The 58,655-nt window shown below is 46.1% G+C and overlaps 7 protein-coding genes across 7 annotated transcripts; 2 read left to right on the top strand and 5 right to left on the bottom strand.

Annotated features, from left to right (window-relative positions):
- Positions 1-12,111: 12,111 nt before the first annotated feature.
- On the bottom strand, positions 12,112-15,696 carry PtA15_13A84 (uncharacterized protein; the record flags this gene model as incomplete). Its single annotated transcript, XM_053162764.1, has 13 exons — positions 12,112-12,386; positions 12,533-13,300; positions 13,397-13,632; positions 13,710-13,798; positions 13,854-14,216; positions 14,295-14,324; positions 14,433-14,561; positions 14,629-14,844; positions 14,921-14,978; positions 15,076-15,146; positions 15,223-15,266; positions 15,362-15,453; positions 15,545-15,696. 13 exons carry the CDS (start codon positions 15,694-15,696, stop codon positions 12,112-12,114), a joined length of 2,523 nt encoding a protein of 840 aa, XP_053026240.1.
- A 6,462-nt stretch (positions 15,697-22,158) lies between these two features.
- On the top strand, positions 22,159-22,556 carry PtA15_13A83 (uncharacterized protein; the record flags this gene model as incomplete). The annotated part of the gene is made up of 3 exons (XM_053162763.1): positions 22,159-22,214; positions 22,306-22,379; positions 22,480-22,556. 3 exons carry the CDS (start codon positions 22,159-22,161, stop codon positions 22,554-22,556), a joined length of 207 nt encoding a protein of 68 aa, XP_053026239.1.
- A 429-nt stretch (positions 22,557-22,985) lies between these two features.
- PtA15_13A82 (uncharacterized protein) lies at positions 22,986-39,327 on the bottom strand (the record flags this gene model as incomplete). The annotated part of the gene is made up of 27 exons (XM_053162762.1): positions 22,986-23,263; positions 23,356-23,493; positions 23,565-23,723; positions 23,810-24,166; positions 24,244-24,553; positions 24,625-24,703; positions 24,773-24,835; positions 24,920-25,523; positions 25,596-28,704; positions 28,790-30,677; positions 30,749-31,204; positions 31,282-31,704; positions 31,784-32,072; positions 32,151-33,471; positions 33,545-34,221; positions 34,304-34,940; positions 35,007-35,104; positions 35,167-35,296; positions 35,365-35,634; positions 35,696-36,541; positions 36,623-36,679; positions 36,753-36,825; positions 36,920-37,046; positions 37,113-37,606; positions 37,693-37,819; positions 37,915-38,007; positions 38,082-39,327. 27 exons carry the CDS (start codon positions 39,325-39,327, stop codon positions 22,986-22,988), a joined length of 14,349 nt encoding a protein of 4,782 aa, XP_053026238.1.
- A 1,518-nt stretch (positions 39,328-40,845) lies between these two features.
- Positions 40,846-43,237, top strand: PtA15_13A81 (uncharacterized protein; the record flags this gene model as incomplete). Its single annotated transcript, XM_053162761.1, has 8 exons — positions 40,846-41,334; positions 41,470-41,568; positions 41,660-41,892; positions 41,957-42,345; positions 42,422-42,493; positions 42,574-42,641; positions 42,719-42,964; positions 43,046-43,237. The coding sequence occupies 8 exons, from the start codon at positions 40,846-40,848 to the stop codon at positions 43,235-43,237; spliced, it is 1,788 nt and encodes a 595-aa protein (XP_053026237.1).
- Positions 43,238-44,504: 1,267 nt separating this feature from the next.
- PtA15_13A80 (uncharacterized protein) lies at positions 44,505-46,951 on the bottom strand (the record flags this gene model as incomplete). Its single annotated transcript, XM_053162760.1, has 8 exons — positions 44,505-44,726; positions 44,829-45,086; positions 45,180-45,247; positions 45,327-45,775; positions 45,859-45,983; positions 46,081-46,173; positions 46,287-46,525; positions 46,600-46,951. The coding sequence occupies 8 exons, from the start codon at positions 46,949-46,951 to the stop codon at positions 44,505-44,507; spliced, it is 1,806 nt and encodes a 601-aa protein (XP_053026236.1).
- A 1,072-nt stretch (positions 46,952-48,023) lies between these two features.
- On the bottom strand, positions 48,024-49,378 carry PtA15_13A79 (uncharacterized protein; the record flags this gene model as incomplete). The annotated part of the gene is made up of 6 exons (XM_053162758.1): positions 48,024-48,160; positions 48,306-48,481; positions 48,635-48,693; positions 48,891-49,050; positions 49,148-49,170; positions 49,334-49,378. The coding sequence occupies 6 exons, from the start codon at positions 49,376-49,378 to the stop codon at positions 48,024-48,026; spliced, it is 600 nt and encodes a 199-aa protein (XP_053026235.1).
- Positions 49,379-50,655: 1,277 nt separating this feature from the next.
- On the bottom strand, positions 50,656-51,169 carry PtA15_13A78 (uncharacterized protein; the record flags this gene model as incomplete). The annotated part of the gene is made up of 2 exons (XM_053162757.1): positions 50,656-50,682; positions 50,756-51,169. 2 exons carry the CDS (start codon positions 51,167-51,169, stop codon positions 50,656-50,658), a joined length of 441 nt encoding a protein of 146 aa, XP_053026234.1.
- Between the last annotated feature and the right edge of the window lie 7,486 nt (positions 51,170-58,655).

Below are 58,655 nucleotides of genomic sequence, written 5' to 3'. Positions count from 1 at the left end.
AGGAAAATGTTTTCCTAACCCTAGAGTTCATTAACTTCATGTGCACTGGTTGAGTTTTTGATAGCTGTCTTAATTTAGGATGTAGAGGGGCATCTAGAGCTCTCTAAACAACGACGGGAAGTCATCCATTGGAGGACTTCCCGTCAATCTGGGAACCCCTTCCAGACCCAGATCTGAGCCAAATTTCGCAGGGAAATTTAGGCTTTGAGACTCTGGGAGGCTCTCAGATTGCTCCCAGATTGCGACGGGAAGTCCTCCATTAGACTACTTATCAAATGAATTACATGTGTGGCTGAAGTTTAGCTCACAAGCAGTTCTAAAGCAGGATGGCATCAGCTAGAAAATGTCATTCGGTACCGCCCGGGGCCGCACCCGTCCCCGAACTTAGGGAAGTCCCTCCGAGGAGGTCGCCCGCAGAGACTTTGATCAGTTTGACCTCCCGCTGGGCGGTGCCGGATTTTTCGGAAAAAGCGGTGCGGTACCGCCCACACCCGCCCGGCGATCTAACAAAACCGGAGATCAGTGCCAGTCTTTACAAAACGATTCCCAAGGTGCCACATGTTCAACAGCCTATATTGTAGTCTCTGATATCTCAAAAAAAGTACTAAACTGCACTATATTGAAGGTACTGCCAATTGAAGCAGTACATACAGTCCTATGCACATACACCACAAAAAAATATATTTTTGCCCAGGAGTTATTGAGTATACTCAGCCAAATAAAAAATAATTCTCCAAACAATGCAAAAATGGTTTTGGCTGAGTTTAAGGAATTGTTTTTTTTTTCTTTGGCTGGGTATACTCAGTTTAGCTCAGTTCTTACTATGTATATAATTTTACCCACCCCATTTATTTATCAACTTGTGGTCAAAACTATAATTGTTTGTGAGTGTGAATGACCACACCTGTGTTGCAGCTGCTGCGGAGGATTGGACACACACCTGGAGTCAGACCAGACGGACAGGGAAGACTAGGAAGCTCAAAAAGGGGTGGGTGCTTACAGAGAATTAGAACCCCTGCATTGCTTAGAACTAACTCTGACAGCTAAAATTAAAGACTTGATCCCAATCCTGCCAGTGCCACCCATTGACCCTGTGTGAACCCCCCTCCTTGGGGGTTTCACACAAATGATCCCAAGATCTCAAACTGAACCTTACTTAGTCTGTCCTCCTTCCCCTCCTAGCTCAGAGGAGATTGATTCTATCATCTCTCCTGAGATATGTGAGTCTGCTACTTTTCCCTCTCGCTCCCTCTCCCTTTAATCTTTTTGTACATAGATCAGTACTGACAGAGATTTATTGTATCATCTCTCCGGAGAAAGCAATCCACCCCCGCTGGTTCTTGAACTCCCCATCAGGCATTGGCCTTCCTTGTTCCCGCTCCCCAAAACCTTTTCCTTCCCTGGGCCTGTCTCCCATACCCTACCAGTAAAGAGCCCCCCATCCTGAACTCTTACATGCATACTGGTCACTGGACTTAAAATACCAAAATCCAAGTACTGAATCTGCTGGCAAAAGAGCTGATGCCAACACCACACACCACAATTATGACAATGAGCCTGTTTTCTAAAGGTGTGATTCTGGGTTTCTTGTTGGGGAAAAGCAGAGTAAAATTACATCCTCCTAATTGTGCACCTCCAATTCTTGATTCCTCCAAAACCACTAGAACTCTACCAAGTGCCACATACATGACTCAAACATCACCACATCTATTTCTTTTTACAGGACCAATAGAGCTGGTGGACATAGCAGAGCTAAAGCATATCCAGAAATTCAGACAACAGAAAACACTGGATGGCCGCAGAAAACACTGGATGACAGACAGCAGACTACAGACATAAACTAAAATGTAACAACTACACTGCCACTTCCAGGAATAGATCCAATTTCAAAGCCAGCCCAACTAAATCTGTGAGGCAATACAAATAAAAAATTACCACAAAGCACAGAAAATGAAGCAAAGCGGCAAGGCATGAAACCAATTGATGAGAAACCACAAGGCTTGAATTCAAGGCCCCTGGCCCTAGCAGGAAATACAATGAGATACATGCTCCCGCTTTAAGTGCCCAGTGGAACCTCACTGAGCAGATAAGAGAGATCAGCATGGGAGTAAGCCCAAATCCAGTAGAACTTCTACTTCCTAAATTGGGGGGCTGAATTGCTTTGGAGAAATAGTTGGGAGCAACACTGTAACAGATAAAGTACAGTTATTGGTATTGTATTTGTATTTTATCAATATTAGGTGCCAATATATGTATCTGTATCACCAGGAAAAATAAACTGTCACTAGATAGTAGACTACAGGTGACATCAGCCTAAGTCCAATGAGCTACTCACAGTTGGCCACATGGACAGCCCCCTGGAGGAAACAGGCAATTTTACCTTAGTTTTGGTGGCACCAGAGCTGGAAAAAAGTGACAGCCATTGTTTTTTGAACTTTGATCTCACCTGATGTCTGGCAAATTTATTTTTCCTGGTGTATTGTATTGGTTTTTTGATACAATATGTACACAGAAATAAAATCATTGCTGTGATTTTCCCCCCAATACAATACATATTTTACCAAAACTGTGCATGGGATGGAACAATAGAATCAAACACATTTTTGCCAAAAAACATGTATTGGATAAGCCAATACAATACAGATATAAAGGTGAACCTGTATTGTATTGTATCTGTTATAGTTTTGTTGGGAGAGATCAGATCTCTCAGTATTTACATATATCCAAACTTAACAAAGTCCCTCTGCTGCGGGTGTGTGTCTTGCAAAGCAAGCCTCCAACAGCAAACTTAACTAAGTCCAAAGGTGGGGGCTCAAACCACCGGTGCTCTCAGTCCTAAATCACCAATACCGCATAAGGCCAAAAACTCTGATTTTGACAAATGTTCCCATAGCTCCTTCACCCCCGAGGATCCCAACAATGTTTTTGGATCAGATGAAATATCAACATCTTGTCTAATTTTTGATGCATCAATATCATCATGAGTCCTCCTGCCTCACTCACAATGATCCATCAAAGATGGTGGATGGCAAAAGCCAACCCAGAGACTGTTAAAACAGCATTTTTAGTGCAAATCCATACACTTGCCTTGAGGAAAAAAAATGACAGGTATCCAGGCCTCACTGCTCTGACAGATCTGAGAATGTCACAAAGCTGCAGGATGCGTGTGGAAACATGCATTTTTGGCCATTCACTCCAAATCCTGAGGGAGCCAGTTGGAAAAACAGTGATCAATCATCTGTTCTAGCCAGGACAAGTTTTGTTTGTGTTTACATCCCCTGTATCTCAAGTTTGGCAAGGAGAAAAATACACCAGAAGGTGGCTGGAGATAGCCAGGCTTCTGTTGAGTCTTAGTGAAAATGTATGGGGTGATCACAAAAACAAACCACCGTACAGGGACCTTAGCACAAAAAGGCAAGGATTTGGGGCATAACTCTCAGGCCAAAATCACCTGTAAGGCATAAGTCCCTCCCAGAGGGAGGCCTTTGGCCTCCCTTGGGAGGGCCTTAGTCAAGTTAGCTCCAACAGCCCTTGGCAGGAGGGAATTGCACGCTATCACCCTCTTTTTCAGAGCCAAGATTCTGAGTTTGGCTGGGAGGGAATTTTGAAGCACTACAATTCCTTGCTATCAATACTTTATTTAGAATAAAATAGCTCAGTTTGTAGGCCTGACTTTTTGCCGCAGGCCTGACTTTTTGCCATCCAACACATATAATCTGATGTGGTTCATGAAAATCCTCTTACTCACGGAAATTTAAAGATGGCACTTCGCACCCAGGTACCTGTGGCGGGTGCGGGTACCTGTCCAAATTTTCACAAAATTTGGACACCCGCACCCACACCCGGCACCCGCTGGCAGGTACCTGCCACGCCAGACAGGTACCCGCCTACAGGCAACAGGTACCTGCAAAATGGTAACCAGCGCCATCCCTACCCTGTAGGACGGCACTTTCTGCGCAGGTACCTGTGGCGGGTGCGGGTACCTGCCTGAAATTTCACTGATATTGGACACCCGCACCCACACCCAGCACCCATTTCCAGGTACCCGCCTCCCAAAGGAGGTACCTGGAAACAGGTACCAAGCACAAGGGGAGATATGTTCCCACTCCCCAGGGAGTGCCTTACCGTAACTTTGTTCCATAAATTTGCTAGAGGCCTTTGGTAAAGAAATATTGAATGGGCATGAACAAGACTGGAAGTCAGCTTGAAATCAGTTGGAAATCATCCTGAAATAAACCATAACTTGCCAAGGAATAATCCAGAACTCATCTGGAATCCATCCAGAACTCATCTGGAATTCATCCAGAACTCATCCAAAATATAGGCCTTTCTTGGCTCCATGACCAGTGTGTCCTTTTCATGGGGATGTGAAAGGCGCAGTATGTCATATTGTCCCCCTCATGTACTCGCGTACATCAGGGGGACAATTGGTGTCTCAACACAAAGTTTATACTTTTCATGTGGCTGTGAAAGGCCCATCCTGTGATATTTCCACCTCAATGTACGCGCGCACATTAGGGTGACTATTAGCAAAGTGCAAAAACGTTCACTTGCATGTGTACATGTGAATTTTGAAAAGCAAAAAAGACAAAAAATCACACAATCACTTTTGTGAAGAGGCCAGTATATGTGGCCAAACTGGGGTGGCACTGCAATCCAACCTTGACTTACCTCAGACTTTCACCCCAATACAATAGTTTATCACCATTTTTTTAGCCAAATTCAAATTGATTACAGCATTTCCAAGAAAATGGGTTTCACTAATTTTACTGCAACATTACCACATTCCGAAATTCTAAACCCAATAATACCAAGTTGACTTTTACTTTAACTTTGTACCTGAGGGCATATAATGTGAATTACAAGAAACTCATTTTTTTTACAGGAATTACATTCAAGAATGGCAATTTTGCTTTCCTATCCTTTGACATCATCAAACAGGAGCAATTGATGAGTTGGACTTGGGTGAAATATCATTTCATCATATTTTTTCCTCTAGTTGTACCTAGAAAACAAAAGAATTCTACACAACATTGTGTTGACTCCCAAATAAATTCTGACTGACTTTTGACTCACTTCTGCATCCACTTCAATTCATTTAGGGATGAGTTACTGATGCACATCAGGCTCAAATCCGACCAAAACTCACATCAAATTCAGCTCTGGCACTCCCTGGGGAGTGGGAACATATCTCCCCTGGTGAAGTACCCAGAAACGGGTACCTGATGCCATCTCTACGGAAATTCCACAAAAGTCCACAAACCGTTGGATTTAAAAGCAAACTGCACTTTGAAGCTTGTGTGCACAATTGGTGGCTTGTTTTTGTGTAGATTTTTCTCAGAGGATTCTACAAGCCCTTAAACACCACACTTTCACCACCTGTGATCAGCATAACTTGATGAAAAAATAATCAAAGTGGATTCTTGCTGTGACAATGAAGTCCCTGCAGAGGCTTGCTTCAAAAGTTCAGCCTATCCCCCCAGGTTCCCAAAGTCTTGAGGGACTTTGCTAATTTTGACATATAACAAGAGAGAGACAAAGTTTCTTTATTTGGGTGAGGTCAGATCTCTGGCCAACTGGGGAAGCACTGGGATGAGCCTAAGCACCCATCATCTCATGCCCCTCGGCGTTGGGGGTTAGTTTTATGTAATCCCAAACCCCAATGGTGAGAGGGGAGCTTCACACCTGCCTTTGCCACACAAAGAGGCAACTTCTGTTGAGAGTCAAACCCGCGCCCTGAATTGAGCTTGATGTCCCTGTCCTGTGGATTTCACATAACAGGAACCTTGACTTTCTTTTTTCCCTCAGTCTCCAAGATTCCTCACGCTTGTCCCTCAATCTCGCCGGTTTGGAAAATCTCAATCCAACATGACAACAGCTCATTTGGCTTGCCCAACTCGGACAACCTGATCTTTTTGACTCGAACTTTCTCTCCTGCAAACTCGACACTCTCAGAATATTTAAACTCATCAACTCTTTCTCCTCATCTCTTTTTCTCTGAGGAACTCGCTCGACACCTTTTTATCACATCATCTAAAAGTCTCAATTTCCTGACTGTTTGTTCCTCCAGAAGACATCAAAAACTCTTGGTCTTCAAAATCACTCACCAACTCCTCAAGACTTTTGGCACTCCCTTGATAAAATCTCATTGGTTGTATGTTGTGTTGTGTTTCTCTTTTCCTCGTTCTCTGATTGACATTTGTTTCCTTCAGTCTGCTCTTCTTTTCTTCCTCCCTCATCATCCCAATATTTGTCGTGCTCTTGCTTTCTGTTGTGTTTGCCTTCAGGTACTTTTTTTCCTTTCTTTCTCTTTGTTTGTGTTCCTTGTTTTTCTTTTTTGTCTAATAAAATTGAAACCTTCAGTTTGATATTTAACAGATTCAACCCCTCCAACCAGCAGACCTTGATTCTGGCCACAATGGCCAACATCCCAGGCTCTAAACTGACCCAAGGCAGTAACCACAGAATTTCAGCATAGCCATCAGGGTCTGCCTCCACAAAAAATTAAACTAGACAGCATTTTGTGCTCCAGGTTGATGCACAGTCATTCATTCAGATGACCAAAGCTCAGAGTCTCCCTAAAAATCCAAAGACACTCTGGCTCACTCTCATTCAAATCTTTTCCTTTGATATTTTTCACCACCCCTGCCAAACATTCACTATGCTGAATGGCCTTTCTCAATTTCCTTACTGATATAATGAATCAGATCTGGCTTCCTCCAATTTTGAAAAAGATTCTCTGCCAGTCAAGCATCTGAATTTCTATTCAGACTCAGTGGAGGTGGCTTTGGATTATTCAAGATACCAGCTAGGATTATGGCATTAGGTGGAGGAGTATCTTGAAATGTGAATCCTTCCCACTGGTTTGGATCTGTGCAGATCTTTGTGCATTGTAGAGTGGCGGAGAATTTCTGGTGGTCCTCTTTGAAGCAGCCTGTTGCACACAGGTGTTGGAACTATAATGCTTTCCAAAAGAGAGATCTCTTACAACCCTTAGAGCTTTGCTATCCAACCAAAGATAATATTTTTGGAGGGGCTTCAATGGAATTGGGCGGCTCCAATGTTGCTGATGATTATTTCTCAGCCTGGGTGGAAGCAAAGTTCATCCAAAATCTCACCTCCAAGGTGGTTGTGGTGTTCCTTCCAGTGAATAGCACACCAGATCAAATTGATTTGGGTATTTTTATTCAAATTTGATTTGGGTTAAACAATTCTGGGGCATATTTTTGCTTTGAATCAATTCAAATATTTTCTCACATTGCCATCAGGCGTAGAGCTTGGCACTTTGCACCCAGGTACCTGCGCGGGTATGGGTAAATGATCTTGCCTAAAAAAGAGGGGGGAGGCTTCACTGGCCTTCAGCTTCATCAATTGGGTGGTTGGAGGGTTCCTCCAAGGGCTCCGGACCACCGGGCCAGGCCAGGTCTGACTCGTCTTGGAGAAAAAGTCATGCCCCAGGGCTCAGTGCAACGGTGCAACAAATCCAATACATGATGATTTATTGTATATGCATATACATTATATTGGATTTCTCTGAAAATAAAAAATGACTGGGTGTATTTTTGTTGTATTTCCCCCCAAATACAGTCCAAATAAAATGTATTGACCAAGCCAATCCAAAAGATATTACATATGAGGGGGGCAATACAAAATGCAAAAATACAGCCTATTGTATTGGATGAGCAATACAATACAAATACAATGTATATGCAATACAGGGGAATACAAATACATGTATTGGATTTGTTGCAGTGTTGTTCAGTGCATACCTTGGGGCATACAGGGTTCAGGGTGCAGGCTGAGCCCTCATGCCCCAACCCAAACCCCGGGCCGCGACCACCGGGATCTTTTTTTGGGTCACAGTTATTTGGAGTTGTTGGCCAAATCAGGTGGAATTTTGGGAATTTTCAACCCAAAATTCCCCCCTTTTGTTCTCAAATTCTGGGAGTTGCCCAGTCAAAACACCCCTTAAACAAGGGATTTTTTGGGAATTGGCACCCCCTGGTAAGCCTACAGCCATTCATCAAATAAATACAAATTCAATTTGATGGCCAGTATGGTGCTGTTTATTCAAAGGGAATACAAATTACATTTGATGGCTGGTGCAGTGCCATTTACCAATATGTATTGTTAAGATTGTCACTTGTGTTTCATCTTTTCTTTTCTGTTTTGTCTGCTACATACATGTTTCTTGTCTGTCACTCACAAATCACATCTTGTAGTTAGTCTACCTCAGACAGCGGGTGTGGAAGGACTCTTTCCCCATCCTTTCACACGACTTCCAATTGCCCTTGCCTTGTGTCTGCTGTCATCAGCCCCAGTCTAGCTCATCAGGTTATTAGCCCAGAGCTACCTGAGTGCTACTTTCTTACAAGACAGAGGGCGTGGAAGGACTCTTTCCCCATCCTTCCAAACCACTTCCACTTGCCCTTGCCTCATGTCCGCTGTCATCAGGTATAGTATTTGTCTCTCTTTCTCTTTTCTCCTCTTGTCTTTCTCTCTTCATGATGTGCAATGATACTCATCTTTCCACACCACTTCCACTTGCCCTTGCCTTGTGTCCGCTGTCATCAGCCCTAGTCTAGCTCATCATGTATTCCCTTTGATGGCCAGTACAGGTACAATGCCAGTCAACAAAGGGAATTTCCTTTGATTGTCAGCAACAATTTAACCATTACAATAAATGTATTTGTAGCGGTGTGTAATGTATCAATGTATTGCTGTTACACTGTAACGGTATTGTAACATGCACCCACTCCTTTACACGGGAATTTCTGTTTTGTGTAACAGCACAGCAATGTGCTACAGTGTTTTTAAAATTTATGTATCAAGCGGCCAATGCACCACTGCTCCAATACATAATAGTCTGTAATGGCACTGTAACAGAGGCTCAATGTCCTACATTGAGCTTTGAAATGATGTACAGTCAAAACCGCAAAACTGCATACCTGTGTATGCGCATAAACTGTCAAACTGCATAGCCGGCGGCTTCTCCGCAGTTTGGTGCGCGCCAAAATTGAGTACATACCGCATACTGTAATACTGCATAAGAATACTGGGGAACCCCACCTTTGAAACCACATAAAACTACCACAAAAAAAACCTCTACCCTTCAATCAAGAAGCAATGACTCCTCAACAAATCAACATCAACTTCCTTCAGAGAGAATTTCACTTCTGCTGTCTTCAAAAAACTGTTGCAACCCTAGCTCGGTTTACCTCAACATACTCAGAATCATCAGTTCATCAGTTCATACCTCAACAACTCATCAAGCTGAAACTATTGTATCCATCTAAGTATTCAGCCTAGCCCCTATATTCTCTAAGTCTCCTCACCGTTGTACACTACCTGAGCCAAGAACCCTATGTTTCTCTTTCATCTCTTATCCTCCTTTGTCTCAGATAACTGTCCGCGCTCTCCTCACAAGACTATAGCGTATCACTCTCATGTATATATAAGAAATTTTTGTTTGCCGCTATTTGTCTCTCCTCATGCTTCATCGGAATCAAGTTATTTTACATAACTCACAAGCTACAGTCACTGGCTCCGCAAGCCATACTCCATCCCTTTCTAGTACCGCGTACTTTCCATTCTCTCCGCACCTTGTGCACTACTGCCCTCGCTAGAAAAACATACACAGAGGATTGATCCCTCTCAAATATTTTGCGCCAACTATTGGTAAGCTCTTAAAATTAACATTTAGGCCAAAACCTGCCAGACTGCATACTTCTTGTCAGCATGCCCTTGGACAGGTTTTCTATAAAGTTTAGGCCAACACCTGCCAGACCGCATACTTCTTGTCAGTATGCCCTTAGACAGGTTTTCCATAAAAGCATACCCTGTGAAACTGCATAGCAAAGGCTTTCCACGAAGGGGTATGCGGTTTCGCGGTTTTGACTGTATTGGGGGATTCAATACATTGTATTAGTAGCGCATTGGTGTGCTGATGTGCTACACTAATTTTCAATTAGTGTGTAACAGACCCCAATTACAATACACAGTATATGCCACTACATTACATGTATTGTAATGGTTACATTGTTGTTGCCATTCTTTACTGGTCATTGAAGGGAATACATATTCCTTTGGATGGCCGGTGTGGAACTCCTACCGTGCCAGGCGGTAGGCAGAGTGTCGAGGGGAAAGGTGCTGTTGAGGCTGCCCTTGTGGTGGTCCGGATGAAGAGCAATGAGGATCAGAAAGTGATAGCGTTGGGGGGGGGATTTTTGAGAGACGACGGGGATGGAATACCGTCGGCGGTGGTTGGTTTGTTAAGGATCAGATGATGATAAGGGATCAGGATCAGAGATAAAGGATCAAGAATAGTGCTGGGGATACTGCCAGCGGATCAGAAAAGGGTGATGGAATTTCTCTTGGATCAGAGCAAGTCCCATGCCGCCCCATCCTCCAAGTTCGAACTCAAACTTGGACTCTGGGGAGTGACATGTCACAGGACATGTCATCACATCCCTAACTACAAAACAACACCACAAGGAGAGAAAAGAAAACACAACACAACAACAACCAACAGAAGAGAAGATATAAAACAAACAAGATGAAAGAAACCCACATGAATCATGTGTTAGGACCAAGAAACATGAAAAAGAGCATAAAGAGAAAGAAGGGGGAAGGGATCTTGAAGGATATTGAGAATGAGGGGCTTGATGAGAATCTTGAGGCTGAAGAGTCTTGCTGTTGAGATGTCTGATCTTGATGAATTCTGGATTTTGATGATCTTGAGGCCCTGTACCCATCTGGCCACCACACCGGTACAGTTCCAGTTGCCAAGGATAATACAGATTTCAATTTGGAGTGAGTTTTGATGAGAAAAAAAAGGCAGTGTCTTCTGATACCAGGGCTGGAAATGTTGAGTGGCTGTTTTTGGTAAAAACCATGCTGGTACCTGGGGCCAAAAGTGACATTCTCTAGATTATGAAAGCATATATCTGGAGGGAGGTGTAGATTTTCTCATCACCAAGCCAAAAAAAAGAAATGTGAAATTTCCTGCTGAATAATATCTAAGTTAGAGTTCATTGCTGTAAATCATATTCTGAAATTTCTGGAAGCCCAATATCAAAACAGTCCTCCCATAACCAACTAACTATTGCAGAATTGTAGGGATCCAGTTCGGGTGAAAAATGGAGTCTGAGAATTGTATCAAACCACTGATTCCAGGGTGGATGAGCCTCTATAACATGCCTGCAGATTATTGAATGGAAGCTTGGATGTATCAGGGTGGAAATGGGAGGGACAAGAAAGAATTTTAGCTGGGCCTGGTATTTGTCAGGGATTGCTGCTGCCCAGTGAGACAGTTTGTCATCAGTGCCAATTTTGGCTGGGTAGGAAAATCAAAGCTTGGTAAAATCCACACCCCCCTCTACCATCTTTTCTTAGAACTGTTGTGGATTCCATGAGGAAAGATTAACATCATATTTTTCAAGCAAGGATACTCATCCAATTATTACAGCTATGCTATTTTGAATCTTCCACCCGACCATACTTGTGCAACCAAAAGACTCCCAGCTTGAAAAGTTATGACCATACAAAATGAAAGTTCATGGTTCTGGAATGTTTGATTTTTCTTTTTTTAAAAACTGGGTATCTACTATCTTTGTGCAGTTGTTTACTCTCAAAGGAAATTATACTGATGATCAGCAAAACTTAAACAAATTATAATTCTGGTGATGTAAGACCCCATGAAGATAACCTGAAAGATACAAAATAGATGGACATGAATTTTGAAGTTGAACCAATAAAGAAATCATAGGGAGGGATGATGTTCTTGCTTTTGTTTGGCTGCACCGCCTACCTTTTTATTCAAAGTACCGACTTATATTTTGCTGAATACGGTTGTTTTGGTGATTTTGTTTCATTGGATTATTTTCATTCTGGTTGAAAAACGATAGGTAGGAACGATTGATTCAAAAGTGGAACAAACAAACAAAAACAAGATGAAAATCAAGAAGTGGACGGGTTTGCCCGTTTTCTCTTCAGGTATTCAATTTCAAGGGTATATTCTCACTAAATGACTAGGTTCAAACAGTGTGATATTTTTCGACAAGACAGAAGCATAGAAAGGGAAGAAAATGGATGAGGATCTATCGAGTGGGACTACTGAAAGCTAGAAGGATGCATGCAAGCTTCGATTACACTACCATTATTTTGGCGACGAAGCAGGCGAGTCAGATGTTTGAGTTCGCTTAGCTGGGATGGTTTGATCTGAAAGGAGTTGTTGAGTTCTGTCTCCATTTGGTTGATGACTGTTGAAGCTACCCAATTCCCAAAGGATTGCTTGACCAATGAGAAAACTGATGCAACCGGGCTGTCGGATCCCTCTCGCTTTGAAGCCTCAGTCAATTGTTGCCAAAATGTCTTGTGAACAGGGACTAGATCAAATAAGAGGGGTAGGTATCATGTTTGGAGATTGTACACCCACCCGTCACAAATCACAATCAAAAACAATACATGGATGAGAAAAGCCTTGCTTTATGAAATGGCAAGATTTTTTATTCAGGTATAAACGTCAACTCACACTTCTTTAATCGGATATCGAAGCCCAACATGGCTGCGCCATTATCATCTGTAACATATGATACTCCGGGGAATACGTCTTCCATGATTTCTGACGGGCTCTTCTCCGGATGTTCTGCTCTTGTTTGTTCGATTAATCTGTTCAGATATGTCTCGGCTCCTTCAACAGCAGCCTCTCTAATACCACCGATGCCATCAATAATACCGCGACCAAGTGGGCCGGTCGGCGAGGAATTTTCAGCAACTTCGGGTTTTGTGCCCAGAGGTTCGAGCAGTGCCTTAGCCTCTTCATTAATCTGCGTGGTCGAAGTGTTACTTGAAGCCTTAGAGGAGAGTTTCGTCGATACCTCAGGCGAGTCAGGCTGATCAGTTTCAGGTGTTTCTTCGAGAGTGTCTGTCAGGATTTCGCTCGCCGGTGATTTTTTGTCCGCATTTTCTTTGGGAGCTTCAGGCTCATCAATCGCCGCCATTAACTTCTCATTCAATTCCCACATGCTTTTACCCGTGTACACCCGTCCTCCAGCAAGGACTTCGATTAGCTCGGGGGAGATGTTCCGACCCTCGCACACTCGATCTTTGAAATCATGATAAGCGGCATCAATGTGTGCTTTGTGTCTTTCCATTTGTTCACCTTCCAACTCGTGATATAGTGAGAGCGCGTTGGAGCCAGTGAAGAAAGACTGTGTGGTCAGTTTGAGTCTATCCAAGAAAGACGTCGTTACGGTTGGTCGAAGAGAAGCTACTCCAATTGATCCAGTGATCGTTGATTCTTTTGCAGAAAGGAAAATGTTGAAAACAGATTTAGTGCTTTCAAATCGTCAAAGGCCAAGAACAATTGAAGAACAGTGGTGAATGTGGGACAAACGGGATGCGAATATGCTGTCGGCGTGAGTTGCAATAAGGTATCCTCCACTGGCAGCTGCGTTTCCAAAACTCGCAATGACTACTTTTCCTTTTGCTTTCAGATCTTTCACAGCACCCCAAATCGTATCACTTTCCACTACACCCCCACCCCCACTATCGATCCGTAGGACAACCGCGCCGATCGAATCGTCTTCGGCAGCTTCGTGTAGGCCCTTGACTATAGCACTCGTACCGAACCTTAGAGCAAGAAGGATAATAATGTCAATAATCTATTTGTCAAGCCATGATGATCCAGAAAAACTAGAATCGCGCACTCTCCCATATCACCGATTGTACCTAGGACATAAACTACACCAACATTTAAGACGCCCTCCTCGTTTCGTTCTGATAGGTGATCCATGATCTACATGATACATATCAATGAGCGGTGGCTCTAAAAAAATGTCTCTAGCACTAACTTTGTGGTAGTGATGAAAACTTTTTGTTTGTGCCTTCAAAGCTTCCTTGAGAATCGTCTGCCTCTCTTTTCCATGTATCTCCTGGTCCGTATCGTCCAATACGAGCGGGTTCTCGCCTAGGATGACCTTCGAAAGCAGCTCCTCTTTGTACATCGTGCCAGTGAGTAATCCAAGCTCAACGGCCTCTTTCGCCATCAAAGGCCCTCGCTTGGCATACCCCTTCACACGCTCGACCAGTTTATCGTAATCGGACTCTTCGCCTCCTTCGGGCACTTCAGATCCGAATCGGTTGAGCGCAATCATAGTGAGCATGTTTGTGTTTAGACCGTTCAGAAGCTCGAGGTGATTATCTGCTTGGGGTTCCTAAAACACAAGACCTTGTTTAAATGATTTGCTGATGTTGGCGAATAAAAAGCATTTCTAGAGGGAAATGGACAGTACCGAAAATTCCTCTTGGGTATATGGAGCTACCTATTCGAGTAAGGGGAACCGTGGGTTGAGGGGACAGAGCCAGAAAGAAACAACATTTAATTTTTTGTTACACTAGAACATGACATAACTTTGCGTGTGATCACAAACCATGGATTTATATTTTGTTCTTGCTTCGGCATGAACCTTGATCCCTAGCCAATTGAGCAACTTCGAATAAAATGTAACCGTACTGTTAATGCCGACAAGAGGTATTTCGCCAGTTGGCTGGCAGTAAATCTAATGAAACGAAAGGACGACGTTGGTTCGGCTGTCGTGGACCAGCTCAAGGGAAGAAATGACTTACCTCATCAAACCCGCTAGCCATTGTATATTCACCTTGGCTTCTGAAGGTCTCAGTGAATGCGACTGTCCGGAATTTCCCAGGACCCAGACTACTGTCTTTGGAGATCTTCAAGTCGAGCAGAGCGTTCTGTAACTCTTCAATTTGAGCCAGGCCTAGCGGAATGTCTTGATTGACTGACGGTGCATTGGTCGACGACATGTCAGCAATAATTCCGATCTATAAGCAGAACGATTACTTCAGCTGGCTGAGCCTGAGGTAAACAAATCAATTTGAGATAGATAAGTTGACCGACGATTCGATCATCATTTTCGGCGAACTTGAGAGTACGGATGGCGTCGTAAAGCGTCATGCTGTGATGCGCAAAAGGGCCAGTATGTTGAAGATTATGTGTTTAAGTTGATGCTCGATTAAGAGAGAAAAATAAGCATGCAGTCAATGATCACTTACACACGAGGTGGTTCAGTTCCATCTCCACTTGACCCTAGTATCATGCTCAAGTTTGTCTGGTTCGAAGGATACTGTTGATGGATCTGACTGAATCAGTAAAACTCCAATGATAACGCTACATGCAGGTACTTGCAACACGGCACCCACTTCGACAATTGCACCATCGTAGAGTCTCCAGACTAAATAAGTACCTGTGATGGAAATCGCACTATTGGCTCAGCATTGTTTGTTGACGATTCGAAGTTGCAACACTGATCATCGACACGGGTATCAAGTGGAATCTGACCTGGATTGATGTGATCTCTTTTGGCCTTTTGATATTTCGCATAATAGTATCGACTGATAAAAAAACTTGCGCTGAATCCCAAGAGTAGTGGCCTGAGAAATATTTAGGAGCAGGGTTCAGCGCTTCGTCGATCATTTTGAAAATGAAAAAAAAAAACATCTAGTCAAGCGGCAATAGATTGACCTTCTCCAATTATAAGCAAATCGAACGCCAGAGCCCACTCGGGATGATGAGAGACGAGTCCATTGGGCTCGAATGCGACTTTCCTGCGGGGTTGATGACGTGGCCTCAGCCGCTTTCGGTTCCGCGGGCGGGGGCGGCACAGGTTCGGCCATCGCAGGTAAGCACTTCGCCGGAATCTATCGTCGTGTGAGGAGCCTGTTTTGAAAGTCTTGCGGTTTGTGTTCAGTACCCGACTCGCCGGTTGAGTTGAGACCGTGGCTGTGTATCTGCAAGCAGCAGAATCAGCTCGACATGCATGTACTGATGAGACTGAACAGAACACACTCACCTGAAAATCTCAATTCCAAGACGATTTTGACTGTCGCACCGATGGTACTGATTTCATCTCAGTATTTAATTGTTAAATGCGCACATAAAGCTGACAATACTACGCGATGCTGTGCAGCCTGTTCCAGGAAATAACTCCGGTGGAGGTGATACACACCGCGTGGATCCCAAATTCAAAACAGCTGCTACAAATACTGTTCTTTTACCGGGAGTGTAACGGGAGGTGGGATTGGTCCACGGGGCCGTCTACCCCATACGAGCCAGCGCGACAGGGACCCGTCCCCGTAACTCAAGGGCAGGGTACCCTGTAAGGATCTGAGATGATACTGGGGTCACGCCTCTTCAGAGGCGGAGCGACGCCCTGGCGAGTATAGGGAGGAACCGAAAGAGAGACCTGCCCGCTAGACATTCGGAGACGGTCTCTTCCCCCCTGCGAACTCGCCCTTCTGTCCGGCACCCTCCCCTATCTCCCTCACTTTCTTGATCCCTTAGTACAGCTTACCCAGTCTGCAAAGACTCAAGAACCGTACTATTTTCTTTTCAAATAATAGAGGGATACAATTCAAACTGCAGCCAACGACGACACTAAACCTTGAATTTCCCCCTTCTTTCTTTCCGTAAATCCCAACCGTAAATCCCACACTCCGATCCCACAAACCTTCCGTCAATAAAAACCCCATACAATGTCTAATCCCATAGCAGAAACCAGCAACCAACTCAAAGCATCGACAGAATTAGCAGTAGATACCACACAACATGCCCCCTCAAACCCCACTCCTCCAGACGATATTCAACCAGACCCCAGCATCCCAACCACCCAGGCACCAGCAGCTCAGAGCGCCCCAGCCCCCAAAACAAACCCCCCAAGAGCGGCGAAGACCACAGCCCCAAAGAAGGCCACAGTCAAACAGCCGAAGAAAGCTAAAGAAACTCCAAGCCGCGAAGTCGTTGAAACAGCCACTGAGCTCGGCCAACAAGACCCAGAAATAGCAAGAGCCTTGGGAGCGACACACAGTAAGCTAAATTTCATCCCCAAGACCCGGAAATACGAAGAGGAACTAAAAAAAAAAAAAAAAAAAAAACAGCGATCGAGGACACAGGAAGAGAGGAAGAAGACGATGGCGCCATTATCGAACTCCAAGAAGATCCGAGGGTGGCAAAAGAGAGAGCCGCGGACATGATTCTCGAGAAAGCGCTCAAGGCACAAGAGGAGGGCGACGAAGGAAAGGCCGACCAATTGTTAGGGATGTGGGACAAGTTGGCGGAGAGGACGAAGGCTACGGGAGGAAGAGAAAGAACAGCGACGGGAGTCATAGAACGCCCAAAAGCCCAAGACGGACTCCAGCTAATCCCATTGAAGCGACCGGCAGAGGAGCAATCAGATACTCAGGTCGGCACCACGAAGTTCGTCTGGGGCGTCTCCAACAGCCACGACGACGGGGGATTCACCCCCTACTTCCATAAACTGATACTCAAGCTGAAGGGCCCTCTCCCCTTCACCATTTTCAATAAGGAATGGCAAGAGAAGGCCCTGGTCTACCAGTCACTAAACAGACCAAAAACGGACGAGACAGCAGCAGAGAAAGGACTCCGCTACCACGGGTTTCCGGTCCCAGACAAATGGCAACAAACCTTCATCGACTGGACACTCAACCACGCCTGCGCCCGCGAAACACTAGGCATCAAGTACAAGTACAAGACCCTAGCGGAGTGGCTCCTCATCCACAAGAGCCACTGCGACAGGCTGATGAAGAGACACGGCTTCATGGTTGGACTCCGATACGACATTCGGATCAGGAACAACGTGTTCGCTTTTTGACCAGAAAGCGGCGGAGAAGAGTCATTTTCCGACATCTCGATATTCAAGCAAGATACCGCAGACGACGCATACGGTGAGGCGAAAGATTTCGATGAGATCGGGGTGAGGTGCAACCCGTACGCCATAGGAGGACCGAGGTGCAAGTGGGATGTGCATACAGGAGCGAAACCAGTCCCAGCAGCCCCGGCTCCGCCTAAACAGGTCGCTAACCAGAACTCAGACAGAGGGAAGGCGAACCTACCTCCGAAACCCCCAACAGCCCCCGCAGGATCCCAGGTCCCAACAAGGCCAGCTAAGGGAGGCTACAAGGGCAATCAGTTCGATCCGAACTACATTGATCCGAGAAGCATCCGGAATGCAGGACAGCCAGGCGATGGACAACTCGCCAAGTACAGGTGAATACGACAGCACAAGGAACCCCCCCCTATTTTCTTTTCATCTTCCTCCCCTTCCTGAGCGCATCCCCGCTTGCTCCCCACCTCCCCCCTCTTTCCCCTCACCCCCTTTTTCCTTCTAGTTTCACTCCTATCCCCCAACCTAATTGTTAAGACCCCTCCCCATTTAAGGGCCCCTCCCAACCGATCCAATTGTCTCCTTTTCCCTATCTCTGAGAAATGAACCGCATATGGAATTTCCGTGAAATAAAATAGAAGCCAGAATTTCTGACTGTGAGCTTTGTGAAACAACCAGCAACAGTCATGAGATGGACCAAGAGCCCGGTGAGGAAAACCATGTGAGCGCTGGCCCGGAGCCGCGGTGGCCATCCGAGATTAAGTGTGAGATGAACGTTGAGGAATGGGAGAGGAGCCTAAAAAGAGCCGGCCTCCTAGAAGAATACCAAGACGTCATAGATGGCTTCCGTGAAGGTTTCGACCAAGGGATCCCGGCACACGACCACCTGATGCAAGTCCCTTTCTTTGCTCCACCCAATCACCAATCAGCACTCCGGGCAAAAGAAAAGATAGAAGATTCAATTACAAAGGAAATAGAGGCAGGACGAATGTTTGGGCCGTACACACTGGAACAGGTCCACAAGAAATTCGGTTTCTTTAGGACGAACCCGTTACGCGCCGTGGTGAACGGGGATGGCTCAGTAAGGCCTATCAACGACCTCTCTTTCCCAAGGGGTGACCCAGATACGCCATCGGTGAACTCGTTTGTCGACAAGAAGGACTACATGACTACCTGGGATGACTTTGAGTCAGTATCCCGATTTTTCCGACGACAAAAAGAACCATTCCTCCTAGCCATTTTCGACTGGGAAAAGGCATACCGCCAAATCCCTACGGCCAGATCCCAGTGGCCATATCTGATGATTAGGAACTTCGATGACGAAATCCTCATAGACACAAGGATCGCCTTTGGCGGCGTGGCGGGATGCGGCTCATTTGGCCAACCAGCGGACGCATGGAAATTGCTAATGCTGAGCGAATTCCGGCTTGTGAACGTCTTCCGCTGGGTAGACAACAACTTATTCGTCAAGAAAGCAACGGAGCCCCTGGAAATGGAACAGATAGTTGCTCGGTCCGACGAGCTTGGAGTGAAGACAAATGTCATGAAGTTCGTCCCATTTCAGGAGGAACAGAAATACATAGGATTCATCTGGAACGCGACCAGAAAAACGGTACGCCTTCCACAAGACAAACGGTTTCAGCGAGTACAACAGGTCAAAGACCTCCTAGAACCCGGCCGAGTCTTTCCTTTCAAGCACATCAAGAAAATGGCCGGCCGCCTGAATCACGTAACATACATACTACCTCAACTCCGTTGCTACTTGAACGGCCTGTACGGGTGGATGAACGGCTGGAAAGTACGGAGCAAAGAACTACCAATCCCAAAGGGCGCAAGGATCGATATGGAGTTCTGGTTTAAAACACTGCTAAACTACAAGGAAACCAGGATGATCCGCAACCCGGACCCGACCGAAATTGGGTGGGTGGGCGATGCATCGACAAGCTACGGCATAGGGGTCACAATAGGTTGCCGATGGGCCCAATTTAAACTGCTAAAAGGATGGGAGAAAGGCCCAGAAAAGCCAAAAGACATTGCGTGGCTCGAAACGGTGGCGATACGCCTTGGCCTCATTGCAATGGAACAGCTCGATATCCGCCCCGGGAAGACCCTCATCGCGTGGACCAATAACACGACGACGGAAGGAGTCATCACGCGGCGGAAATCAAAACACGTATGTGTCAATGAGGAATGGAAAAAGATACAGGAGCTGTTAATAGATATGGAATTAGACTTAGTAGCCAAGAGGGTATGCTCTAAAGAGAACGTGGCTGACGCATTGTCGCGCGGAGATAGGTCCGGACGTGAGCCAAAACACATGTTAGCGATAGTTCTTCCTGACAATTTAGTCTCATGCATGTATCAGGATTTCTGAAACCCCTTACGGGCATGATAAGGAAATAGAGATAAAAGATAAAAGACAATGCCCCACCTGCCCTTCAAGGTGGCTTAAGCTCCATCTACCCAGAGAGGAGCGTCCCCCACACTACTCTTGTCGTGAGATGCCGCAACGCTTAGAGCTAGAGAAGATCTCTTATTTCGTCAGAGACGGCTCTTGCTCCGCCGAGGCTCCCTCAGACTGGGAGAAACACTTCCTCAGAAGCTACCGTTGGAACACACTCCTCTCATATAATACCGCTGTTAAAAAGTACATTAAATTCGCTCAAGCAACCAACAGGATCCCTTTCCATCTACCACTTGGCCCTAACGATATCTATGAATTTTGCTACTGGGCGGGAAGAGTAGCAGATGCCCCCACGGAACACGACGTAGCCGCGAACACGCTAGCGAAATACTTATCCGGCCTCCTAGCTTGGCACCTATATCACAGGGAGCCATACCCCAAGGACACCCGAGCCACCGTTGCTATCCTCTTGAGGTCTTCGACATATGTAGATGTGACCACCCCCCCTAGGGAGAAGAAAGGAGCTATCAGAATCCCACACCTAATCCGACTAGCAAACGCTTTGGTAGGAGGATCGGAGCTTCAAAAGGCAATCCTAGATCTAGCTATCGTCGCATTCTGGGGAATGGCAAGACTATCGGAGGTCACATATCGCGAGAGCACCGGAGCACTGGACAAGACAGCTGAATTGCGCACATCGGATGTATCTTTCGGGAAAGCAGACGGCGCCGAAACAGCCACTTTGTCGCTGAAAGGAGCAAAGACGGCCGCCCCGGGAGAGATCCAGCTTATAACTCTGCGAAGTCTCAACAACATGCTCTGCCCGGTAGCGGCGGTACGACGCAGGATGGCAAACGCGTTGCCCCACTCGGATACTTCCCTTTTCGGCTACAATGGTCACGATGGCACCAGGACTCACCTAACCAAGAGGGCGGTTTGCGTCTTCCTATCTCAGACATGGAAGGATCTAGGCGTCCATGGGGTCTCCGGACATTCCTTTCGAGTAGGAGGCGCCTCCCTCAGAAACGCCTTCGGGGTCCCAAAGGAGGACATCTGCAAGTTGGGACGATGGAAATCGGAATGCTACCGACTCTACATTAGAGATTACTCAAAAACAGAAGTGGCTGAAGCCTCCAAGGCATTGAAGGAACTGGCCGGATACTGGGAGAGATAGCTAGCCCTATGCCCTCCCCATCACTCGAGACTCCATCTTGCAATGAATCCACCAATTGATCCCCTCAGGGAAGTATCCACCCAGCACGGGCCGCAGCAGGCATGGGTTCGGCTCTAGGTCTCCTCACCTAGAGAAATGGGTCTTACACCCTTGCCGACACACACCCGTGTGTGCTGCTCCAGAGAGGAGGCTCTCTCCGTCTGCTCTTCCTCTCTCTCCCTTTTCTCTCCGGTGGGCTAGGCTTCACTACCCCTGAGGCTCAAGCCCTCGCGGACAGGCTAGGGAGGCAGAGATGGAAGAGAGACGGAGTAACATGACTACTTCTTGTTACCTCCCCCTCTCCACAACCCGTACACGGGGATCTCGGGAAGCCCTTCCCGGACTTCCAGGATCCCCTAGATGCACTAGAGCATCGAAAATGTAGCAGCGCACCGCGCACTGCAATATCACATCTGCCGCTTCCGCGCAGCATAACTCCTAGAGAACCCCCTCGGTTCCTCCCGGCCTTTAAGGCTCGAGTGGATCTCATATCTACATCCTCAACAGGAATTTACCGAACCACACTTCAAAGGCCACCACGAGGTTTGGTTTCGCCGGATGCGCGCTGTCTTGCCAAGTTGCCTGTGTATTTAGCGGTACTCTTGCGCTCCGGAACTCAACGACTTGAAACCTCCCGCTGTGCTCCGGTGAGTGCCGCCCGCGCCGGATCTGTCAAGCGAAAGGGGCCTGGCAGGCGCACCCCTAGACCCCCCGACCCGAGTAAATTCTTTGTCGGGACCAACTGGGTAATTTCTTGCGACATCACCACACCGCAAACTCCTTCACCGTATAATCGCGACACAGACTCGTCGTCGCATCAAGCCATCCGGGATTCAATAATGGAAGCCGCTCAAACTCAGAAAGTCCGAACACCACCCCCAGAGAAACTCAAACCGTGCGCATTTTCACCCTCCACATCACATTTTTTGTTTTGTTTTATTTTGTTCTGATCAGTTTTTTGACGGGTTCTTTCCCATAACCTCTAGTTGTTGCGCCTGTCCCGAAACGAAGCGAGTCCGAGATGACTGTTTCCTTCGATATGGACCGCCTGATGAATCAAGTAAGCATGCACAACCTGTTTGTTTCTACACAGAGCCCACATATCCGACCCAGTCTCTTTCAAGTTACTGACCATGAACTTTTTCTCGCCGATCCTACAGAGGAATCAACAATAAAATGCGCTGAATTGATTGCCGCTCATCGTGCTTGTATGGCCCAGCATGGTTTCAACATCTAATATTTTCCATTACGCATCACCATTAATCAATCCGTCACATCATGTACAAGTAGCTGGATTTGAATCACTACTCATTTTATTAAGAATGTCATTATACCATCTTTTGCGCTTGTCGTGTGTATCTTTTTTTGTCGATTCTCATGATAAAGCATGCGTAATTGTTGTGTCTTTCTTTTCATGAATAAGAGAACTAAACGTGTAGTCAGGCTGCTATGTAGATACTACTGGAGAGATTCAGACATGTGATAAGCCATGTAGTCTTCACTTATCATTTATTCGTAGATATTTACTGATACATCATCGATGATCAGATAGTAACTCAAGATAGTAATAATAACAGCGTGTTACCCTAATGATAATAGTGTGTTACTATAATAATAATAGCGTGTTACATGGACGGAAGGAGTGAAAGAGAGATGAAAGAGGAAATCAAGAAGCCGCGACAATACACATGCCACGACGAGAAAGTAAGCCGGGGTCCTCGTTCGAAGGCAGAGAAGCGCAAAATAGTAAATGCGTTCTCGAGGAGTCGAGATAGATCGGCAACTCAACCAAACGTCGTTGATCAATATTTTCTTCGTCGTCTAGGCTCTTGTTTGATTTGGATCCTTTGATCCATCTCAAGATCGTCCGGCTTGGGGTATAATCACCACCCTCATTCAATTCTAGACTCGATTCTTTTAAGCAGCCCCCTTGGATAATCAACCCTGTTGCGATCACCATTAACATCAGGTTGGCTCACTTCAGCTACCAGTCTTTCAGAGCATGGAATTATTTCTATTGGTAGAATTAGGCTTACCCTCGAGTCGGAATCCGTTGTTTTCAATCTCATTTGATAAAGAATCTTCGTAATCCAAGAACAACTGTAACTTCAATTCTTCTAACGAGATCTTAGTTTGATGAGAAACAAATTGTCGGGTTGCAGTTAAAAAGCCATCTAATTAAAATGGCACCAAGTCAGCATATGTGTGAGGTTTCAGCTGAATTCATAAGTGCTGAATTGCTTACCTGGGAAAAAGAGTAATCCCAAACAAATTGAGTTGGTGAAGTTGTTGGACTCAACAATCCGAGTCAATTGTTGGATTCGATTGACGAAGTTTGAAATCCATTGCGTTAGCGACATGGTCGGATTGACTTTGTATCGCTTCCAATGAGCGGGTATCAAAGCTGTATGATAAACCAAAAAGAATTGCCCACAAGAAATTGAGGTCAGGCTAGGTAAATATTCACACTCAAGAAGTAAGAGAACAAACCTTTCGTGATTTCGCCAATCAAGCTTCTCAAATGATTGGTTTGTTTGATTTGCCCATGACAAACACCAATCAACTCCTTTAGATCTTTCCTGATTACCCCCAACAACTTCTGACCGAGCGAGACTTCCCGCTCGAAAAATCTAAACAATGGATCATTAATATCGTTCCCTCTGACGTCCAAACTCGGGAGGTTTTCGTTCAAGTTCTTCAAGAACTCCTTCGCGGTCGTCTCTAACTGTCGCATCCAAGCCGGTTGACTCGAGGAGCTTGAAGCCTTGGCTTGGTTGAGCACCTCCCCCACCGATTCGTCCTCGTCCGTGCGTCTCATCTTGAGTAAACGTGATAGAATTTCCGAACCTGGGAGAAAAGCAGGTAGGAATGTGGATGAGAAATAAAAAGTGGAGATCACTTGGTTTTATTGCTGCGCAGCGTACCTTGAGTGGTAGAAATCAAAGCTTCAGCATTGGGTGGAAGACTGAGCCAGTGTGGGGGCTCTCGTTCCGGTAAAGCTTGAGCCCATGAAACAAAATGGTCAAGTCGAGCACCTTCGGCAATGACGAGCCCTTCTTTGTCGCCAATCGGATTGACGAGATGATAACCAACTTCAAAAGCGCTTGGATTAAACAGAGTGTCAACGAAACTGTCGAGCAGTTTCTGGTCCCAATCTGAGTCTACCCGACCACCGTAAACAGCTTGTTTTAGTAAAACTCGTAACGCGGCCCACGGTAGATGAGCCGGATCGATCTGTGAAACGAGCAAAAAACAAACATATTGGTTTTACTGCCAATCATTCTCAATCGATCTGGTTAACTCACGTTGGCCTTTCCTTTGGCAGTCGCGACCATCCATGAATCGATCATTGACATGGCGGCTTCTAGATCGGAGTCATTGAACCTATGAGAAAAAAGAATAATTTAGTCAGTCAAGCTAGTTCAAATTGAGTATTAGAGATTGCAAACTTACTCGTAAATTTTCGACCATCCAAGTGGGCAATATCGCAGTCGCTCTTGAACCACAGCGTGGAACCTACATATAGATCGGATTAAGAACCAAGAGAACGAAAGAAGAGCGGTTGAATAGATAGGGAAAGGAAACGATCGGCTAGCTCACCATGCAAGCAGGAAGTACAGCCGAACTTTTTCATTCGGGCCAGCTGCCAAACGGACGGGGGAGATGCTTTTGAGACAATCGACTAGGTTAGCGCGAATTCCAGGAGGCGGTTCGTTCATGATGACCATCGATTGGCGAAGGATGTTGACCGGGATCCCAGAGTTGGTTTCCATGGTCAAAAACAACCTGAACGCCTTGGGTGGATTCAAGGACTGGAGTCGTTTTTCAAGTTGACTGAGCCAGCTCGTGGCCAAATGCACGTTCTTGAGCAGTACCCACGATCCGGTTCGAATGGCAGCCGCAATAGCCTGGTCGGCCAATCGGTACCCTTCCTGTGAACCCATCGCAATCGACGCGCATCTTGCTTTTGTAGCTGCCACCAGGTTCTCAACGCGATAGCTGGCATCATACCCTGGCACGGAGCATAAGCAGACTGGTGTCGAGGAGTTGATTTCGGTGGTGACGACCGAGTCAAAACTGTACGAGGACTCCGCCAAGATATCTGCGTCGAATACCTGGTTGACATAGATGGCGACTGCTGCAAGCAACCTGTCAGGCCTCAGGCATTTCAGCAATAACAGCCGCCGAATCGAGTCGAGTGCAGCTGGAAGGCGCATATGTAGCAAAATAGAAGATAAGCGATCAATCAAAAAGTAGAGATAAATGGATGACTAACGTGAAGCTTCCGGCCAGACGGTAGGCACAACAGTTTCGGGGCAAGGCGAGTTAACAAAGGTCTCCCAAGCTTCTGGTTGAGTCGACATGTGATCAATGACATCTTTGAAGCAAGCCAATCGTTGGAAAGCTTGTAAGTGAATCTGCTGATCTGCCGAAAGAAATGGAAAACTTGTCGGGGGGTGTCTGCCGGTACGGTCGCTACCACCCTCGAGTAAAAATGAGTATTCCTCGTCGTCGACCTCGTGACCCAAACCTCGAGCTTTCAGTTGAGCCAACAGCATTGCCAACATCAAATGATCACGATGGAGGAGTGCCCTGGAAGTGCGTTTGAAAGTGACCACAAAGATATCGTTCAAAAGGACCGCCAGTCGTTCCTTTGGGTCCTGGACTCGTAATAGATTTGGATTATGTAACAAGACAAACTCGAAGATGTCCAAGAAATATCGGAGAGAGAATTGGTAGAAATGATTGAGGACATTGAGCTGTTCAAGAACAAAGAATATTGAACTAGATGCTTGAGCCAGTGGAAGGTATTCGGCTGTTACTTGATCGACTTCTTGCATGACAATATCTGTCTCTTCTACCTTCTTTGCCACGTCGGCTGCTTCCCGTTTAAGAGTCTCTAGGGTAACGATCACTTTATCATCATCCAAGATGTTACCGGTCGACTCGCTGAGAGCCTGCAAGAGTGATTTCTCGAGATGTCTCAATCGAAGCTTGAATTCACCTTGTAATCTCATCAGATCTGTTCTTTTCTTGTCGGTATCTGGGCGCTCAGCTCGCAAAACTTGATTCAAAGATTGTGATTGTAGACTGCTTCTGGTCATCGTGAAGTTGACAAATGTCACTCGACTGCAGATATCTGGCGAGAATTCGACGGATGGGTCACGCGTTGACAAGAACATGGTGAAGGAAGGTGAAAAGTCGATGTCTTGATTGCCAAGTCGGATCAAAACTCGACCGCCAGCTCGTCGGAGTTCCTTATTTAAGACGGCATTCAAGATCGGGTCCAAATGTTCAACATCCTGGATCAATAACGGAGTTCCAAACCGCAAGGCACTTTCCAGACTTTTAACAAATGCTTCGTCCAAGAAGCTGGTCACGGTCATCTTCCGATCGCGATATTCGTTAATGAGGAAGTTAGTTGCTTGACCGGATGGATCGATTATCAGAGGGTACCGGTTGAAGCGATGTAGCATGATCGCGTTCTCGGTACACAAATCATCTGCTGGTAGTGATTTCGATTGCCAGTCGAGTCTGTCGTCGGCAGTGGATAAGTATTCGGTCAGGGACAATTCGGCCTTGTACTTCAAATTAGCTTGGTTCAGATGATCAACCCATCCTTGCCACATCGATTGACGATACGATTGGTCGAAGAATCCACCATAGGTCATGAAGGCCGCCGACAAGAGCACATCTCCAGCGATGGTACTCATCTGGGTGTCGAAGGTAGCACTACCAGCCTCCCATCGAGTTTTTTCGGATCCTAAGCTTTCTAGGAGAGTGATACTGCGCTCTACTTTGGACTCGACCCGGTTCATTTCCTGTTTGATTGCTTCAGTTTCACCGATCAACGTAGCGTATTCAGGTTTGTATCTCGCAATACTACCCTCAAGCTCCGCAATCATCGTCACGATAGTTGCCGCTTTTTCTTGAGTGGTAGCCGCCTGTTCTTCCAACGAATTGACTTCATTACGAAGTGGGCCGACTTTATCTAAGATTTCGGAGAACTTGACCTGGGCGATGACCCATTTGCATAACGGGCCACAAGCCTTACTAGCTCGATTGACGGTATCAAAATTGAACGAAGGTCGGGACAGGAAGTCGGCATTCATCTTCTCACGGAGCTGGCGAGTCATTCTACGGTCGGTGTCAAAGTTCACGATACTCGCGATGAAGTCATCTTTCCTGATGATTCCTTGCACGGTTTTCCAGCTATCAATACGATGTCCTAAGATCGTGCAAACAGATTCCATGGCTAACTTGACAGCCTCAGGGGGGTTGGCCATCGACCTGACTTCAGTCAGGTGTTGCTTCTTGATGTTACTGACCGCAGCCTGGGCCTCTTCCACGGCCGGTTCAGCATCTGCCAAGTCCGCCATGACTACAGATCGACGTTCGGCAATATCCTTATTTTGTTGTTCGAGGGCAGCCTGGATTTGGATCGAAGCTTGTCTCTTGGATTCGGCTTCCTTTTGATCAGCCAGCATCTGAGCCAACTTGGATTCAGCTTCTTTTTCCTTTTCGGCCAGTTGTGTTCGTTTAATGGCCAAACTCTGTCGCATCTCTTCCACTTGAATCACTGTATCGCGCAGCTTGTCCAATCCGATGTTCAAGTGGCGCTGTTGTTCTTCCAGATCGTCTCGTTTCTCATTAAACAACTTGACATAATTATTAATAAAATCAAGATAGTGTCGAGGAGTAGCGTAATTGAATCGTGCTTGTCGGCGAGCCAGGCGACGATTGGTCTCGTACATGGACATGTGAACAGCAACCAAGGCGTTGATGATGGCGGTTCGATGGACTGGAGGAATCGATAGCTGTCGATAGACGACTGGGAAGTTCGCCGGTGGTACGTATTGACTGGTGTCGAGATCGAGAGTGCTCGTGAATTCCATTCCGACTTGGTAAAACGCTTGATCAGACCAGTCTCCAAACCAATCCAACACGCAACGGTTGAACAAAGCTGGCGAGGTGGCCGCTCGTGAAGCCAGACCATTTTCCGGTGGGTTCATGGTAAACACTACGTGCAGGTTTTTGGCAACCTGTTGAGTAAACCATCGGTAGAGCTCGTCAGGCGAGTCCAGCATAACACCATCACGTTGGGCCCCTTCTTTGCAAGCCGTCATCAGCGCGGCATGCTCATCGCCTTCGAATAAACCGGGCACTTCCGCATTGGCCAAAAGAGTATTCATTCGTTCAAGGAATCCAGAATCGAGTACGTTAGATTCGTCCATGATGAAACAAATCTTCTCAGCTTTGCAACCAGACCGACGCAAGACGTTCCTCAAATCATCGTCAAAGTCATCGGCCGTGTATTTATTGTGCACTTTGATTTGAAATACGCTCAAGCCGTTCATCCAAGCCACAAATCGAGATAGAGTAGTCTGGATGAAGCCAAAATATAAGTAAGTTATGTTTGATTGCAGACATTGATGAAGATTAGAAATGCGAGACATTTGTGTGACTTACTTTTCCACTCCCGCTGACACCGATTAAAAGTAGATGACCTTGAACTTGGCGGAATACACGATCAATTCTCAAGACATGATCCAGCACATCATTGAATAAGACTAGTGGCACATCGAGTTCTTCTTCATAAAATACCCGCAATCGTGCCTTTGAGTAATCACGCAACTCATCTCGATCGACGCTGATGTAATGCTTAGAGGTCCAGTTAGAGAAGAGGATCGGGCGAGCAAGCGCCTCAGACTGATTGAGACTGGGGAAATGTTGGATGGCCATCGAATCGATTTGTTCATCTGTCCACCGCTTCTCATCCTCTGAGACCAACCGATCTGAAAACAAGCGTAGTGCTTCGTGGGCCCAAACTCGAACGAGGCCTTCCAAGGAGAGGGTTTCTAAAGGTTTGATGGATTGATAGATACCTCGAGTCCATCGGGTCAATTCGCGAGGACTGTAGATGTAATGAGCTTGGATGTCGGACGTAAAACGTTTTTGGGAAGCCAAATAAAACTCGACCATAGCTGATGTGAGGGGCTCTGCGTGGCCTCGCAAGTTGGGGACAACTTTCAAGGCGGCTCTGTTGAAGGTACCGTAGATCTGTTTCAAGGACGCTTCTCCAGGATAATCGACCATTACGAGGGGTGCATGTCGCAAAAAACGTTGAGTGAGAACGACTCGACCGGGATCGGTGGGAGGGTTACAAGCACCAACGAATTGAATTCGTTCAAGCCTGATCCAGGCTTTATCCGATGGCCTCCAAAATCCGCCGCCCTCAACTAACTGTCTTAAAAACGAGATCACCTTCTGAGTGCCGTATTTGTCGGCAGCTGGCAGGTTGATCTCATCGCAGAAGACAACAATCCACTTGCCGATCTGTACTGGGGCTAGCACGACTCCATTCGGCGTCTTCTTGTACTCGCAATGCTGATCGAATGTCTTGAGGACCAATTCAGGTGTTGTAGCGCTTGAAAAGTTGAGCCCGACGACGTCCATATCCGGCAGTTTCCGTAGTGCACTGAATAGTGTCATGGTCTTTCCAGATCCAGGGGGGCCGCAGAGCATCAAGGGCTTGTGTTCAGAGAGCCACGAGTAGAGAACTTCTTCATGCCTGACAGTATCCAAAGTTGGAATGACAACTTCGGAAGAGGTAACTTGGTGAGTATCGATATCGACGACGGGGACTGAGTTTTTCCACGGCTCCCAATCACCGGAGGCCACTTGAACATCGTAATCGATTAGCGAAGCCTCGAGGCCATTCAATGGAGGCATGTCCAGACCCGAGTGGTCGCGCAAAAAGTCGCCCATCCGGGCCCGTGTATCAAGTTTTGAATCACCCGTGAATGCCCAGACGATAGCGACCAAGAGACGCTTTTGAGAATATGCGCGGACTTTTTCCATCGGCAGAGGAAAGTCGTTGTGACGGGCATTATAATCCAATACATTCCGGATGGTTTTGTTGATCAAGGAGAAGAGAGTCGAGACCGCTCGAGCCACGGTGAATTCCATAATGTGATCAACTCCAGCGGCGAATTCGAGAGCGCGAGTGACAAGTCCGTCAGGTTGGAAGTACACCGATAAGACATCGATGATTGAGCGCTGAGTGATTAAATTATCTGGAACCTCTCCAGAATTATCCTGTTTGCGCGTTGGAGCATCCATTAACATGTCGTCCGCAATGGCATCCAGAGCCACGTCGTGAGTAGTCTTCAGATAATTCTCGTAGAACATGTCTGGCGTGACGGCGTCTTCGCTGAACCAGACCATTCCACAACGACTGACGGTGGCTAAAGTAGCATGTTTCAAAGATTCGACCTCGAACATTATTCGGACGTTGCTCGGCAGATTGAGTCGTTCTCCGTTGGGCAAGGTCAGCAATTTGTTATCGTCCAAAACACTAAAAAAAATGATAATCACAAATCAATCACTGTGGTCTCTGATTGTCTTTTTCATAAAAAAAAAAGTTACCTGTTTAAGTTTTCGACCCATTCCGGATCCACGTCGCCGTCAAAAATAATCCAGTGCCTTTTGGCATCTTCACCACGGACGTTATCGATGATCCTTCTGAGGATGTTAGTAAACAGCCCATCGTTCCATTCACGCGTAGTCGGATCGAGAGTACCATAGAGTGAATCTTTAGAGATCGCTTTGGGATCGATGACATAAGAGACTCCTTCGCGGCCTTCGAGTCGTTGGAGCGCCGCAAGCAGAACCTTCCAGGCTTGGGTCTTCCCGGTAGCCGACGGCCCGACCATCATCAGGCCGTGTTGGATGTTTTGGATTTGGTAGAGTTGGAGGACCTTTTGGAACCACACATCACCGACGACCAAATGCTGTTCAGCAGCGACAGCACGGATGTGCGCCTTGAGCTCATCCAAATCACTCGGGCTGTATTCAATGCCCGGGAAAACGTCGGCCAGTAAACTAATGAGCGGAAGGTATAAGTCTATCAGTTCACTTTATTGGGCAGTACGAGTATTTCACGAGAAAATCCAACAGACCTGGTGAGTAAAGGCACATCATCCGCCACCAGCTTAGGAACTATAGTTTCAGTGACACTTTGGATCAAAATTTCTTGTTCCGCGCGACTATCGGACGAATCAGAGAGACTGTCGGCAGCCGAAGAGCTTTCGATTTGAAGTCGGCCACGCTTGAGATGGCCAGCACTTGTGAGGACAGCCTTGAGGGCCCGCAATCCGAAGTCGTAATGGGGCTGCTTGGAAAGCTGCTCGTCACACAAGCTGAAGAAAGGAACCACCTTGGATGCGAGGGTTTCAGCGGTCCGAAATCCTTGGGAGAACAGCATCACCTGGGCAATCAATTCTCGGTCCGGGCGAGTCATCGCCATACTTCTGAAGAGCTTTTTCAGATTGTCTGGCAAGTTTGATCGACCAGCATATCCAGGATTCATCGTGATAAAAATCCTGCAAATCGCATATTACCTAGTGTGAGCAACCGTGGTTACGCAAACAAATGGGGAGGGTTGATTACTGCGTGACTTACCCAGTATGGGGATTAATCTTCAACGTTTTTCCGACTAATTCTACCTCTGCATTAGGGTCGACCGAGGCAGCTTTCAAGCCTTGCTGGATACTTTGTATTTGCTGAGACACGGCACTGAGGATCCTTTCCTCCAATCGATTTGCCTCGTCAAAACAGCCCCAAGCTCCGACTTGACAGAGTCCGACAAAAATCCGGCCCATCGCTTGGAAATCAAACGTCTCGTCACAGCAGAAAACAAGAACAAATCGGCCCAACTGAACCCCGAGCGCTTTGACGGACTCGGTTTTGCCTGTGAAACGCAGAATGATGAGAAGGGCTTGATGACTAAAAAGTAACGTGGCAATGATAATATTTAGATGAGGCTCACCCGTCCCAGCTGGTCCAAACGGAGACCCTCCCAATTGACCGTGTAGAGCCTGAGTTAGCGTGAGATAACAACGATCCGTTAGCGGGGTCTGCACCAGTCGATCTGGAACGCCAAGATATTCGAATCCGTAAGGGAACACGGCGTTGGCCATGTGAATAGAAAGTCGATCAGTTGGGTTGACAATCGATGAGTCGAGGTAAAATCGCATGTGGTAGAGCCACTCGAAGCGGGTGATCGAGTCGACTTGGTCTTTGATGAGCAATCGAATTACATCTCTTTGATGCACCAGCTCGGTTATTAAGTGCTCGCACTTTCGTCGCATGACAGGATCTAGTTCTCCGAGAACAACAAAAGCGAGCAGATCTAATGTGCGCAAGACAGTTTGAAGGGGGGCCGATAAAGCAGCGTCGTTTCGCAGCGCGTTGTCGATTGTTTGAGTCCACATGATCTGGATTGCGAGCACAACCAACTGAGCGGGGTAAGATTCGATCCATGCGAGAAATTTGACCTTGTCAAGCGATTCGCCTTGGGTGTAGAATGTGACAAGCTCATCGACAGCCTTGCAGAGCAGCTCGGCCAGGGAAGATTGCATCTGCAACTCGAGTCTGGTCAACCAATCATTGATCTTTGGGTAATCTTTGAGGATGATTGGAGTTGAAAATGGGACCTCTTCTCCTTCGCGGGAGCACATCTTCTCAATTTGTGTTACTTCCGGGTCGAAACTCAATGTTGATAGCCCTGCAAACATTTTCTTGAGATGCTTGACAACCCGGAGAATATCCTTGCTGTTCCCGAGGATTTCGAGTAGATCTTCGTCACCGACGAAGTAGAACCGGGGGAAGGAGGATCGCTCACGCTCGAGGTACTCACCCAAAGCTTTTTGAAGCTTACCCAGAGCCTCGACTAGTTTGTCGAGAGTTTTGAGAACCTCCGGTATCTGGATTACGTCCAAGACGTACGGGGATTTGAAGACTCTCTTCATCAGACCAAGATATTCGGCGTTTATGTTATTGAATCGATTACTTTCGTTAGGTAGAAGGTGTTTGATATCAGCATTGCCGGAGAATATACCTTCGAGGTAAACCCATTGCCGCTGGACGTCAATCCACTTGTCGAATATTTCGCTCATACGATTCAAACGATCCGTCCATATTGTTGCGTCCTCCTCGAAGGTCTTGTAGTACGGCGATAATTTCATTTGGGCCAAGGCGCTGCTGTGCTCGCTTCGCTTGTTGAATAAGTCGTCCCATCCACGAATCAGTCGAGTCTTGTTCTGGTAGTTGACTAAATCCAAGATGTATCCTTCCCAAGTTTCCTTAACCTGAAGAGGAAGGAACAGAAGAATAAAAAGTTACACTAGTTTACTTGATCAGTTTCAATTGATTTGTACATACCTGCTTGATGTACTCTTCCAATGCGACCTCGCCTGCCGCCTGAGCCAAAACTTCACGTATGATTCCTTCATTTTTCTTGAGATCCATATCCCAAATCGTACCCAGCGTCATTTGAGAAGGCGCGTAATGACCGGCGAGCCTGAGATTCTTGTAGAGCAACTTCCAGTGTCTTTCTCTGAGTGCGTCCGACTTGAGCTCCCCGACGAGTGCGACACTTTTCTGGTGGAATTTGATTTGTTCCTGGACATACTCAAACGCTTGATATTGTCGCATCTTACTCGGCATCTCTCGGGTGTTGGTGAGCAAGGCTTCGAGAGATTGGCGAAGCTTTCTGGGAGTGACTGAGGACCATGTCGTTTCACGAAGCTCGGCTAGTTGAGCCCAGATCCCAGAGAGAGCGGTCCAAACTGCCTTGAGGTCCGAGATTTCTTCCGCCACTGGATCGAGCCGGTCATTCGAAATATGTTCCAGATCGAGAGCCTCTTTCGCTCGGCAGACCAGGTTATATTCATCTTGAAGTCGCTGTACTCGGGTCTGGAAGTTATTGATCGAATTCATTGCGACGTCTGGCTTTAATTCTCCACTAATTGGCTTCTCTTTATCCCAGTCTGCCAGCAACGCCTCAATCTTGCTTTGGACAACTTTATCTTCTGCTGCAATTTTCATTTGGAGGCCAGCTGATGAGAAAAGAGCCAATCGTCAGTGCTTAATAACGTGACTGGTATACATAAGAAAACAAGCGGACAAGCAAAGACATACCTAATTGGTCTTGAATGGCCGAATTTTTCCGCTTGAGGAGTTCGTTGAACACATTCCATTCACCCTCGATCTGATCGACATACAGCCAATCGCTAGGAAATTGGTACCTTTGACGGTGCAAGGTTTTCTCTCCACTGCCGAAGATCTCGATGTCAGGTTCCCATTTCTTGACTTTTCTTTTGAGATCTTGCACAAATGTGATGAATGATACGGCTTGAGCGGTCGACGAAGTTTCGATAGAATAGTGCTCTAGGTCGTGTCGAGATTTGGTGATCGCACCATGGGTCTCGCGCATCACCGATCCTAGTTTGGATCCAAAGCGGACGAGGACGTCCTTCTGCCACATGTCATACTTGGCGTTCACCTTTGCTTGAACTTGCTCGTAGTTAATAGCGCACACGCCAAAGTCTTGGGAGGATTCCGAGTTGTCAAACGTCGAACGGGTTTTGCGGATCTCCGAAAGGGTCTGCTGCCAGGCCGATAGTGACTCCCCCAATCGTCCGTAGAGGTAGTCGGCTTCGAGATCCCATAGAGATTGAAATTGAAGCCACTTGTTCACATAGCGCGAGATCTCGCCCAGTTTCTCCTCGATAAGAGCGTATGGACGTTGAAGAATTTCAGGAGTGAACTTCTCCATCTATAATCAACGCCAACAACAATTAATCAAACCGAACCGCTGTGGTGTATTGAATGAAGAACTTACCAAAGATAAGTAAGTCTTTTCGCTGGTATCCTCATCACGCAGTTTTAATCCGAGGTCATATCGTTGACTTTGCAGACGAGGTAGCTTACAGATGACACCTACATACGACGTAATCTAGTCGTTAAATTTTGAAGAAGCGGTAGAAAGGGAACGCGCTCACCTAGCCATTGATGAAATTGCTTGTACCAATTCGCACGGGCAAATTCAACGGGCGGATCCAGATAAATGACTTGATTCTTGATCCGGATTTCATGGACCAGTGGAGTGACGACTAAATCTGTTTCCATCTTCTATATAATTGAAAAAAGCGAACAGATTCAGTTCCTGTTGGAACAGCAGTACTTGCGCGATGTCTTACTCTGGCATTTGCAGCTTCATCCGCATTAGTTGATTTGGTTGTCAGGTTGAATTTCACAGTTTTCTCATTGCGAGGGCTGGTTGCTCCCATGGCTTCCGTCCGATCGGTCCCATTCGAGTTCTTTGTCCCACTCCCCTTTGCCGTGAACTGGTGGTTCCAAACCCTCATGACGCAGTCGAGCCGTTCCAAAAAGACCGTTTCGATCTTGCGATCGATTTCGTTTGTCCATTGTTGTAAGTTGACATAACCGGCCACACTCAAGTCGTCGATCTAGAGTAAAGCAGCTGAGATTAACCATCAGGTACACGTATTAAATTCAAGCGAAACTTACGGTTTTCTGGATCTTGCTCAACAACTGGGCAAAGACTTTGTGACTGAATTCACAAGTTTTCAATTCGTCGATGACTTTCAACAAGTCATCATACATGAACAACAGATCGTCTGTGCGCTCTTGAAAGATGCTAACTTTGTTGGCCAGCTCTCTCACAAAATTAGACTGTCGACCGACGCCCGATTCGCGATCATTGCTGCTGTTAATTCTCGAGCTCAACAAGCTTCCGGGGGCGTTCAAGTCAGAGATCGAGCCGACGAAGTTCTCCCATTTCATGTTCAAGCCTCGACTGATTAATTGGCAAAGCTCGTTTCGATAATCGGCTAGGAGATCCGAGATACCACTATCGTGGACTTTGGTTAAGGTCTGAGTGTAGGTTCTGATGGATTCCATCAGACTGACTGCGTTAGGATAAACTTTCTTGGCATCCTTGGCACTGGAATTCATTTGATATGGGACATTGTAGCCGAGCCAGGCCATATTGCGGACCTCTTTGAAGATGACAATCACATCCGGGTTGAACGCAACAACCAGGGTGTAGACCTCAGTCGATCGGTTCCGCTGGATTTCGAAGATGGGGCCGCTGATGTTCACACTACGCTTGTTCCAATCTTGCACCCATTGGTCGAAGATGGGCTTGGTGTCAAGCTTTTTGAGGAAGTTACTGCTGTCCATGGCGAGTCGTGAGCCTTCGGCATAGTTCTCCCAGCCCCGGCCAAGCACGTCTTCTACTCGCTTCATGTATGTGAATAGCTGCCGTTCAATTTGTCGAGCCCAAATGATTGCGCCGGCCACGGGTGGTATGTCTCGGAGATGTGACATAGGATAGGCCTCCGAATGTCGATACTACGATTTCGAGCGCACACACGTCAGTAATATGCCTCGGAAATGATTAGTCTCTCTGAGAAGGCATATTTTGGAGCTGACCTGGGTACGAAATTTATCATGAAGTTTGTTGATATCTTCTTTGACAGACTCGATGAGCTAATGAATTCAGAAAGGATAAATTTTGAAGTCAGGCAACTTGAATTGTAGGACACGCAAGCGGGTTGCTCACTTGAGTTTGATACTCTTGAATGGCTCCTCGAATCTTGGGACGAACAAACAGCGAATTGAATTTTGAAAAAACCCTGTGGGATGATTAAATAAGGAAAAAATGAGACGTTTTCCGGATTGTCTCATGGAGAAAAAAAAGAAGGAGTGGAACATGGGACATCTACAAACCGAAACATTTCTGTGGCGTTTCGAGCTGATCCAAGCCTTGCCCTCAATCGCGCAATGATTTGGTTTTCGACACGAGAAACTCGCTCGTTGTAAGCCGCCTCGGCTGTCGTCCAGATCTGGGTACCCTCTGTTGGATCGAGACATGACAAAGATGATCAGCATAAGGAAGCTGCTAGGATGATGGAGGACATACCCGGTGAAGCATCAAGAACATCGACGTTCTTGACGCTCTCATATGCGGCTCGGACTTCTTCCTCCATATCTAAGTCCGTCAATTCTCCCAGATGACTGCCCCCAGCGTCTCGCGCACCGACGGCCACGCTGGGGCCAAGATCCAAGCGACTGATACCCTGATCACGACCCGTCATGATCCTTAACTGCTCGTGTTGCTTTCGGAAACCTTTCAAGTATTCACATCGCTTCTTGAGTTCGACGTGCGAGGCGTTAATTTTGATCGGGATGAACTTTTCGTTTCGTTTACGAGTTAACTCTCGGGCTATCGTCGTGAAATCTTTGATCTGTTCTTCCCAGGTTTGGAAAACTGCGGCTGCAGCCGACATGATCTTCGAAAATGAGTCGTGTTCCATGTACATTAACCTGTGGCTCGTCAACACCTTGAGCAGCGATTCTGTCAAGTCCTTAGAGATCGCTTCGGCCAGAGGAAGAGCCCGTCGGATCGGATATGGTCTAAGAATGAAGAATGAAATTGATTAGATCGTTTGTTTTTTCTTCCATCCAAACTCGATTTTGTCGACAGAAAAAATTGAACTCACGAGATTTTGAGTTTTTTGTTGATGTGCCCAAAAATTTGAACTAGTGACTCCCGGATCTTATCCAGATCAGTCGCCGCCAACAATTCATTGAGCGGAAAATCTTTCATTAACAAATTGTATTTGTGTACTGTTTTAACAAAAGGCAAGAGTCAATCAATTGTGCCAAATAGCTTCTATCGACGTTTGGGGAACTAATGATGACCAAAAAAAGTCACAACTTACCATTGTCGCTAGCCTCTTTTAATCCCGTGTCAGCTAAGAACGATACAGTGGTGTGATATCTCTTGGCGGTTTTGAGGATGTCCAAAGTTAACGCTGTAAATCACAAGGTCAAAGGCGCAAGAGGTCAGACCAAGTTCGAGTGAGAAAGTTTCAGCAAGAAACTCAACTGATCGGCTCGGATTTGAGTTGCTCTTCTACACCTTGAAGGGCTTTTTCCATCGATAGCCAAAAGTTGATCTCTTGAGAGGCCGTGCCCGATTCGACGTCCCGATTTAAGGTGGTCACATTTTGGATCTCCTTAATCCATGTATTGACCAACGACTGCAACTTGTTCAAGAATTTATCGTCTTGGAGTAAGTTGGGGTCTAAAAGCTCTAAGATCTGTTGGTTCAAGTTACTGTTGTACTGGTTGATCGAATCAGAATTTTTGGCTTGGCGGGCCTTCTCTATTAAGCTCAAGATGACCGGATGGATGATCAAGGTGATCTCTGGGATTTCTACGTTCTGTTGTAAATGTAGTAGGGAGAGTTCTAGCTCGGCGAATTTCTTTTTGGTCATCGGAATACCCATCTTACTATCATCCTTATTGCTCGTCGATTTACTAGTGGAGTTGGTGTTACTTGGATTGGTACCGGTGACCGTGCCGCTAGCGGTTGGATTGGCGGATTGATTTGAGCTGGTGATGTTTGGTCCACTGATTTGATTGTTAGGAGTGTTGATGGATGAGTCGTTGATGTTCTTGGACTTGCTCTTGCTATTGACGTATGCATCGAAGAACGGGGCGACGGCGAGATGGACAAGGTTGTGAAGCTCCTCGTATGGATTCGATTGACTGGAGGTGATGGTTGAGGGTTTGATGATTTCTTTTGAGTTCTCGCCGGTGGGATCTTGATTGGCAGCGCTTATTCCGATCTGATTGGAAGCAGGGCCGAACAAGTTGAGGAAATGGAGTTGATTATCTAGTGGGCGAGAGCAGTCGAGAGTGGGTACCCGTTTGAGTAAGACGAGGGTGGTATGGATGTTCGAGTTGTAGTCCATCTCAAACTTGAGAGAGTAGACGAACGACGAGAAGGTGTTATCCTGATCATTGTTGGTAGCACTGGTGGGATTGGGGTTGTTGTTGATCGTGTTTTGTTCGCGGTTCTTGTAAAGATAGATGACTCGACAGTTCGAGTCGCTCGCAAACCTGGTGAGACGGTCGATCGAGGCAGAGCTAGAGAAAAGGGGGGATGTGTCGATGTGGGATTGGTTGGCATTGAGGATGAGGAGAAGGAGGTTGTTGATGTGGTCGATTAAGGGCTGGGGGTCGAATAGCTGGTTGTCATCGGCTTGCGACTGGGATTGGGATGGTCGGGCGGCCGGAGTAAGAGGGACTGGCGAGAGTGGTTTGGTGGGTGTGGCTGTCGCTTCCATTCCATCCAAAGTGCGTGGTCGGTGAGGCTGGTGTGCTGGGTCAGTAGTGATCGACTCACGACTCAAGTGATCGCCAGCCAAGAGCCAGCCAGCCCCGAGCACGCCCAGTACTACACGGGGACGATCGGGGACTCCCTGGCACACCACAACAGCGCTCGATAGACACAAAAACGCGAGAACGGCCTGTTTCTGGGCCAACTTCGACCCATCTATGAGAAGTATCTTATGTATGTAGAAGCACAAATCAATGTTCCTGCAAATAATTAATTCCGCTGCAAGGCGGGCTCTGAACTGATCCCCCAGTCACCAATTTTTGAGCTGTCGACGCCCCCTTGATCTCACCAAATTGTGAAGCATCTGATTCTGAGCATTTATTTTATTGGGGGTATCAAATTAACCGCACCGCGCTATGTAGTCTTCAGTGCTGGTAGGCCCGATGAGAAGAGACACATTTAAATTTTTGTAGCCTTGTGAAACAGAACAAGCGACGTCGTGTGGAGAAGGTAAGAGCGGCCAGGATGATACTGAAAGTCTGTACATAAACATCCACGAGCACAACTTCAAGTCAACTTGCCAGACCTTGCCAGACTGCCAGTCCAAAGAGCTACTGGCTACTGGCTCTACTGGCCCCGCTAATCATCGAGTTTTATTCCTCCGGAGTCTGCTTCATGAAAATCAATGCGCTCCCGACGGCGCCGACATATAAATCATGACTTACAGAATACCTCCCGTACCACGTGGAGAATTGGCCACTCACTATCTGCAACAGGTTTCGAGCTAATGATCGTCATCTTTGTATTTTCACTTTGCAACTTCATTGGACCTTGCTTGTCCGTGAAGTAGGGGAGAATCTGACAAAATAAATATTTACATCCACAGTACAAACTCTGCAATCCATCACGAAGAAGATCTTCAGGCCCCTGGGAGCCTGACTCTGTGCCCCCGCCTTGGACCCTTGTCAGCCCTTGTGCAGCTTGTTTTCGTGTGTATACTTCTGACTGATTCAACTCTGCTCATACCTGATGATGCCCTGGAACTTGGATGTTATACTGGTCAGTCTACCCCGTTGACGTACATAAATACAATGTACGTGAGTTGTTCACGCACAATTCTGGGTTACAACTAGGAAGTTGCAACTTTCTTCCAGCGCGCCAAGCGACAATCTGCGATTCTGCACGAGAAATCACTCCACATATGCGCAATCAGCTCTGATAGGGGGTTTTCAAACCACAATGAACTTCAATCCGGTTACTTAATTATCCACTTCGATAGAGTCTAGAGGTGAAAATCAGCCGGGTGACACCCCAGTGCATTTCCGCTCCGCGACACCCGTGCTGAAGGTCCATACGAGCTTCTGGGAGCTCTCAAGTTTCATTTAAGTTGAGTTACTTCGTGACCAGGCTTTTGGATCGACATGATAGGCGGTCTCTGTGAATTTCAACTTACAACACATTCATCCCCTATCTCCAGCTTGTCCTCCTTCTCTTTAATTTAAGAGAGATTTCAAGTCGTTTTCTAATGAAGTTTCTTCTGGAATTCCTATACCTTTTAAATATCTTCTTTTCGACTTACAGTCTTGGCCAAGGTCAAACCTACGCTCCCCAGAATGCAGACTGCCCAGCTACTTCTTTAATACGCACAGCAGGTACCGTTGCATCTGGAAACCAAGCTTTGGGAGCGAAAGAGTCGTTATATATAGAAGAGCGGCGGAAAAAGGCAGTGCCGGAGGCTTACCGGGAATACTGGAGAAACGTGGAATCCTCTGTGCGGCGTAACCGAGCTCGTCTTCCGGAATATGTCAAGAGTATTCTCCTCGGCCCATCCGATCACCTCCCGAGAGTCTCTGGCGCACTTTCCGGTGGCGGCTTACGTGCAAGCTTTGTTGGAGCGGGTATTCTGAACGCGCTGGATGGTAGAAACCAGACCTCTGCGAGCAGAGGCACTGGCGGTCTCCTCCAGGCTATGGATTACCTAACCGGTCTAAGCGGCGGGGCTTGCTTGGTGATGGTGTGCGGATTCTGTCTTCCTTTCCTGTTTCGCTCATGTGGTGCTCCGGCGGAATCGCCCGCCATTCGAGCGGCACAGCGACATGTTTTGAGCTGAAAAGTCTTATGCCTGGCGTCTTCTTGCCACTTACTCCAGTCAATGTCACAAGCCAACTTTCCTGGCATTTATGACCTTACCCTAGGCTCCATCACTGATGAAACTGAAGGCTGGCTGGCTGACATGGATTTTGTGGCTGTAAGTCCCATGATGCAAACATGATGATGATGGTTTTATCTCAGTATTGTGATCCTCAATTACTAACCGAAAAACTCGGGGGTCAAATCAGCCCGCAGGCTTAAACAGGATTTTGGAAAATCCCATTTTCTTAGACACCAAGTGGTGGTCGACTTTAGGCTTTCAAGTGAGCCAAAAAGCGCTTGCAGGATTTGACGTCACGTTAGGCGATATCTACTCCCGTATTCTGGCATATCACTTTGTTAGTGGAACGACCAGAGACAATTTCTTTGACCCTCAAGCCGAACACGGACTTGAGCAAAGCCTTTCTGATTTAGCAACGCAGTAAGTCGGTGTCTTACGCAGTCGAACTGAAACATAAATGCCAACAGCTCGTTCATCCTTGCAGAGAATCAATAAGGAGCTACTCTCAGCCTTTCCCTATCATTACATCAGTTGCGGAGTCGCCTGGGCAGGGTCCAATAGTCCAGAGAGGGGATGCGGTACCGCTCAGCAACAATCAGTACGAATTCAACATGTACGAATCCGGCTCTTGGGACCCTAACCTGGCCAGTTTCATCGACACAGCCTACCTAGGAAGCTCGCTCGAAAACGGACAACCGTCTAAAGCAAAAGGATGCGTAAACCAATTTGATAACCTAGGCTTTCTAGTAGCTGCTTCTTCCAATATCTTTCGAAAATACGATGCGTTTGCAACTCTTTTCCAGCCTAAATCCTATCGTCCGTTCCTACCGGCACTGAAGGGAGTGCTTTCATTAATTCCGAATCCATTTTATGGTTAGTGATTCTAGATTACGTGCGCTGGTGAATTATCCGTGCCGTTTGCTTCGATTGACTTTTTCGAACTACTCAGGTTTGGGTACAGCCGAATATCTGGATCGAAAAAGTAAAACTTTGAGCTTGATGGATGGCTCTTTTGGAGGTGGTATGCGGAAACCTTCTCTGCCTTTTTTCACGCTCACGAAGACTCATATTCTGGTTGAAACTGTTACCTGTGCATAAAAGAAAACATTCCGTTTGCTCCTCTGCTAGTTCCAGCTCGGGAAGTCGACGTCATAGTAGCCTTCGACGCTGTATGTGGCTCTGGCTTAACTCTCCAGAAGAATGACTGGTTGACTCGTTATGTATCTGAACCCTTGAAAACACGAAGAGCGACGATGCCAATGGATGGCCTGATGGAACGTCACTCAAGGTGACATCAGCTCGTTCAAAGTTATTCCCTAATGAGGCATACCCGTTTCCCCGTATTCCGGAAAAGCTATCCCAGATTAATATCACCCAGCCCACGATTTTTGGATGTGACGAACCTGAAGTTCCTCTAGTTATTTACATCCCCAACTCACCCCCGACGGACGGGTCAGCAACAGCGACTAACTTACCAACCGCTTCACTCGAAGTATGCCCCATGATCACCCAATCAATGATCCCTTTTTTCTGTGAAAAACTGATAATGTTGTACTTTCGCTCCATGGAACAGGTATCACAATACCGTGCCTTGTCTCTTATCGAAGGTGGCACAAAGCTTGCCACTCGTGGAATATCCAACGATCCTATTTGGTCCGGTTGTTTGGCCTGTGCCCTTGTTGATCGCAGTAGAGGAAGATTAGAAGTCCAGCGTCAGGGTCTCTGTTCTGATTGCTTTCAGCGTTATTGTTTCCATTCAGTGTGATAATTGAAAGAACTTCAAGGACTAAGAGCTTGTAATTAGATTAACATGTATAAAATCTAATTACAAGTGTTAGAACATTAATAGAAAAGGAGAGTTACCTAAGAGCGGAACAAGTGACCGCTGTCTACTTTTATAAGATGAAAATGAATTCCTTTATGGAATCAGACTGAAGATAGTCTTCCTGTTTGCTGGTAGCAAACTGTAGAGACGCACACTCCGCGTTAGCTCTTGCTGCGCAAGGATTAGGATAATCTCTTTGTCTTACTTGGATAGAGAGTTTGTCTCTTATTATCCGGCTCATTTAGCTTCGGCGAAACGGCGTAGGAGTTGCGCAACGGCGTCTGCTAGAGATCAACATAGTTACAACTCCTTCAGCCTTTTGTTTCTTTTAAACGTAGTGTTACACTCGCTAACTCACCTTTTTCCGTTTCTTCTCTTTGAGAAGATTTGATGGTTTGTTCGGTCTTTTCCTGTGCGTCCTTGACTACAGAAAGGAATAAAGCTTTTAGCTGAACATCTCTGCCACCTAGTGATTGAACTCGCTACTCACCTTCGGTGTTAGCTGAGATTCTCTCTGCTAAAGGTATCTGACCGGGATTCTCCATGTGTCGGTTTTTGCGGCTCGCGGATGCAGAAACTGTATTCATCATTTCGATGCAATCAGTATTGTCATTCTCCGCGGCACAGCTTTGGACTGCGGAATCTAGTTCGCTTAGCTTACCCGACACCCTCCTCAATTTATGAGGACGGTGTTGTTCACCTTGGCTAGTAATCTCACAATAATTGCCTACAAAATTCATTGAACAGATAGACCAAGCAAGAACCGGAAAGTATTTCAGCTTCCTGATGAGATTCCCAGATTCAATTCACGCTTATGGATGTTTGGAAGTTTTTTCCATGTTTCAATTGTGCTTTTCAAAATCAAAATCTTCTTTGAAAACAACAAACTTGATCCCAACTACGCATGCATATTCTTTTTAATTTGTGTGGGCTCAAGCCTTGCCAAAAGTCCATGACAACTTGTAAGAATAGTCGAAAAGCAGTTATATTTAACAATCAGAATTTGATTTATTATAGGAGTGTTAAGCGCAAACTTGTTGGAGATCTTAATTTTTTCATAGAAAATAATATTGTTCCAGGATTTCCAGTCAGAATGTTGAGTTTAAAAACCCATTGATGGCGTTTTGTTCTATATTTTTTGAGATATTTAATAATGCTAGTTGGCTTGAAAATACCAATTAAATGTTTCTACCACAGTTTGAGAAATTCAAGATTTTTGCCAACAATAACGGGTGAAGCAGTCTTGGCATAGACCTGTTCGATCCAGATTTTGTTTGGCACGAGCTCTGTCGGTAACAGCACATGACAAGCAAATCGGCCACAATGGATCTCGGTAGATGTTCTTTTTAATCAGATCTTGTGGAGGAAATCCTCTTAGAGAAGTGTCAATGGCCTGGTTCATCATTGCCCGAGTCTGGTTAGAGGGGTACTGTTGAAGGCAAAATGAATTTGTTTAAATCCAGAAAGATGTGTAACAGTTGAAAAAGATCAGTTATAGCTTGATTGCAGCATGTGAAGAAATATCCTTAACTGATAGTTGGACAGTCGAGGTGTTGGTGAGTCCGGTCGATTGATCGATTGGAGGTGAATTGGCGACCCAGATGACTAGTGGCACGTCTATTGGCTCGTCGCAGCCAAAAAACGTAGGACGGCGGACCAGGCCTTCGGTGGTATAAGTTGAGACGTTTGAAGGAACTTGTGGGAATTTATAGGCGTTTGGAAGTTGGGCTACTCGCGCAGCAGTTCGGATGATTGAACTCCCATTGGCGTAATTTTCAGAGTCGCTGGTCTATAAAGTATAAAAGAATCCATCGATGCCCGCGTATGTTTGTTCAGATAACCTATCCTGGTAATAATTGAGCTGAAGCAGATGTTACTTTACCCCATCAATAGCAAAAATGACCTCAACCCCTCGAGCGCCAACTAATAACGGTGCATACGGCGTGACTTCTGCCAAATTTTGATGGCAAGCAGGGATAAGCATACTTTCAACTGACCCCAAAAGGTTCTGATTGAAACAATCACTCGCCATTCCCAAAGCCACCGTCGACAAGCTCCAAATCTTCGTCAGTTCTTTGGAGGAAATCGTCAGTCCCTAAGCCCAAGAAAGGATTAGGAATTATGGCATTGATTGAGTGGGGGGTATACTTGCTCAGAGGAACAGTAAGATTAAAGAAGGCGCGAGCAAGGATTCTGTATGCAGGGAAGAGGTTGGAGGAGACTCCCATGAGGAAGCCCGCATTGTCAAAATCTAGAGCACATCTTTTGGGATCTATAGGCTTCCCGGAGTACATTCGTGTGCCTAAATGTTTTGTAGATACGAAGGCAGAGAGCACAGGGTCGTAACTGCCGAACTCATGTGGCGAAATTTCATATTGAGTCGACGTAGGTGGGCTTGGAAATTCTCCAGGGTTGATCTGACTCAGCGGGAGAGTGGTGATGATCGGGTATGGCTGGGAATAGTTCTTAAAGCTTGGACTGCCAGATCGTCCAAGGTGCACATCACATACCCGAAATGGCAATGAGTTCCGAATCCCGTGAAAAGAAAATGTTATACTCACTACTCAAGAAATCCGGAAAATGACTCGTTGAGACCTTGTGAAAAGTTTCCTTCGAAGAATTCAGGTGATGGTTTTTCTACGCCAGATAAAAAATGGTAGCTCAGAACCCGTCCCCACAAATCCACCTTTGAAAAACTCCACCCAGGTTGGTGTAGATAACGGGAACCCGGTCAGCATTCAACTCAACTTCAAATCTACTTTTTGACATTAAAAACCACTTACCAAACTAATCGGGAAGCCCGCAAGACCTTTCTCAATTACTTGGTCCAGTATTTTTGACCAATATTTTGTTCCCAACAAGAATTTTTTCAAGTGCTCTGCAAAGCATTTAGTTTTCAAACTTGCCGTTGGCTGAGTATAGACATTTGACTTACTTTCAGCAAGGGTAAAATCAATGAGGATACAATATTAGCAGCAAGGGGACGTACATCAAAAAGGCCGTATTGGGTGAACCAACCTGATCTCCGGCTTGAGCTACCCGTGCCGCCGAGTACGAGATCATAGAAGGGCGCCAGCTCAGACTCAGCCCACGAGACCACAAGCCAGGCGCTCCCACTGAGTCCAGTAATGTAATCTGCAGTTTGCAAAAGACCTCCGATCCCAGTGCCAACGGAACTGACATTTCTCCCATCCAACGTGTTCAGGATGCCGGCCGCGAAGATTGCCCCTACAAGAAGACACTCAAAGAATGTTATTGATAAGGGATCCAGAATACAGAAAAAAAAAACATGCGTATTTTACCTCGATAAGCACCTCCACCGACTGCTATAGAAAGTCTTGGCAATTCTGCTTCGTTTCTTGAAGAAAGTATCCGAGTAACATAGCTGGGAAGGACTAATGTCTCATCTTGGCTTGAAGCGATGAAAGCGTTCAGGTTATCCAAGTATTTTTGATACGCATCGGGCAAAACGTTGGTTCTCCTTCCCTCTTGGTATACACTTTCGCCAATTCCTATCGATTCCCGTCCTTGTCGTATCCCAAAATCCGTCGGACACTCCACCTTGGTCGGCGCGTAAGTTAGTTTGCCTGAGGAAGGCCTGGTGACTTCGAGCCATAAGAATATCAGAGCTGTAAGATGTTTAAATAAGCTCATTGTTTAATCTAAAATCGATGATCTTAACCCAGATTTTCTTCAGAGCCGCAAGATGTCCGGGTATACTAATTTTTAATGGCTTTTCTAATCCCCCACGGCCCATGACTGCAGCCTTCCACAAGTCCGCCGGCTTATGCCAGGGGCGAACCAACCACCAACCAGCCCCTCGCCGTTTTCTGTAGATTTTTTGACCCCCTCAGAGCCGACAATGATCTGCAGAGGCTTGACCGCCCAGGGGAGACTACACTACTACGAATTTTTTCATCAGATCCCGCTGATTTCACGGCAGGAATTGTACTACGACCGAAGTTCCTCAGAATTCGGATCCGACGACAGGAGCAACCCAGCGCCGTTGCTACAGTTCCTTTTTTAACCCCCATTTCTTAAAAATTCACTGCCGGTAAATTTCGAGGACGGAGAATGACCCCAACCGGTGGGCGCCGCCAGGGTCCAATACCTTACATAGTCTGTCGACTACAGACTCACAGAGACCGTCCGAGTCCGATCGGGCGGGGGGGGGGGGGGGGGGGCTATAGTGTATGTACGTAGGGAGCTCGAAACCTTCTAGGCCCGTGAAAAACTATCAAACTGGCCTTGCTTGAAGTTGTTCCAAAGAGTCCTTTTTTTTGGGTCAGTCACAGTAGTTGTAGCTGTTGTAGCATAATATGTACATATGTAGGTCTCACATCACACAGGAGCAAAGGAGCCGCAGCATAATCCAACCAAGGTACAGTACAATTTAATCCCAGCTACGTATTTAGAACTTCCAGTTGGATAAACCGGAGAGAGGAAAGGGGGTCTCTTGTGTTTTTTTCTTACAAATGTTTTTTTTACATGGGAACAAGGGTATATGTACTTACAACAAAGTGCGATGGCACCACAATTGGAAGAAAAATTCTACTTCTAATGCATTTATTTCTTGAGGACATAAGAGTCTGTTCTTTTTACTTTTGTAAGATATCTGCGGAAGGAGAAAATTTGAAAATCAAAGGCTATGGATGATGATTTGTTTGTAATCGCTGCCGCACTCACTGAAGAAAATCTCGAAAGGTGCTATTGCGTTTTTGATATTTCAACAGTTTCCGGATGCTGGTTTGGGTGATTCAGGGGTTGCCAAGTCAACATTTTTTGTAACAAACTGCTTGCCGGACAAACATGTAACTCTGATATCGGCTGTTGTCCCCAAGCCTTTACCATCCTTTGGTTGATCTAGATGCTCGTAAACATATTGATTTAGATTTCCATAAATCCGAATTTATCAATCAGTTTTTCACTCCAATATTATAAGCTGGGCTGTCCACGCCAATGAGAGAAAATAAGCCCTCAGGATAAATACAATCGGGAGAAAACTCACAATAATTTGAGTTTGATTGTAGCTCTAGAGGGGTGAACGAGCCTCCTCCTGTTGATACTTCTAAGGCTTTCAAGGGCGTATTGGCACCTTGGACTTGAATCGAATTCCAATATTTGCTCACTCCAGTCTTATTCATGAAAAGGATTGGCTTTGAGAATCCACAAGGAATAAATTTCCTGTTTGCGTTTTTTATTTTTTGCCAGTTTCACAGAAGCAAAAAAAGGGAAATGAAATCAGATTTTCCTTGTTGGGATTGATGCAAGTAATCCATGCACATATCCAAGCTTGAAATACCAAACGACGATTCAGAAAAACGGCAAAAAACCCACTGACCATTGAATTTGAATGATTCCTGGCTGTTGGTTGCGGCTAACTTTATTCCATATATCTACGTCTAGGTCAAGTCCATTTGGTTTACACTTTTGTGTGATGATCATATTGTTTTTGGTTTGATCAGAATACAGAGTCAATTGAAATATGTCAGGACTGCTTTTTCCACGTTAGAAAGCCCGGGACAAGCTAGTAAACCCAAGATGGAGAAAATGCAGAAAGACACTGGAATCATCTGAAATCTAATGGACTCACGGAACCGGAAGCGCATTGGTCGTTGACTATACCTTTGAATGTACCACCAGGCCCCTTAATTTCAAGACAAGCGCCACAGGCTTGAGCCGAATTCCATCGATTTGCGGCAATTGCCACGGGGCCGTAATCCTTGGGGACAGGCCATTTTGTAAAAGCACAGCTGAGAATAATATGCACACAAATAGATTTTGACAGCGTGAGTTTTTCTGCTTGAAAATTGCAAGAGTATTTCTTATAAATGATTCTTGGTCACTCACTTGCCACCACCCCCACCGGTCGGCTAAAAGGATTCCAGTGCATTTGAATAATCAAACATGGAGGTTTTCTCTTCAATTTGCATGTAAATTTTCTACTAAATGAACCAGAATCGCTTACATGGTATGTGCCTTCGCCAGAATACGTTTCTGAAAGTGCTGGGACACCGCTGCTTTCCCTTGGCTTACAAGTTCTTTTTTTGAGCCTCGAATTAGAGCCTGAGGTCCTGGCATGGTGATGCGCGACGTTTGAGCCACTCGCAGTCGGGAGATTTATCAAGGTGAGTAAGCAGCAGAATAAAAGAAATGTCAGGGGCGTTCTAATGCTAAGTGCTTTATAAGCCATGACAGAGATCAATTTTTCAGAAAATCTACTAGGAGTAGAGAGGAAAGGTATGCTGTCAGCCTATGCTGAAAGAATTTCGGACAAGGCGAACAGAATGGCCCGCAAACTGTTATTCAAGCGCGAAAATGCAATGAATCGATGAGAATAACCTGGATGGAAGGCCCTCAAGGGACGGGGACGAAGCGTCAAGGATCTTTGTGGTGTCAACGGAGGATTGAGCGACAGGGGGAGGACTTGAAAGATCCTCAAGACCTTTCTTTCTGACGCAGCATCAAAGGAGAACAGAAAAAAGGGTTCAAGTACTCGTGCTAAACAACCTGTCGAGGCTTTCAGGCGTTTGAATGACATCATAAATTCAGGTCAGGTAGATGCGCTGGGCAATGTCTGGGCCAGTCTACCCAGCAACACCATTGGGCGACTTGGCACGTCAAGGGGTGGGCCTTCGAGACCATGAAGGGTCATGTAATCGGAACCATTCCTTCATTCCCTGTTTTTAAAGTGGTCACTGTCGACCTCGGATACCAACGCTGCCCGGGGCTATTGCATTTGGGCCCGGTCGCTTTGTGCCATCAGATCGACCGGCTGGAACTTCGGGACTTTAGTGATTCAAGCATTCCCCCGTGATTCAAGTACTCCTGCCAGATGTACCGCCAACGGTATTGATTTGAGTTTACGGCAACCCTACCAGCGAAAGGGTCGGCGGCATGCGACGAGCGTTTCACCAAGGCCTCCCTCCCTCCGGTACCCTGCGACTAGTGTTTCACCACTCAGGGTAACTAGGAGGGAGGGACATTTGTCAAAAAGTTGGCCTTCCCGTACCGTAAAGGCGGGCTGCTACTTTTCGGTACCTTGGTCGGCACTAGTAACTTCACTTTCCCACAGGGAATCGCATTGTAATGAGGCACTTGTGTTTTTGGCGAAAAATTGATAATACGAATTGGGTCGGGTGGCCGATGGGCGGCTCAAGTCCGAACGGGTTTGGACCGGGTTGGGACACACTTTTAGTGAAAACTAAGAATCTTGGCCCGGCGCGGCAGGCCGAAGCCTCTTTATTTCTCTACTATTTGTCGACTCGAGGAAAGGAAAACAGGCAAGCGCGACGTCGACCACTTGGTGATAGGTGGGTCAAACTCGATCCGTAAGCTTTGGGACACATTGTACATAATCATCGTTCGGCGCGAAGACTGAGCATCTGTGAAAGAATGACAAATCCAATCAAAAACAAATTGAATTTCCAAACTGATGGTCTGAGCAAGGAAACGAACCAGGTCTTTGTGTTTCTTTTGAACACCCAGCCATTCGAGGTGATCAGGTCTACTTTCGCCCCATTTACCGCGACCTTTCCAATCATCCTCTACACGTAAATTTTGTGGCCAGATTGGCGAAGCTAGAATCGATTGGTTTGGACGACGTGAAGCGGACACCTCGTTCTGCACAGAATCCAAAATTCCACGAATAATCTTAGTGCTAATCTTAGTCTTCGCTAGTTTTTTCGGTGGTATTGTTGATGATGATGATGAAGGTGGCAGTTTGATTTGATCGGCAGGAATTAGTTTGGATGGTATGGGTTGTTTAGTTTGAAAGACTGTGGGTATCATATGAGTCGGTCGATGTATTGTAGGGCCGAAGATGGGATGTGAGACCGGTCTGTGAGCGTGCAAAGGGGCGTGAAACCTCATGATGTACGCAACCGATATTTCGCTGATAAGTTATTCTGAATTTCCCAATCGTCCTCACCTCCGTCTGACCACAGCCCGAAGAAGCTCGATTTCCCAGCTGGTGAACGATGTATGCCGAGTCGTCGATTGAGAACCGCAGAATGGGGAGTGTATCGGACACCGACACAGCTCCATCTGTCAAGACTCAACAGACAGTGACATTCACGAGTTATGCATAAGTCGTTGATGCATATGACTTTGGTTCACCAAACGCAGGAATCAGTCTACATACTCCGGGCGCCATGTAGAACAATCTCTACCAATGTTACTACCCATTCTCCTATAGCTTGTGATTCACGGAAGGGTTTTCTTCCCGCCAAATCAGAAAGAAGGGACCAAAATTTCAACCGGGAAACCACACAGATATTTTGCAAACACTTATGTTTTCCAGTGCTTTCTTCATTGTCAAATAATTTTTTGGACCTATAAGTTTTTCTCCCCCTGGCCCAGAAAAACACTATCAAATTTTAACCAAAATCAATCCAATTTTTTTTGATGTGGCCTCTTTCACCTCCCCCCTTCCCACAAGCTTTCTTCCATCAATTTCAGATTTTATTTCTACCCAAACTACTCCTGTACTCTGATGCTTTGCTAAAACCATGGTGTAAGAGCTAAGAATGAATCTTAATTAGAAGAAAACTAAAGGAAATGAGATTGATTTTCCCCCAAGTTTTTTAAAAACAAAAAGTCTCTATTTCAGCTTGCTAGGGTAGATCAGTGAGTAAAATATATCAGTCCAGGATCTCTACTTGGCTAGGGAGAGGGGGGGCTCAAAGAGCTATAAGTGTCCCAAGTGTTTTTATAGGTCTTGGAAAAGCCCCAACGGCTTCAATTTCACATTACACACATTAAAAATTGTGGTAATTTTTGATTCATCCAGGGAGGCCAATTTTAAGACAAAATCAACTGGTTGAATGTGGCATTTGCAAATTTCAAGATAGAATTCTCCAGAAACTTCCTTGGCAACTTCAGAAAGCTTGTTAGTAACAGTTTTCAAGAAGTTATCAAAGAGATGGCAAGAAACAAGACCTGTCACCCAATGATAATGAAGTTGATTAATTGACTCTCAAATATTTACAATTAATATTATGACTCCAAAAAGTAGCAGACATTGGGAAGACCAGATTTTGATGTCCTTGGGAGCCTGAAGTTGAATTACATAAAACAAAATTGCAAGTTGGAACACCAATTTTTCAAAAAAATGACAAAAATAAAAGTAAAATTGAAACATTTTACTGGGGGGGCCAAAGCTTACATTTATCTGCATGGCTTTATCAGAGCACAGGAAAGGGGAGTGCTACTTTGGGTCCATTTTGGAAGTTTTCATTGCAAAACTGCCAACACCTTAGCCAGCCCCAAAGTGCAACAAAATTTCACAGCATTGATCAAATTATCCTGTCCTGGCATGGTTAGCTTCTAGGCAGTACCTCACCAACAAAAATGTATTTTGAGGTGTTGGCAGCTTTTGATCATATCTAGAGATGGCCCCATTGAAACTGTTGCGGGTACCTGCAATGTGTTGAGTTTATCAAATGTATTTTTCTTAATTTTGTGTGCTACCTACACTTCACTGTCATGTTGACCACATCTCACATGTTAGCTAGTTGATGTGAGAAATTGAGACATGGAAGGTGTCTTTCCTTGTTCTTCCACAAACTCAACCACTGTGTGCCTGCTGATCTCAGATCTCAGCCCCAATCTAGCTCATCAAAATCTGCTGGCAGGTAGCCGCCAGCCATTAGGGGGTAGCCTCCAGAAGATGTGGGTGCAGGTGTGGGTGTATGATATTCTGTGAAATTCAGGCAGATAACTGGGTATTTTTGGTGGGTACTGGCCCTTTTTTTGATGTGCAGCCATGACTGCCAGGAATATATGGAAGGGATTCCTTTTGGCCAATGAGGATCTATAAATTCCTTGGTAAAAAAGGGAGCTATAAAAAATCTCTGACCAGAAAACATCCTTTCTTGGCAAGGAGGAGCTAGTACAGCTTCTTCAATTGGGAATAATACCTTCTGTTCAAAGAGGATGTACAAACTCCTTAGTCAGAAAGGATTTTCCTGAGCCAAAGAGGTTATCCAAAATTTTAAGCCAGAAAGAACTCATTCTGCTTGATGATGCTTTTCCAACCTCCTCACTGAGTCACCCAGAAGGGGTCCTCCTGGTAAAAGAGGTCCCACAATCCATTCAAAGGAAAAGTATTAATTCCGTTCAAAGAGGGTTTCCAGTCAACCTCTAGCTTTTGGAGCAGTTGGACAAGATGCCCAGAAGTACCTTCCAAATTTACTTGGAAAATATTTTTCTGGTCAAATAGGTTGACTTGCGACCTCTTCAAACAGAATGGTTCCTTTAACTTTGAAGAGGTTGCAAAATCTGTTTGACTGGGAGGACCTCTTGTGTCCAAGGAGGTTGTAAAACCATCTTTGAGTGAAAGGAATACTAATAGTCTCCTGCCAATCATGTTGTGTAACCTCTTCAACAAGAGGGAATCTTTAGGAGTAAATCACTTCTGGCTAAGGATTGTATACAAAATCTTTGAATGGAAAGTATCCTTTCCAATTGAAGAGGTTGTACTAGACCCTTCCAGGCCAGAAAGAATGTTTTTGGGTCAGAGAGCTTTTATAAATCCCTTTTGGTAGAGGAGTTTATACAGCCTCCTTGGCCAAAAGGAATCCTTTCCAGTTAGGGCAGGGAGGGCCAAAAATCTCACAAATAGCTAGTACCTGCTACAAATACCCATTTATCTGCCTGAATTTTACAAAATATCAGATATCTGCATCCGCTGGCGGTTACCCTCTGATGCCTGGTGTTTACCAGCCAGAAGATTGCAGGTACACGCAATAGGGTCACTGGTATCATCTCTAGATATTATCAAAAGCCTCCTCCACCTCAAATTTCATTTCTGTTGGTGGGATAGTAAGGTCAGTTGATGAAATTTGACACTATCTCAGCTCCAGCAATGTACCCAGCATATATCCAATATCTATTCACTGTCTAACCCAATATCCAAACCATCTCCTCAACTTCCAGAATCTTCATGGGAGGTCCTCATTTGTTGCTGAGCCCAACTGATCCTGTTGGATTTTCGTCCTCCTGGACTCCTCTCTTCTGCCTTCTGCCTCATTTCCTTTCCCTTTTCTGTACCTCCAGAATCCAGTTGATTCTTTTCCATCTCATCTTATGCACTCTCCCATCATTGGTCTGATAGTATCTTGTGGTCATGCCTGCTATTCTGTACTTGCCATGTTGACTTTGTCCCTGCCGAGATTAGATCGTCAAGCTTTCCTCTATGCCTCTTATCCTATGATGTGTGCGTGCTCTGTGTGTTACAGATAAGTTTCTCTTGTGATATGCCTGTTGAGAGTTCCAGATGTTTCTATTAATTTCTTTTCATATTCATTATAGTTCTCAACCACAAGTTGATATCATGTACTTAGTCTATATATACATAGCCTAGTACACAGAAATCAAACCATCAGTTCTTCCTTATTTTTTCCGCACCTCCATCCTGAGCCAATCCGGTGAGCCCTCGACACTCACTGCCCCCTCTCGAGCCCACTGGCTCATCTTTTGTTTCCTCGTGCTGCGGTCCTCCAGTCAAAATCCCAACAGATCCTCATTTCTTTCCAGCTCATGCTCAGCTTTAGCGCCAAGCTAATCCTCAGCTTTGGCATTGAGTCTTTTGCCTAGTCCTAGCCCAGCAGATGCACAGCTTTGCCATTGGCCTAGGCCCGGTGTGGTATGCTTTATGGCTACCCATCTAGCCCATTTCAAAATCTCTTTTTTTCTCATATGTACACTCACAAATCACCCAATATGGCAACACCACTGGATTCTACAGCCAAAACTACACAGGACACCATGGACAACACACCTTGAACCCCTCTGGATCACAAGTTACAACCACTTCAAGACACCATCATTCAGTTACATACACACAAAAAACCATACTCAGGTCATGTAATCTGTTACATGAACCACCCTTACCCAGGACCATGTAATCTGTTACATGGGCCACTCTGACACTTGTCTACCCTTTACATATGCTTTACCTCATCAGCTGCACTCATTACACCAGGAAAAAAAAATAGTCACTTGATGACAAGTGACATCATGCCAGCTCCAGCAGGCTACCCACCATCTACCCACCATCTACCCACCATCTACCCATCATCTACCCACCATCTACCCACCATCTACCCACCATCTACCCATCATCTACCCACCATCTACCCACCATCTAACCACTTTCAGAATTTCCACAGGAGATCCTCAGTTTTCACTGGGCACCACTGATCCCCATTTCTGGTCAGCTGATACTCAGCTTTAGCTCCCAGCTTATGCTCAGCTTTGGTGCCCAGCTCATGCTCAGCTTTGTTGCCCAGATCAGAACCAGTCCTGGCCCAGCTTATTTTCAGCTTTATTTCACTCATGGCTCATCTTAGACTCATACTAGGACTATCATTGGCCCAGCCAATGCTCAGCTTTGGACCAGTATTGGCTCAGCTGATTTTCAGCTTTGGATAAATCTTGGCCCAGCCAATGATCAGATTCTGAGTCTGACCACTCCTGTAACAGCTTATGCTCATCTGTGGACCAGCATTGGCTCAGCTGATGCTGAGCTGTGGACCAAACTTGGCTAAGACAATGCTCAGCTGTGGACCAGCCTTGTCTCAGCTGATGCTCAGCTGTGGACCAGCCTTGTCTCAGCTGATGCTCAGCTGTGTACCACTGACCAGCCTTGGCTCAGCTGATGCTCAGCTGTGGACCAGTCTTGGCTCAGCTGATGCTCAGCTGTGGACCAGCCTTGGCTCAGCTGATGCTCAGCTGTGACCAGCCTTGGCTCAGCTGATGCTCAGCTGTGGAACAGCCTTGGCTCAGGTGATAATCATTTTTTGAATAGTCTTAAAACATCTGATTCTCAGCTTTAGAACAGCCTTGGCTCAGCCAATGCTCAGCTTTGCACCAGCATTGGCTCAGCTGATGCTCAGCTTTTGAAAAGTTTTGGGCCAGCTGGTGTTAATCTTTGGAACAGTATTGTCCCAGCTGATCCTAAGCTCTGCACAAGCCTTTTCCAAGATGATGCTCAGCTTTGGACCATTGTTGGCTAAGCTGATGCTCAGATTTGGAATATTCTTGGTCCAGCTGACACTTGGATTTGTATCAGGCTTGGAATATCCAATTCTCAGCTGTGGCCCAGGCTCAGCCAATGCTCAGCTTTGGCCCAGGATCAGTCAATGCCTACTGCTCAGCTTATGATGAGCATCAGCTGTTCCTGGAAAAAAATAGGATCAGCTGACTGTGCCACATTGAGTGCTCTGGTGCAGTCCTGCAAGCTCTACAAGTGCTGGTGGAGCAGACTTGGAGCAGCGCTGGAGTAGCTCTGGAGCAGAAACCAAAGCTGCATCATGTCACTTGCCATCAAGTGACTATTTTTTTTCCTGGTGTTACATTGTGCTATGCACGTGTCATGCAGTGTCATGCAGACTCAGTGTCATGCAGTGTTATGCAGTGTCATGCACACTAGATGCAGGCTTATGCAGTCTTATGCAGGTGCATGCAGACTAGTGTAATAGGGGCTGCAGTTCATGCAGGTGTCAAGCTAGCAAAAACCCCTCATGCAGCTTGCACATGACATCAGTTGACAGCTCAGGCTAGCTAAATTCCCTTGTATGACATCATTTGACAGAAGGTGACAGACAGGGGCAGTACAGATGATCAGATGACTCAATGACATCATAGGCTAAACTTAAACCTCTCACCTCCTCTTTCTCAGCAGCTAAATTCCCTCATCATTACATCATGTGACCTGTCAATTGGGCTAAATTCCCTCATCTAGGCTGTACCACCAGCTAAAATCCCTTGTTTGACATAGAGATGGCCATTTTGCCTAAAATCCCTTGTTTGACATAGAGATGGCCATTTTGCACCCGCTGGCGGGTACCCGCCACCTTTGCAACTGTGTGCCCTGGCAGGTACCCAGGGCTGTTGTGGAATGAATTCCTGGAATTTTTACTATGATTGAACATCCCACACTGCCATGGGTACCTGCAAGGGCACACAGTTGCCTTGTGAAAAGTGGCGGGTACCCACCAGCGGGTGCAAAATGGCCATCTCTAGTTTGACAGCTCAGGGCAGCTAAAATCCCTCATTCCTTGGTTCCCCTGGAGCTAAAATCCCTCACTCTTTTCTATTTAAGGAGGCTCTCCTCTCCCCCCCCCCTCCCAATTGTAATTTCTCTCTGCAAACTACTTGCACTCAGCTTACCCCATAACAGTACAACACTTGCTCACTCTACATTATTAGCCCCCACTATATTGTGGTTTTACCCTTATCACATAACAATTACATACATATCACAACTCTATTACATTGATCACTCATCATTAACCCCTCTGTCAGGGTGTTCCACAACCCCCTTGAGGCAACACACGGACCATATCAACTTACAACTCACTCAGCACCAGTTACATCACCCATATTCCCTAAGCCACCTGCTCAACATAGGCTATCTTTTGATACACCTCCACTATCACTACATTAAACCTTTCAATCCAAGATTGGGGGGCTTTTTTTAGTGTCTAGTTGTAAACCCCCACCTTCAGTGTGGTTTCACAAGGCCTATCACATGAACACATAAGCTCCTTGTACTTAGTCTCTCCTCTCCTCTCTCCTCTCTTCTCTCCTAGACCAGTAGAGATCTTGGACCCTTCTCTCTACTGGCTAGGTAAGCCTTTCTCCTTCTCCTCTCTCTCTTTCCTCTAGTTGTACTTACAGAGATCTTGGACCCTTCTCTCTACTGGCTAGCCCCTTGAAATCCAGTACATGTTGGAAATAGAAAGCTCCAAAGGCTCCGGCCTCGTCCCACTCACCCGTTTCCTCCTTGTCTCCAGTGAGGGTCCACCGGACCCTTACACTAGTGACCCAGGAAAGGCAGAGGTAACCTCATTCATCCCTTTCTGCACTCAGCAGAAGGTTCTCAGGAACACTTTTGAGATTTACACCGGACCATCTGATGCACAGCTTTTTCCAGTCCTGACCCAGCTGATTCTCAGCTTTGCCACAGTCCTGTTCCAGCCAATTCCCCAATGCTGAACAAGGTGATTCTCATATTTTTACCATTCCTGGCTTATAAAAATGCTCAGCCTTTTACCATTCCTGGCCCAGCTGATGCTCAGCTTTGTCCCATTTCTAGCACAGCTGATTCTAAGCTTTGTCCCATTCCTGGCCCAGCTGATTCTCAGTATTGTCGCAGTCCCAGAAAAGATGTTTCTCAGATTATTAAAAGTGCTGTAAAATCTAGTTCTCAGCTTTGGCACAGTTCTGAGCTGGCACAGTGCTGAGCTGGCACAGTGCTGAGCTGGCACAGTGCTGAGCTGGCACAGTGCTGAGCTGGCACAGTGCTGAGCTGGCACAGTGCTGAGCTGGCACAGTGCTGAATCAGCTGATG

The sequence above is a fragment of the Puccinia triticina genome, chromosome 13A, assembly GCF_026914185.1.
Source record: "Puccinia triticina chromosome 13A, complete sequence".
Lineage (NCBI taxonomy): Eukaryota > Fungi > Basidiomycota > Pucciniomycetes > Pucciniales > Pucciniaceae > Puccinia > Puccinia triticina.
This window is presented reverse-complemented; position numbering and strand designations above follow the sequence as displayed.